Genomic DNA, 69946 nt, shown 5'->3' on the forward strand with positions numbered 1-69946 from the left:
GGACAATGCAAGAAGTTGTTTTTATTTGTGGTGTTATCAGTCCATAGAGGATAGACTGTTCCCCACTCCTTGACTCTTGAGATCATAGGAGGATGGAATGCAAAGCTGCAGGGACACAGCTGCTTCACCATGGTGATCACCACGGCCTGTAGAGGAGTCCCGGCTTCTGGAGCACCTCCTGCCACTCTTCTCCAGTGCCCATGGTGTCTCCACATTGCTTCCCTCACGTGTTCTCACCTCTTTGTCTTCTCTGACTGGGAACAAACTGTGCCTGCCTCACTGCTGTTTTTCATTTTCTTCTTAAATACGTTAAAAGAGGAGTTAGCCACAACTCCCATTGTCCCAGCAACATGTCCAACTTCTGAGCCATCAGGGATTGGCTGTGCTGGACATGGTAGAAGCTTCCAGCAGCGTCTCACAGCAGCCACTTCTGCGGGGCCCTCACTATCAAAAACCAAGCCCTGCAAAACCACAGCAGTCCCCAAGGCCGGGTCTGCTCCAGGCCCATTCCCGCCTGCCCTACTGGGCTTGGGGTGCCGGGACCGCCCTTGGTGACACGGGCGCTCTGTGTCGGGGCCCTTTGTGACACGGGACATGGTGGTGGCCAGGGAGCCTTGTAACATCAGAGAGCCCCGCCATGGCTGAGGCTTTCTAGGGGCACCGCAGGGCCCGCGGTGCTCAGTCCCGGGAGAGCCACGTTGGCAGGAGGGAGCAACTCCCGGGATCCATCAGAGGCAGAGGCCCAGTGCGACGGATGAGGACAAAGCCGCCAAAGGCAGCCCCGAGTCCCGGTGCCCCGGCCCCGTGCCCAGCTGGCCCCACGCCCAGGCCCTCAGCGGGCATGGATGCTGCCTCCAGCACTGGGAACAAAGGCTTGAGCCCAGTGATGGAGGAGGAGCCCCGGCCTTGTTCCCTGGGGGGGCCTGGCTGCCCTGGCCCCGTGGGCACAGCGGTGGCAGCAGAGGCAGCTGCAGCCCCGGCCATTGCCTGTCCTGCCCCCGGCAGTCACCTGAGGGCCGAGCCGCCTGCTGCTGCCCTGGCCGGAGCTGCTGGGCAGGAGGAGCCGCCCGAGCCTCTGGCTGTACAGCAGGAGGTAAAGGCACTGCAGTCTTCTGTGGCCAGCAAGGAGCTGCCATTAGCAGCGACGCAGAGCCTCGTCCCTGGCCCCCAGCGGCCCCCAGGCTGCAGCCCAGCAGTGCGGCACTTGGCTCGGCGCCTCAGCAGCACGGCCGTGTGCCAGGCCCTGCTGCACCTGGAGCAATGGACGGACGTGGAAACGGGTGAAGCAGCCACATCGGAAAGGCAGCAGAGCCCCCTCAGCGTCTCGCCCGCCCAGCTGGGAGCCCGCAGTGAGCGGCAGGAGGGGCCAGCGGAGCGGTGGGTGGGGTCTGAGCAAGGCAGCTCCGAGGACTCGGACTGGGACGTTTCCTGGGACGACACCAGCGACGAAGACATGTCCCAGGGGGAGTATGCCTCAAACATGGAGCTGTCCCCTGGGGTCGAGTACGGAGCCCCAGATCGGGTCCCGAGGGAAGAGGACATGACCTCCAGCACTTGGAGCAGCGCCTTAAACGCAGAGACAGAGGATGAGGACGAGAACGAGGACGATGACGATGACGATGATGAGGACGAGGACGATGGCGATGAAGATGACAGTGACAATGACATGGATAAAGTTAAAGACGAAGATGAGGAGGAGGAGGAGGATCCTGAGGATCTTGAGATCATAGGAGGATGGAATGCAAAGCTGCAGGGACAACTGCTTCACCATGGTGATCACCACGGCCTGTAGAGGAGTCCCGGCTTCTGGAGCACCTCCTGCCACTCTTCTCCAGTGCCCATGGTGTCTCCACATTGCTTCCCTCACGTGTTCTCACCTCTTTGTCTTCTCTGACTGGGAACAAACTGTGCCTGCCTCACTGCTGTTTTTCATTTTCTTCTTAAATACGTTAAAAGAGGAGTTAGCCACAACTCCCATTGTCCCAGCAACATGTCCAACTTCTGAGCCATCAGGGATTGGCTGTGCTGGACATGGTAGAAGCTTCCAGCAGCGTCTCATAGCAGCCACTTCTGCGGGGCCCTCACTATCAAAAACCAAGCCCTGCAAAACCACAGCAGTCCCCAAGGCCGGGTCTGCTCCAGGCCCATTCCCGCCTGCCCTACTGGGCTTGGGGTGCCGGGACCGCCCTTGGTGACACGGGCGCTCTGTGTCGGGGCCCTTTGTGACACGGGACATGGTGGTGGCCAGGGAGCCTTGTAACATCAGAGAGCCCCGCCATGGCTGAGGCTTTCTAGGGGCACCGCAGGGCCCGCGGTGCTCAGTCCCGGGAGAGCCACGTTGGCAGGAGGGAGCAACTCCCGGGATCCATCAGAGGCAGAGGCCCAGTGCGACGGATGAGGACAAAGCCGCCAAAGGCAGCCCCGAGTCCCGGTGCCCCGGCCCCGTGCCCAGCTGGCCCCACGCCCAGGCCCTCAGCGGGCATGGATGCTGCCTCCAGCACTGGGAACAAAGGCTTGAGCCCAGTGATGGAGGAGGAGCCCCGGCCTTGTTCCCTGGGGGGGCCTGGCTGCCCTGGCCCCGTGGGCACAGCGGTGGCAGCAGAGGCAGCTGCAGCCCCGGCCATTGCCTGTCCTGCCCCCGGCAGTCACCTGAGGGCCGAGCCGCCTGCTGCTGCCCTGGCCGGAGCTGCTGGGCAGGAGGAGCCGCCCGAGCCTCTGGCTGTACAGCAGGAGGTAAAGGCACTGCAGTCTTCTGTGGCCAGCAAGGAGCTGCCATTAGCAGCGACGCAGAGCCTCGTCCCTGGCCCCCAGCGGCCCCCAGGCTGCAGCCCAGCAGTGCGGCACTTGGCTCGGCGCCTCAGCAGCACGGCCGTGTGCCAGGCCCTGCTGCACCTGGAGCAATGGACGGACGTGGAAACGGGTGAAGCAGCCACATCGGAAAGGCAGCAGAGCCCCCTCAGCGTCTCGCCCGCCCAGCTGGGAGCCCGCAGTGAGCGGCAGGAGGGGCCAGCGGAGCGGTGGGTGGGGTCTGAGCAAGGCAGCTCCGAGGACTCGGACTGGGACGTTTCCTGGGACGACACCAGCGACGAAGACATGTCCCAGGGGGAGTATGCCTCAAACATGGAGCTGTCCCCTGGGGTCGAGCACGGATCCCCAGATCGGGTCCCGAGGGAAGAGGACATGACCTCCAGCACTTGGAGCAGCGCCTTAAACGCAGAGACAGAGGACGAGGACGAGGACGATGACGATGACGAGGACGATGACGATGACGAGGACGAGGACGAGGACGATGAAGATGACAGTGACAATGACATGGATAAAGTTGAAGACGAAGACGAGGATGAGGAGGAGGAGCCCCAGCATTGTTTCCCAGAGTGGCTTGCCTCCCTCATCCCCGTGGGCACAGCGGTGGCAGCAGAGGCAGCGCCTCTCTTGCCCAGAGCCTCTCTGGCCCCACAGAGTCCCACAGAGGCCAAGCCGGCAGCTGCTGCCCCGAGCGGAGCTGCTGGGAAGGAGGAGCCCCCCGAGGCTCTGGCTGCCCCGCAGGAGGTAAAGGCACTGGAGACTGCTGTGCCCAGCAAGGAGCTGTCATTCCTGGGGACACAGAGCCTACCCAGTGTCCCACACAACACCGGGCACAGCAGCCCTGCCTTGCTCTGCAAGGACCAGAGCAGCTCTGGGCAGCTCGTGAGGCAGGCCCTGCTGCTGTTACAGGCCCAGCTTCAGCAGCTGGAGAAGCAAGGTGGCCTGGAGGAGGCTGCAGGAGCAGCAGTGGCAGCAAGAGCCCAAAGGGAGCAGAGCCTCGTGCCTGGGAAATCCCACATGGGGGAAGAACTTAGGCAGCAGGAAGGTGTGCAGGAGGAAGAGCTGTCACAGGGAGGAAGGAACAACCCCCAAGGAGGGTCCCAGGGGCAAGAGTGTGCAGAGCTGTCCCAGGAAGTGTCAGCCTGGGAAGGGTGCACGGATGAAGAGATGTGCCATGGAGAAGTGAACAGCTCCCAGGAACACTCAGAGCAGGAAGAATACCTGGAGAAAGGGCTGCTCCAGGAGCTCTCGGCCTGGCAGGAAAACATCGGGCAGGAGCTGTCCCAGAGCGACGTCAAGAGCTGGGAGGAAGTCTCCTACTGGGAAGGACACAATTGCCAAGCCCATTCCCAAGAGGAAGCGTCCTTTGGCCAGGACGTGTCCCGGGGGAACAAGCAGGGACCCTCTGCGCACTCCAGCTGCGAGGACGGCAGCGACCCAGAGGTCGCGCAGGAGCCCTGGGAAGTCGGGTCCAACTCCCGTGCCTGGATGAGGGCATTGGCCGCAGAGCAGGACGAATGGGACAAGCTGAGTGTCTTGGAGCTGCCCCTGGAAGAAGACCACCAAGAGAAATGGAGAGTTTTTGCGGAAGAGGGCCTCCCGGTACCAGTCCCTCGTGAGGCCTGGGTTGTGGACCAGGCACCAGAGCCCTGCAGCCCAGAGCCGCTCTGTGCCTTTCCTGCCTCCCTGCATGGCCAAGCCCCCGTGGGACACGTGGCTTCTCCCACCCGGGCCCTCCACGGGCAGCCGTGTGCCCCCAGGAAACGTGCCTCCCGCTTCAGGCGGGTGCTGCAGGCTCTGCGGGGGCTGTTCCAGTTCCGCTGCCTGGCACCACCGCCCGAGGAGTAGCACGGACACGGCAACGACAGCAGCCATTGTCCCCGAGCTGGCCTCCCTGCGGGGCAGCGGAACCAATGAGACTCGGAACGATGGGATCGGGGAACCAGCGGGAAAGGGAACAGGAGCACGGAAAAGACGGAGGTGGCAAAGAGATGATGAAGGTGACTATGAAGGCAATGACGAAGGTCAAGGCAGGGCAAAGAAGACAACTTGGATAATGAGGTAGACGGTGATGGAGAAGGTGATGACGAAGAACTAAACAACCGAGACAAGATGAAGAAGAATTTCTTAAGGATACATAGGAGAATAAGAGTAGTGATAGGAATAAGAATTTAGCATTTTGCGTAGAAGAAGAAAAGGAAGGGGAATACAAATTTTAAAATCCATAGACAAAGAGGAATAAGAATTTATAAAGCTATACAAGAAAAATAGTAATAATAATTTTAGAATTCCTAGGAGAAGAGTAGTAATAATAGGAATTTTAAAACCTGTAGGAGAAGAGGAATACAAATAAGTCGAATGTGAAAATAGCTAGAAGAAGGGGCAGAATAGTGAGGATAAGGAGAATAAGAAGATTGATTTAGAATTCCATCAATGGAGAGAATAATATTTATTAGTAAATAAGGAAATAAGAAAAAATTATCAAATCATTTCTATTTCCCAATAAAATTTTTGAGACACAAGAGCAGAGCCTCCAGATTTCCTTTCTCCTCTCTCTGAGCCATTGATGGATTTTCCACTTCAGTCCCAGTCCCAGTGCCCTGGGAGCAGCAACTGCTCCCCTCCAGCACCTGTGGGAGAGTTCCTGGCTGGAACTCGGAAAGGTCGGAGCCGGCTGGGATCGGGCTGTTCTCCCAAGGAACGAGGGAGCACATGAGAGGAAAGGGCCTCCAGCTGTGCCAGGCGGGCTTCGGGTTGTCTACTGGGAACAACTGGTGCCCCGAAAGGGTTTTGCAGCTCAGAGAAGTGCTGGAGTCCCCATTCCTGGAGGGATTTCAATTCCATGTGGGTTTGCGGAGACGGGATTCAGGGGTGGCCTGGCAGTAGCGGGAACATTTGGGACATGTGAGAGCCGAGTTGACGCATGCGGGACTCCAGGCTGACTCTAAAATGCTGCTATCGTATCCGGATGATACAGCAATTCACGGGTCATGGGTGACAAGAACCTAGCCTACATCTTCTCAGCCACAGCGGTAGGCTCTTCTGAAGACATCTCCAGTTCTGGTTACAATGCATTACATTTTTTCTTTCAGTACATAACAACCAATCAATACATTCACTATTACTTAGAGCCAAACATAATAACTCACATTGTTACCATATTCATTTTTTTTTTCCAGTCACAAAAAGTTAGTATATTACAGTTTAAGCTAGAAGTTGCTGTTCAGTTTTCTTGCAGTGAAAAATTCTGAGATCTTTTTTCTACTTGCGACACTGGCATTCTTGTTTGCCTGTGAAATCTTTTTGCTTGGTAAAGACATCTTCTATTTGAGGTGGATTTATCCTTTGCTCTGAGCTATAAAAACCTCTTTCCAACTCATATACCCTTTGCCTTCTTACTTATCCAGTAAGACTGGCTCAGCAATTCTTTTCTTCTCTGTCAAAACTCGCTGTCATTTCCTTCTTCAGATTCCACGTTCAAAGATATTGCTGCTAAACGGACAGATCTGTGAGACCTTCCTCTCAAACTTTTATCCATCCAAACATAAGGGACGGATCTCCAAGGGCTTTTCCAGCCTAAACAATTCCGTAATTCCATCAGCCCCCCCGTGCGGAGCTGCGTCCAGCAGCAGCATCAACGTCAGGATGTGGAGCTGCTGGAGCCATCCCTGAAGGGGTCATGGAGATGGTTTGAGACACATTTTGGTCCTTTTTCCAGTGTGCACAATGCCTTCAGAAGATAGCGCATATATTATTGAAATGGATAGCAAGCACCTGCTGCTGTTTCCGCTTATGTAACATGTGTAGGTAATGGAAGAATGACCAGCGCTAAACCAAGAGATTACAAGGCATGGTATTAAATTCATGGGCATTGAGGACAATGCAAGAAGTTGTTTTTATTTGTGGTGTTATCAGTCCATAGAGGATAGACTGTTCCCCACTCCTTGACTCTTGAGATCATAGGAGGATGGAATGCAAAGCTGCAGGGACACAGCTGCTTCACCATGGTGATCACCACGGCCTGTAGAGGAGTCCCGGCTTCTGGAGCACCTCCTGCCACTCTTCTCCAGTGCCCATGGTGTCTCCACATTGCTTCCCTCACGTGTTCTCACCTCTTTGTCTTCTCTGACTGGGAACAAACTGTGCCTGCCTCACTGCTGTTTTTCATTTTCTTCTTAAATACGTTAAAAGAGGAGTTAGCCACAACTCCCATTGTCCCAGCAACATGTCCAACTTCTGAGCCATCAGGGATTGGCTGTGCTGGACATGGTAGAAGTTTCCAGCAGCGTCTCATAGCAGCCACTTCTGCGGGGCCCTCACTATCAAAAACCAAGCCCTGCAAAACCACAGCAGTCCCCAAGGCCGGGTCTGCTCCAGGCCCATTCCCGCCTGCCCTACTGGGCTTGGGGTGCCGGGACCGCCCTTGGTGACACGGGCGCTCTGTGTCGGGGCCCTTTGTGACACGGGACATGGTGGTGGCCAGGGAGCCTTGTAACATCAGAGAGCCCCGCCATGGCTGAGGCTTTCTAGGGGCACCGCAGGGCCCGCGGTGCTCAGTCCCGGGAGAGCCACGTTGGCAGGAGGGAGCAACTCCCGGGATCCATCAGAGGCAGAGGCCCAGTGCGACGGATGAGGACAAAGCCGCCAAAGGCAGCCCCGAGTCCCGGTGCCCCGGCCCCGTGCCCAGCTGGCCCCACGCCCAGGCCCTCAGCGGGCATGGATGCTGCCTCCAGCACTGGGAACAAAGGCTTGAGCCCAGTGATGGAGGAGGAGCCCCGGCCTTGTTCCCTGGGGGGGCCTGGCTGCCCTGGCCCCGTGGGCACAGCGGTGGCAGCAGAGGCAGCTGCAGCCCCGGCCATTGCCTGTCCTGCCCCCGGCAGTCACCTGAGGGCCGAGCCGCCTGCTGCTGCCCTGGCCGGAGCTACTGGGCAGGAGGAGCCGCCCGAGCCTCTGGCTGTACAGCAGGAGGTAAAGGCACTGCAGTCTTCTGTGGCCAGCAAGGAGCTGCCATTAGCAGCGACGCAGAGCCTCGTCCCTGGCCCCCAGCGGCCCCCAGGCTGCAGCCCAGCAGTGCGGCACTTGGCTCGGCGCCTCAGCAGCACGGCCGTGTGCCAGGCCCTGCTGCACCTGGAGCAATGGACGGACGTGGAAACGGGTGAAGCAGCCACATCGGAAAGGCAGCAGAGCCCCCTCAGCGTCTCGCCCGCCCAGCTGGGAGCCCGCAGTGAGCGGCAGGAGGGGCCAGCGGAGCGGTGGGTGGGGTCTGAGCAAGGCAGCTCCGAGGACTCGGACTGGGACGTTTCCTGGGACGACACCAGCGACGAAGACATGTCCCAGGGGGAGTATGCCTCAAACATGGAGCTGTCCCCTGGGGTCGAGTACGGATCCCCAGATCGGGTCCCGAGGGAAGAGGACATGACCTCCAGCACTTGGAGCAGCGCCTTAAACGCAGAGACAGAGGACGAGGACGAGGACGAGGACGATGACGATGACGAGGACGAGGACGATGAAGATGACAGTGACAATGACATGGATAAAGTTGAAGACGAAGACGAGGATGAGGAGGAGGAGCCCCAGCATTGTTTCCCAGAGTGGCTTGCCTCCCTCATCCCCGTGGGCACAGCGGTGGCAGCAGAGGCAGCGCCTCTCTTGCCCAGAGCCTCTCTGGCCCCACAGAGTCCCACAGAGGCCAAGCCGGCAGCTGCTGCCCCGAGCGGAGCTGCTGGGAAGGAGGAGCCTCCCGAGGCTCTGGCTGCCCCGCAGGAGGTAAAGGCACTGGAGACTGCTGTGCCCAGCAAGGAGCTGTCATTCCTGGGGACACAGAGCCTACCCAGTGTCCCACACAACACCGGGCACAGCAGCCCTGCCTTGCTCTGCAAGGACCAGAGCAGCTCTGGGCAGCTCCTGAGGCAGGCCCTGCTGCTGTTACAGGCCCAGCTTCAGCAGCTGGAGAAGCAAGGTGGCCTGGAGGAGGCTGCAGGAGCAGCAGTGGCAGCAAGAGCCCAAAGGGAGCAGAGCCTCGTGCCTAGGAAATCCCACATGGGGGAAGAACTTAGGCAGCAGGAAGGTGTGCAGGAGGAAGAGCTGTCACAGGGAGGAAGGAACAACCCCCAAGGAGGGTCCCAGGGGCAAGATTGTGCAGAGCTGTCCCAGGAAGTGTCAGCCTGGGAAGGGTGCACGGATGAAGAGATGTGCCATGGAGAAGTGAACAGCTCCCAGGAACACTCAGAGCAGGAAGAATACCTGGAGAAAGGGCTGCTCCAGGAGCTCTCGGCCTGGCAGGAAAACATCGGGCAGGAGCTGTCCCAGAGCGACGTCAAGAGCTGGGAGGAAGTCTCCTACTGGGAAGGACACAATTGCCAAGCCCATTCCCAAGAGGAAGCGTCCTTTGGCCAGGACGTGTCCCGGGGGAACAAGCAGGGACCCTCTGCGCACTCCAGCTGCGAGGACGGCAGCGACCCAGAGGTCGCGCAGGAGCCCTGGGAAGTCGGGTCCAACTCCCGTGCCTGGATGAGGGCATTGGCCGCAGAGCAGGACGAATGGGACAAGCTGAGTGTCTTGGAGCTGCCCCTGGAAGAAGACCACCAAGAGAAATGGAGAGTTTTTGCGGAAGAGGGCCTCCCGGTACCAGTCCCTCGTGAGGCCTGGGTTGTGGACCAGGCACCAGAGCCCTGCAGCCCAGAGCCGCTCTGTGCCTTTCCTGCCTCCCTGCATGGCCAAGCCCCCGTGGGACACGCGGCTTCTCCCACCCGGGCCCTCCACGGGCAGCCGTGTGCCCCCAGGAAACGTGCCTCCCGCTTCAGGCGGGTGCTGCAGGCTCTGCGGGGGCTGTTCCGGTTCCGCTGCCTGGCACCACCGCCTGAGGAGTAGCACGGACACGGCAACGACAGCAGCCATTGTCCCCGAGCTGGCCTCCCTGCGGGGCAGCGGAACCAATGAGACTCGGAACGATGGGATCGGGGAACCAGCGGGAAAGGGAACAGGAGCACGGAAAAGACGGAGGTGGCAAAGAGATGATGAAGGTGACTATGAAGGCAATGACGAAGGTCAAGGCAGGGCAAAGAAGACAACTTGGATAATGAGGTAGACGGTGATGGAGAAGGTGATGACGAAGAACTAAACAACCGAGACAAGATGAAGAAGAATTTCTTAAGGATACATAGGAGAATAAGAGTAGTGATAGGAATAAGAATTTAGCATTTTGCGTAGAAGAAGAAAAGGAAGGGGAATACAAATTTTAAAATCCATAGACAAAGAGGAATAAGAATTTATAAAGCTATACAAGAAAAATAGTAATAATAATTTTAGAATTCCTAGGAGAAGAGTAGTAATAATAGGAATTTTAAAACCTGTAGGAGAAGAGGAATACAAATAAGTCGAATGTGAAAATAGCTAGAAGAAGGGGCAGAATAGTGAGGATAAGGAGAATAAGAAGATTGATTTAGAATTCCATCAATGGAGAGAATAATATTTATTAGTAAATAAGGAAATAAGAAAAAATTATCAAATCATTTCTATTTCCCAATAAAATTTTTGAGACACAAGAGCAGAGCCTCCAGATTTCCTTTCTCCTCTCTCTGAGCCATTGATGGATTTTCCACTTCAGTCCCAGTCCCAGTGCCCTGGGAGCAGCAACTGCTCCCCTCCAGCACCTGTGGGAGAGTTCCTGGCTGGAACTCGGAAAGGTCGGAGCCGGCTGGGATCGGGCTGTTCTCCCAAGGAACGAGGGAGCACATGAGAGGAAAGGGCCTCCAGCTGTGCCAGGCGGGCTTCGGGTTGTCTACTGGGAACAACTGGTGCCCCGAAAGGGTTTTGCAGCTCAGAGAAGTGCTGGAGTCCCCATTCCTGGAGGGATTTCAATTCCATGTGGGTTTGCGGAGACGGGATTCAGGGGTGGCCTGGCAGTAGCGGGAACATTTGGGACATGTGAGAGCCGAGTTGACGCATGCGGGACTCCAGGCTGACTCTAAAATGCTGCTATCGTATCCGGATGATACAGCAATTCACGGGTCATGGGTGACAAGAACCTAGCCTACATCTTCTCAGCCACAGCGGTAGGCTCTTCTGAAGACATCTCCAGTTCTGGTTACAATGCATTACATTTTTTCTTTCAGTACATAACAACCAATCAATACATTCACTATTACTTAGAGCCAAACATAATAACTCACATTGTTACCATATTCATTTTTTTTTTCCAGTCACAAAAAGTTAGTATATTACAGTTTAAGCTAGAAGTTGCTGTTCAGTTTTCTTGCAGTGAAAAATTCTGAGATCTTTTTTCTACTTGCGACACTGGCATTCTTGTTTGCCTGTGAAATCTTTTTGCTTGGTAAAGACATCTTCTATTTGAGGTGGATTTATCCTTTGCTCTGAGCTATAAAAACCTCTTTCCAACTCATATACCCTTTGCCTTCTTACTTATCCAGTAAGACTGGCTCAGCAATTCTTTTCTTCTCTGTCAAAACTCGCTGTCATTTCCTTCTTCAGATTCCACGTTCAAAGATATTGCTGCTAAACGGACAGATCTGTGAGACCTTCCTCTCAAACTTTTATCCATCCAAACATAAGGGACGGATCTCCAAGGGCTTTTCCAGCCTAAACAATTCCGTAATTCCATCAGCCCCCCCGTGCGGAGCTGCGTCCAGCAGCAGCATCAACGTCAGGATGTGGAGCTGCTGGAGCCATCCCTGAAGGGGTCATGGAGATGGTTTGAGACACATTTTGGTCCTTTTTCCAGTGTGCACAATGCCTTCAGAAGATAGCGCATATATTATTGAAATGGATAGCAAGCACCTGCTGCTGTTTCCGCTTATGTAACATGTGTAGGTAATCGAAGAATGACCAGCGCTAAACCAAGAGATTACAAGGCATGGTATTAAATTCATGGGCATTGAGGACAATGCAAGAAGTTGTTTTTATTTGTGGTGTTATCAGTCCATAGAGGATAGACTGTTCCCCACTCCTTGACTCTTGAGATCATAGGAGGATGGAATGCAAAGCTGCAGGGACACAGCTGCTTCACCATGGTGATCACCACGGCCTGTAGAGGAGTCCCGGCTTCTGGAGCACCTCCTGCCACTCTTCTCCAGTGCCCATGGTGTCTCCACATTGCTTCCCTCACGTGTTCTCACCTCTTTGTCTTCTCTGACTGGGAACAAACTGTGCCTGCCTCACTGCTGTTTTTCATTTTCTTCTTAAATACGTTAAAAGAGGAGTTAGCCACAACTCCCATTGTCCCAGCAACATGTCCAACTTCTGAGCCATCAGGGATTGGCTGTGCTGGACATGGTAGAAGCTTCCAGCAGCGTCTCATAGCAGCCACTTCTGCGGGGCCCTCACTATCAAAAACCAAGCCCTGCAAAACCACAGCAGTCCCCAAGGCCGGGTCTGCTCCAGGCCCATTCCCGCCTGCCCTACTGGGCTTGGGGTGCCGGGACCGCCCTTGGTGACACGGGCGCTCTGTGTCGGGGCCCTTTGTGACACGGGACATGGTGGTGGCCAGGGAGCCTTGTGACATCAGAGAGCCCCGCCATGGCTGAGGCTTTCTAGGGGCACCGCAGGGCCCGCGGTGCTCAGTCCCGGGAGAGCCACGTTGGCAGGAGGGAGCAACTCCCGGGATCCATCAGAGGCAGAGGCCCAGTGCGACGGATGAGGACAAAGCCGCCAAAGGCAGCCCCGAGTCCCGGTGCCCCGGCCCCGTGCCCAGCTGGCCCCACGCCCAGGCCCTCAGCGGGCATGGATGCTGCCTCCAGCACTGGGAACAAAGGCTTGAGCCCAGTGATGGAGGAGGAGCCCCGGCCTTGTTCCCTGGGGGGGCCTGGCTGCCCTGGCCCCGTGGGCACAGCGGTGGCAGCAGAGGCAGCTGCAGCCCCGGCCATTGCCTGTCCTGCCCCCGGCAGTCACCTGAGGGCCGAGCCGCCTGCTGCTGCCCTGGCCGGAGCTGCTGGGCAGGAGGAGCCGCCCGAGCCTCTGGCTGTACAGCAGGAGGTAAAGGCACTGCAGTCTTCTGTGGCCAGCAAGGAGCTGCCATTAGCAGCGACGCAGAGCCTCGTCCCTGGCCCCCAGCGGCCCCCAGGCTGCAGCCCAGCAGTGCGGCACTTGGCTCGGCGCCTCAGCAGCACGGCCGTGTGCCAGGCCCTGCTGCACCTGGAGCAATGGACGGACGTGGAAACGGGTGAAGCAGCCACATCGGAAAGGCAGCAGAGCCCCCTCAGCGTCTCGCCCGCCCAGCTGGGAGCCCGCAGTGAGCGGCAGGAGGGGCCAGCGGAGCGGTGGGTGGGGTCTGAGCAAGGCAGCTCCGAGGACTCGGACTGGGACGTTTCCTGGGACGACACCAGCGACGAAGACATGTCCCAGGAGGAGTATGCCTCAAACATGGAGCTGTCCCCTGGGGTCGAGCACGGAGCCCCAGATCGGGTCCCGAGGGAAGAGGACATGACCTCCAGCACTTGGAGCAGCGCCTTAAACGCAGAGACAGAGGACGAGGACGAGAACGAGGACAAGGACGATGACGATGACGATGACGATGACGATGACGATGACGAGGACAAGGACGAGGACGAGGACGAGGACGATGAAGTTGACAGTGACAATGACATGGATAAAGTTAAAGACGAAGACGAGGAGGAGGAGGAGGAGCCCCAGCATTGTTTCCCAGAGTGGCTTGCCTCCCTCATCCCCGTGGGCACAGCGGTGGCAGCAGAGGCAGCGCCTCTCCTGCCCAGAGCCTCTCTGGCCCCACAGAGTCCCACAGAGGCCAAGCCGGCAGCTGCTGCCCCGAGCGGAGCTGCTGGGAAGGAGGAGCCCCCCGAGGCTCTGGCTGCCCCGCAGGAGGTAAAGGCACTGGAGACTGCTGTGCCCAGCAAGGAGCTGTCATTCCTGGGGACACAGAGCCTACCCAGTGTCCCACACAACACCGGGCACAGCAGCCCTGCCTTGCTCTGCAAGGACCAGAGCAGCTCTGGGCAGCTCCTGAGGCAGGCCCTGCTGCTGTTACAGGCCCAGCTTCAGCAGCTGGAGAAGCAAGGTGGCCTGGAGGAGGCTGCAGGAGCAGCAGTGGCAGCAAGAGCCCAAAGGGAGCAGAGCCTCGTGCCTAGGAAATCCCACATGGGGGAAGAACTTAGGCAGCAGGAAGGTGTGCAGGAGGAAGAGCTGTCACAGGGAGGAAGGAACAACCCCCAAGGAGGGTCCCAGGGGCAAGAGTGTGCAGAACTGTCCCAGGAAGTGTCAGCCTGGGAAGGGTGCACGGATGAAGAGATGTGCCATGGAGAAATGAACAGCTCCCAGGAACACTCAGAGCAGGAAGAATACCTGGAGAAAGGGCTGCTCCAGGAGCTCTCGGCCTGGCAGGAAAACATCGGGCAGGAGCTGTCCCAGAGCGACGTCAAGAGCTGGGAGGAAGTCTCCTACTGGGAAGGACACAATTGCCAAGCCCATTCCCAAGAGGAAGCGTCCTTTGGCCAGGACGTGTCCCGGGGGAACAAGCAGGGACCCTCTGCGCACTCCAGCTGCGAGGACGGCAGCGACCCAGAGGTCGCGCAGGAGCCCTGGGAAGTCGGGTCCAACTCCCGTGCCTGGATGAGGGCATTGGCCGCAGAGCAGGACGAATGGGACAAGCTGAGTGTCTTGGAGCTGCCCCTGGAAGAAGACCACCAAGAGAAATGGAGAGTTTTTGCGGAAGAGGGCCTCCCGGTACCAGTCCCTCGTGAGGCCTGGGTTGTGGACCAGGCACCAGAGCCCTGCAGCCCAGAGCCGCTCTGTGCCTTTCCTGCCTCCCTGCATGGCCAAGCCCCCGTGGGACACGCGGCTTCTCCCACCCGGGCCCTCCACGGGCAGCCGTGTGCCCCCAGGAAACGTGCCTCCCGCTTCAGGCGGGTGCTGCAGGCTCTGCGGGGGCTGTTCCGGTTCCGCTGCCTGGCACCACCGCCTGAGGAGTAGCACGGACACGGCAACGACAGCAGCCATTGTCCCCGAGCTGGCCTCCCTGCGGGGCAGCGGAACCAATGAGACTCGGAACGATGGGATCGGGGAACCAGCGGGAAAGGGAACAGGAGCACGGAAAAGACGGAGGTGGCAAAGAGATGATGAAGGTGACTATGAAGGCAATGACGAAGGTCAAGGCAGGGCAAAGAAGACAACTTGGATAATGAGGTAGACGGTGATGGAGAAGGTGATGACGAAGAACTAAACAACCGAGACAAGATGAAGAAGAATTTCTTAAGGATACATAGGAGAATAAGAGTAGTGATAGGAATAAGAATTTAGCATTTTGCGTAGAAGAAGAAAAGGAAGGGGAATACAAATTTTAAAATCCATAGACAAAGAGGAATAAGAATTTATAAAGCTATACAAGAAAAATAGTAATAATAATTTTAGAATTCCTAGGAGAAGAGTAGTAATAATAGGAATTTTAAAACCTGTAGGAGAAGAGGAATACAAATAAGTCAAATGTGAAAATAGCTAGAAGAAGGGGCAGAATACTGAGGATAAGGAGAATAAGAAGATTGATTTAGAATTCCATCAATGGAGAGAATAATATTTATTAGTAAATAAGGAAATAAGAAAAAATTATCAAATCATTTCTATTTCCCAATAAAATTTTTGAGACACAAGAGCAGAGCCTCCAGATTTCCTTTCTCCTCTCTCTGAGCCATTGATGGATTTTCCACTTCAGTCCCAGTCCCAGTGCCCTGGGAGCAGCAACTGCTCCCCTCCAGCACCTGTGGGAGAGTTCCTGGCTGGAACTCGGAAAGGTCGGAGCCGGCTGGGATCGGGCTGTTCTCCCAAGGAACGAGGGAGCACATGAGAGGAAAGGGCCTCCAGCTGTGCCAGGCGGGCTTCGGGTTGTCTACTGGGAACAACTGGTGCCCCGAAAGGGTTTTGCAGCTCAGAGAAGTGCTGGAGTCCCCATTCCTGGAGGGATTTCAATTCCATGTGGGTTTGCGGAGACGGGATTCAGGGGTGGCCTGGCAGTAGCGGGAACATTTGGGACATGTGAGAGCCGAGTTGACGCATGCGGGACTCCAGGCTGACTCTAAAATGCTGCTATCGTATCCGGATGATACAGCAATTCACGGGTCATGGGTGACAAGAACCTAGCCTACATCTTCTCAGCCACAGCGGTAGGCTCTTCTGAAGACATCTCCAGTTCTGGTTACAATGCATTACATTTTTTCTTTCAGTACATAACAACCAATCAATACATTCACTATTACTTAGAGCCAAACATAATAACTCACATTGTTACCATATTCATTTTTTTTTTCCAGTCACAAAAAGTTAGTATATTACAGTTTAAGCTAGAAGTTGCTGTTCAGTTTTCTTGCAGTGAAAAATTCTGAGATCTTTTTTCTACTTGCGACACTGGCATTCTTGTTTGCCTGTGAAATCTTTTTGCTTGGTAAAGACATCTTCTATTTGAGGTGGATTTATCCTTTGCTCTGAGCTATAAAAACCTCTTTCCAACTCATATACCCTTTGCCTTCTTACTTATCCAGTAAGACTGGCTCAGCAATTCTTTTCTTCTCTGTCAAAACTCGCTGTCATTTCCTTCTTCAGATTCCACGTTCAAAGATATTGCTGCTAAACGGACAGATCTGTGAGACCTTCCTCTCAAACTTTTATCCATCCAAACATAAGGGACGGATCTCCAAGGGCTTTTCCAGCCTAAACAATTCCGTAATTCCATCAGCCCCCCCGTGCGGAGCTGCGTCCAGCAGCAGCATCAACGTCAGGATGTGGAGCTGCTGGAGCCATCCCTGAAGGGGTCATGGAGATGGTTTGAGACACATTTTGGTCCTTTTTCCAGTGTGCACAATGCCTTCAGAAGATAGCGCATATATTATTGAAATGGATAGCAAGCACCTGCTGCTGTTTCCGCTTATGTAACATGTGTAGGTAATCGAAGAATGACCAGCGCTAAACCAAGAGATTACAAGGCATGGTATTAAATTCATGGGCATTGAGGACAATGCAAGAAGTTGTTTTTATTTGTGGTGTTATCAGTCCATAGAGGATAGACTGTTCCCCACTCCTTGACTCTTGAGATCATAGGAGGATGGAATGCAAAGCTGCAGGGACACAGCTGCTTCACCATGGTGATCACCACGGCCTGTAGAGGAGTCCCGGCTTCTGGAGCACCTCCTGCCACTCTTCTCCAGTGCCCATGGTGTCTCCACATTGCTTCCCTCACGTGTTCTCACCTCTTTGTCTTCTCTGACTGGGAACAAACTGTGCCTGCCTCACTGCTGTTTTTCATTTTCTTCTTAAATACGTTAAAAGAGGAGTTAGCCACAACTCCCATTGTCCCAGCAACATGTCCAACTTCTGAGCCATCAGGGATTGGCTGTGCTGGACATGGTAGAAGCTTCCAGCAGCGTCTCATAGCAGCCACTTCTGCGGGGCCCTCACTATCAAAAACCAAGCCCTGCAAAACCACAGCAGTCCCCAAGGCCGGGTCTGCTCCAGGCCCATTCCCGCCTGCCCTACTGGGCTTGGGGTGCCGGGACCGCCCTTGGTGACACGGGCGCTCTGTGTCGGGGCCCTTTGTGACACGGGACATGGTGGTGGCCAGGGAGCCTTGTGACATCAGAGAGCCCCGCCATGGCTGAGGCTTTCTAGGGGCACCGCAGGGCCCGCGGTGCTCAGTCCCGGGAGAGCCACGTTGGCAGGAGGGAGCAACTCCCGGGATCCATCAGAGGCAGAGGCCCAGTGCGACGGATGAGGACAAAGCCGCCAAAGGCAGCCCCGAGTCCCGGTGCCCCGGCCCCGTGCCCAGCTGGCCCCACGCCCAGGCCCTCAGCGGGCATGGATGCTGCCTCCAGCACTGGGAACAAAGGCTTGAGCCCAGTGATGGAGGAGGAGCCCCGGCCTTGTTCCCTGGGGGGGCCTGGCTGCCCTGGCCCCGTGGGCACAGCGGTGGCAGCAGAGGCAGCTGCAGCCCCGGCCATTGCCTGTCCTGCCCCCGGCAGTCACCTGAGGGCCGAGCCGCCTGCTGCTGCCCTGGCCGGAGCTGCTGGGCAGGAGGAGCCGCCCGAGCCTCTGGCTGTACAGCAGGAGGTAAAGGCACTGCAGTCTTCTGTGGCCAGCAAGGAGCTGCCATTAGCAGCGACGCAGAGCCTCGTCCCTGGCCCCCAGCGGCCCCCAGGCTGCAGCCCAGCAGTGCGGCACTTGGCTCGGCGCCTCAGCAGCACGGCCGTGTGCCAGGCCCTGCTGCACCTGGAGCAATGGACGGACGTGGAAACGGGTGAAGCAGCCACATCGGAAAGGCAGCAGAGCCCCCTCAGCGTCTCGCCCGCCCAGCTGGGAGCCCGCAGTGAGCGGCAGGAGGGGCCAGCGGAGCGGTGGGTGGGGTCTGAGCAAGGCAGCTCCGAGGACTCGGACTGGGACGTTTCCTGGGACGACACCAGCGACGAAGACATGTCCCAGGAGGAGTATGCCTCAAACATGGAGCTGTCCCCTGGGGTCGAGCACGGAGCCCCAGATCGGGTCCCGAGGGAAGAGGACATGACCTCCAGCACTTGGAGCAGCGCCTTAAACGCAGAGACAGAGGACGAGGACGAGAACGAGGACAAGGACGATGACGATGACGATGACGATGACGATGACGATGACGAGGACAAGGACGAGGACGAGGACGAGGACGATGAAGTTGACAGTGACAATGACATGGATAAAGTTAAAGACGAAGACGAGGAGGAGGAGGAGGAGCCCCAGCATTGTTTCCCAGAGTGGCTTGCCTCCCTCATCCCCGTGGGCACAGCGGTGGCAGCAGAGGCAGCGCCTCTCCTGCCCAGAGCCTCTCTGGCCCCACAGAGTCCCACAGAGGCCAAGCCGGCAGCTGCTGCCCCGAGCGGAGCTGCTGGGAAGGAGGAGCCCCCCGAGGCTCTGGCTGCCCCGCAGGAGGTAAAGGCACTGGAGACTGCTGTGCCCAGCAAGGAGCTGTCATTCCTGGGGACACAGAGCCTACCCAGTGTCCCACACAACACCGGGCACAGCAGCCCTGCCTTGCTCTGCAAGGACCAGAGCAGCTCTGGGCAGCTCCTGAGGCAGGCCCTGCTGCTGTTACAGGCCCAGCTTCAGCAGCTGGAGAAGCAAGGTGGCCTGGAGGAGGCTGCAGGAGCAGCAGTGGCAGCAAGAGCCCAAAGGGAGCAGAGCCTCGTGCCTAGGAAATCCCACATGGGGGAAGAACTTAGGCAGCAGGAAGGTGTGCAGGAGGAAGAGCTGTCACAGGGAGGAAGGAACAACCCCCAAGGAGGGTCCCAGGGGCAAGAGTGTGCAGAACTGTCCCAGGAAGTGTCAGCCTGGGAAGGGTGCACGGATGAAGAGATGTGCCATGGAGAAATGAACAGCTCCCAGGAACACTCAGAGCAGGAAGAATACCTGGAGAAAGGGCTGCTCCAGGAGCTCTCGGCCTGGCAGGAAAACATCGGGCAGGAGCTGTCCCAGAGCGACGTCAAGAGCTGGGAGGAAGTCTCCTACTGGGAAGGACACAATTGCCAAGCCCATTCCCAAGAGGAAGCGTCCTTTGGCCAGGACGTGTCCCGGGGGAACAAGCAGGGACCCTCTGCGCACTCCAGCTGCGAGGACGGCAGCGACCCAGAGGTCGCGCAGGAGCCCTGGGAAGTCGGGTCCAACTCCCGTGCCTGGATGAGGGCACTGGCCGCAGAGCAGGACGAATGGGACAAGCTGAGTGTCTTGGAGCTGCCCCTGGAAGAAGATCACCAAGAGAAATGGAGAGTTTTTGCGGAAGAGGGCCTCCCGGTACCAGTCCCTCGTGAGGCCTGGGTTGTGGACCAGGCACCAGAGCCCTGCAGCCCAGAGCCGCTCTGTGCCTTTCCTGCCTCCCTGCATGGCCAAGCCCCCGTGGGACACGCGGCTTCTCCCACCCGGGCCCTCCACGGGCAGCCGTGTGCCCCCAGGAAACGTGCCTCCCGCTTCAGGCGGGTGCTGCAGGCTCTGCGGGGGCTGTTCCGGTTCCACTGCCTGGCACCACCGCCTGAGGAGTAGCACGGACACGGCAACGACAGCAGCCATTGTCCCCGAGCTGGCCTCCCTGCGGGGCAGCGGAACCAATGAGACTCGGAACGATGGGATCGGGGAACCAGCGGGAAAGGGAACAGGAGCACGGAAAAGACGGAGGTGGCAAAGAGATGATGAAGGTGACTATGAAGGCAATGACGAAGGTCAAGGCAGGGCAAAGAAGACAACTTGGATAATGAGGTAGACGGTGATGGAGAAGGTGATGACAAAGAACTAAACAACCGAGACAAGATGAAGAAGAATTTCTTAAGGATACATAGGAGAATAAGAGTAGTGATAGGAATAAGAATTTAGCATTTTGCGTAGAAGAAGAAAAGGAAGGGGAATACAAATTTTAAAATCCATAGACAAAGAGGAATAAGAATTTATAAAGCTATACAAGAAAAATAGTAATAATAATTTTAGAATTCCTAGGAGAAGAGTAGTAATAATAGGAATTTTAAAACCTGTAGGAGAAGAGGAATACAAATAAGTCAAATGTGAAAATAGCTAGAAGAAGGGGCAGAATACTGAGGATAAGGAGAATAAGAAGATTGATTTAGAATTCCATCAATGGAGAGAATAATATTTATTAGTAAATAAGGAAATAAGAAAAAATTATCAAATCATTTCTATTTCCCAATAAAATTTTTGAGACACAAGAGCAGAGCCTCCAGATTTCCTTTCTCCTCTCTCTGAGCCATTGATGGATTTTCCACTTCAGTCCCAGTCCCAGTGCCCTGGGAGCAGCAACTGCTCCCCTCCAGCACCTGTGGGAGAGTTCCTGGCTGGAACTCGGAAAGGTCGGAGCCGGCTGGGATCGGGCTGTTCTCCCAAGGAACGAGGGAGCACATGAGAGGAAAGGGCCTCCAGCTGTGCCAGGCGGGCTTCGGGTTGTCTACTGGGAACAACTGGTGCCCCGAAAGGGTTTTGCAGCTCAGAGAAGTGCTGGAGTCCCCATTCCTGGAGGGATTTCAATTCCATGTGGGTTTGCGGAGACGGGATTCAGGGGTGGCCTGGCAGTAGCGGGAACATTTGGGACATGTGAGAGCCGAGTTGACGCATGCGGGACTCCAGGCTGACTCTAAAATGCTGCTATCGTATCCGGATGATACAGCAATTCACGGGTCATGGGTGACAAGAACCTAGCCTACATCTTCTCAGCCACAGCGGTAGGCTCTTCTGAAGACATCTCCAGTTCTGGTTACAATGCATTACATTTTTTCTTTCAGTACATAACAACCAATCAATACATTCACTATTACTTAGAGCCAAACATAATAACTCACATTGTTACCATATTCATTTTTTTTTTCCAGTCACAAAAAGTTAGTATATTACAGTTTAAGCTAGAAGTTGCTGTTCAGTTTTCTTGCAGTGAAAAATTCTGAGATCTTTTTTCTACTTGCGACACTGGCATTCTTGTTTGCCTGTGAAATCTTTTTGCTTGGTAAAGACATCTTCTATTTGAGGTGGATTTATCCTTTGCTCTGAGCTATAAAAACCTCTTTCCAACTCATATACCCTTTGCCTTCTTACTTATCCAGTAAGACTGGCTCAGCAATTCTTTTCTTCTCTGTCAAAACTCGCTGTCATTTCCTTCTTCAGATTCCACGTTCAAAGATATTGCTGCTAAACGGACAGATCTGTGAGACCTTCCTCTCAAACTTTTATCCATCCAAACATAAGGGACGGATCTCCAAGGGCTTTTCCAGCCTAAACAATTCCGTAATCCCATCAGCCCCCCCGTGCGGAGCTGCGTCCAGCAGCAGCATCAACGTCAGGATGTGGAGCTGCTGGAGCCATCCCTGAAGGGGTCATGGAGATGGTTTGAGACACATTTTGGTCCTTTTTCCAGTGTGCACAATGCCTTCAGAAGATAGCGCATATATTATTGAAATGGATAGCAAGCACCTGCTGCTGTTTCCGCTTATGTAACATGTGTAGGTAATGGAAGAATGACCAGCGCTAAACCAAGAGATTACAAGGCATGGTATTAAATTCATGGGCATTGAGGACAATGCAAGAAGTTGTTTTTATTTGTGGTGTTATCAGTCCATAGAGGATAGACTGTTCCCCACTCCTTGACTCTTGAGATCATAGGAGGATGGAATGCAAAGCTGCAGGGACACAGCTGCTTCACCATGGTGATCACCACGGCCTGTAGAGGAGTCCCGGCTTCTGGAGCACCTCCTGCCACTCTTCTCCAGTGCCCATGGTGTCTCCACATTGCTTCCCTCACGTGTTCTCACCTCTTTGTCTTCTCTGACTGGGAACAAACTGTGCCTGCCTCACTGCTGTTTTTCATTTTCTTCTTAAATACGTTAAAAGAGGAGTTAGCCACAATTCCCATTGTCCCAGCAACATGTGCAACTTCTGAGCCATCAGGGATTGGCTGTGCTGGACATGGTAGAAGCTTCCAGCAGCGTCTCATAGCAGCCACTTCTGCGGGGCCCTCACTATCAAAAACCAAGCCCTGCAAAACCACAGCAGTCCCCAAGGCCGGGTCTGCTCCAGGCCCATTCCCGCCTGCCCTACTGGGCTTGGGGTGCCGGGACCGCCCTTGGTGACACGGGCGCTCTGTGTCGGGGCCCTTTGTGACACGGGACATGGTGGTGGCCAGGGAGCCTTGTAACATCAGAGAGCCCCGCCATGGCTGAGGCTTTCTAGGGGCACCGCAGGGCCCGCGGTGCTCAGTCCCGGGAGAGCCACGTTGGCAGGAGGGAGCAACTCCCGGGATCCATCAGAGGCAGAGGCCCAGTGCGACGGACGAGGACAAAGCCGCCAAAGGCAGCCCCGAGTCCCGGTGCCCCGGCCCCGTGCCCAGCTGGCCCCACGCCCAGGCCCTCAGCGGGCATGGATGCTGCCTCCAGCACTGGGAACAAAGGCTTGAGCCCAGTGATGGAGGAGGAGCCCCGGCCTTGTTCCCTGGGGGGGCCTGGCTGCCCTGGCCCCGTGGGCACAGCGGTGGCAGCAGAGGCAGCTGCAGCCCCGGCCATTGCCTGTCCTGCCCCCGGCAGTCACCTGAGGGCCGAGCCGCCTGCTGCTGCCCTGGCCGGAGCTGCTGGGCAGGAGGAGCCGCCCGAGCCTCTGGCTGTACAGCAGGAGGTAAAGGCACTGCAGTCTTCTGTGGCCAGCAAGGAGCTGCCATTAGCAGCGACGCAGAGCCTCGTCCCTGGCCCCCAGCGGCCCCCAGGCTGCAGCCCAGCAGTGCGGCACTTGGCTCGGCGCCTCAGCAGCACGGCCGTGTGCCAGGCCCTGCTGCACCTGGAGCAATGGACGGACGTGGAAACGGGTGAAGCAGCCACATCGGAAAGGCAGCAGAGCCCCCTCAGCGTCTCGCCCGCCCAGCTGGGAGCCCGCAGTGAGCGGCAGGAGGGGCCAGCGGAGCGGTGGGTGGGGTCTGAGCAAGGCAGCTCCGAGGACTCGGACTGGGACGTTTCCTGGGACGACACCAGCGACGAAGACATGTCCCAGGGGGAGTATGCCTCAAACATGGAGCTGTCCCCTGGGGTCGAGTACGGAGCCCCAGATCGGGTCCCGAGGGAAGAGGACATGACCTCCAGCACTTGGAGCAGCGCCTTAAACGCAGAGACAGAGGACGAGGACGATGACGATGACGATGACGAGGACGAGGACGATGAAGATGACAGTGACAATGACATGGATAAAGTTGAAGACGAAGACGAGGATGAGGAGGAGGAGCCCCAGCATTGTTTCCCAGAGTGGCTTGCCTCCCTCATCCCCGTGGGCACAGCGGTGGCAGCAGAGGCAGCGCCTCTCCTGCCCAGAGCCTCTCTGGCCCCACAGAGTCCCACAGAGGCCAAGCCGGCAGCTGCTGCCCCGAGCGGAGCTGCTGGGAAGGAGGAGCCTCCCGAGGCTCTGGCTGCCCCGCAGGAGGTAAAGGCACTGGAGACTGCTGTGCCCAGCAAGGAGCTGTCATTCCTGGGGACACAGAGCCTACCCAGTGTCCCACACAACACCGGGCACAGCAGCCCTGCCTTGCTCTGCAAGGACCAGAGCAGCTCTGGGCAGCTCGTGAGGCAGGCCCTGCTGCTGTTACAGGCCCAGCTTCAGCAGCTGGAGAAGCAAGGTGGCCTGGAGGAGGCTGCAGGAGCAGCAGTGGCAGCAAGAGCCCAAAGGGAGCAGAGCCTCGTGCCTGGGAAATCCCACATGGGGGAAGAACTTAGGCAGCAGGAAGGTGTGCAGGAGGAAGAGCTGTCACAGGGAGGAAGGAACAACCCCCAAGGAGGGTCCCAGGGGCAAGAGTGTGCAGAGCTGTCCCAGGAAGTGTCAGCCTGGGAAGGGTGCACGGATGAAGAGATGTGCCATGGAGAAGTGAACAGCTCCCAGGAACACTCAGAGCAGGAAGAATACCTGGAGAAAGGGCTGCTCCAGGAGCTCTCGGCCTGGCAGGAAAACATCGGGCAGGAGCTGTCCCAGAGCGACGTCAAGAGCTGGGAGGAAGTCTCCTACTGGGAAGGACACAATTGCCAAGCCCATTCCCAAGAGGAAGCGTCCTTTGGCCAGGACGTGTCCCGGGGGAACAAGCAGGGACCCTCTGCGCACTCCAGCTGCGAGGACGGCAGCGACCCAGAGGTCGCGCAGGAGCCCTGGGAAGTCGGGTCCAACTCCCGTGCCTGGATGAGGGCATTGGCCGCAGAGCAGGACGAATGGGACAAGCTGAGTGTCTTGGAGCTGCCCCTGGAAGAAGACCACCAAGAGAAATGGAGAGTTTTTGCGGAAGAGGGCCTCCCGGTACCAGTCCCTCGTGAGGCCTGGGTTGTGGACCAGGCACCAGAGCCCTGCAGCCCAGAGCCGCTCTGTGCCTTTCCTGCCTCCCTGCATGGCCAAGCCCCCGTGGGACACGCGGCTTCTCCCACCCGGGCCCTCCACGGGCAGCCGTGTGCCCCCAGGAAACGTGCCTCCCGCTTCAGGCGGGTGCTGCAGGCTCTGCGGGGGCTGTTCCGGTTCCGCTGCCTGGCACCACCGCCTGAGGAGTAGCACGGACACGGCAACGACAGCAGCCATTGTCCCCGAGCTGGCCTCCCTGCGGGGCAGCGGAACCAATGAGACTCGGAACGATGGGATCAGGGAACCAGCGGGAAAGGGAACAGGAGCACGGAAAAGACGGAGGTGGCAAAGAGATGATGAAGGTGACTATGAAGGCAATGACGAAGGTCAAGGCAGGGCAAAGAAGACAACTTGGATAATGAGGTAGACGGTGATGGAGAAGGTGATGACGAAGAACTAAACAACCGAGACAAGATGAAGAAGAATTTCTTAAGGATACATAGGAGAATAAGAGTAGTGATAGGAATAAGAATTTAGCATTTTGCGTAGAAGAAGAAAAGGAAGGGGAATACAAATTTTAAAATCCATAGACAAAGAGGAATAAGAATTTATAAAGCTATACAAGAAAAATAGTAATAATAATTTTAGAATTCCTAGGAGAAGAGTAGTAATAATAGGAATTTTAAAACCTGTAGGAGAAGAGGAATACAAATAAGTCGAATGTGAAAATAGCTAGAAGAAGGGGCAGAATAGTGAGGATAATGAGAATAAGAAGATTGATTTAGAATTCCATCAATGGAGAGAATAATATTTATTAGTAAATAAGGAAATAAGAAAAAATTATCAAATCATTTCTATTTCCCAATAAAATTTTTGAGACACAAGAGCAGAGCCTCCAGATTTCCTTTCTCCTCTCTCTGAGCCATTGATGGATTTTCCACTTCAGTCCCAGTCCCAGTGCCCTGGGAGCAGCAACTGCTCCCCTCCAGCACCTGTGGGAGAGTTCCTGGCTGGAACTCGGAAAGGTCGGAGCTGGCTGGGATCGGGCTGTTCTCCCAAGGAACGAGGGAGCACATGAGAGGAAAGGGCCTCCAGCTGTGCCAGGCGGGCTTCGGGTTGTCTACTGGGAACAACTGGTGCCCCGAAAGGGTTTTGCAGCTCAGAGAAGTGCTGGAGTCCCCATTCCTGGAGGGATTTCAATTCCATGTGGGTTTGCGGAGACGGGATTCAGGGGTGGCCTGGCAGTAGCGGGAACATTTGGGACATGTGAGAGCCGAGTTGACGCATGCGGGACTCCAGGCTGACTCTAAAATGCTGCTATCGTATCCGGATGATACAGCAATTCACGGGTCATGGGTGACAAGAACCTAGCCTACATCTTCTCAGCCACAGCGGTAGGCTCTTCTGAAGACATCTCCAGTTCTGGTTACAATGCATTACATTTTTTCTTTCAGTACATAACAACCAATCAATACATTCACTATTACTTAGAGCCAAACATAATAACTCACATTGTTACCATATTCATTTTTTTTTTCCAGTCACAAAAAGTTAGTATATTACAGTTTAAGCTAGAAGTTGCTGTTCAGTTTTCTTGCAGTGAAAAATTCTGAGATCTTTTTTCTACTTGCGACACTGGCATTCTTGTTTGCCTGTGAAATCTTTTTGCTTGGTAAAGACATCTTCTATTTGAGGTGGATTTATCCTTTGCTCTGAGCTATAAAAACCTCTTTCCAACTCATATACCCTTTGCCTTCTTACTTATCCAGTAAGACTGGCTCAGCAATTCTTTTCTTCTCTGTCAAAACTCGCTGTCATTTCCTTCTTCAGATTCCACGTTCAAAGATATTGCTGCTAAACGGACAGATCTGTGAGACCTTCCTCTCAAACTTTTATCCATCCAAACATAAGGGACGGATCTCCAAGGGCTTTTCCAGCCTAAACAATTCCGTAATTCCATCAGCCCCCCCGTGCGGAGCTGCGTCCAGCAGCAGCATCAACGTCAGGATGTGGAGCTGCTGGAGCCATCCCTGAAGGGGTCATGGAGATGGTTTGAGACACATTTTGGTCCTTTTTCCAGTGTGCACAATGCCTTCAGAAGATAGCGCATATATTATTGAAATGGATAGCAAGCACCTGCTGCTGTTTCCGCTTATGTAACATGTGTAGGTAATGGAAGAATGACCAGCGCTAAACCAAGAGATTACAAGGCATGGTATTAAATTCATGGGCATTGAGGACAATGCAAGAAGTTGTTTTTATTTGTGGTGTTATCAGTCCATAGAGGATAGACTGTTCCCCACTCCTTGACTCTTGAGATCATAGGAGGATGGAATGCAAAGCTGCAGGGACACAGCTGCTTCACCATGGTGATCACCACGGCCTGTAGAGGAGTCCCGGCTTCTGGAGCACCTCCTGCCACTCTTCTCCAGTGCCCATGGTGTCTCCACATTGCTTCCCTCACGTGTTCTCACCTCTTTGTCTTCTCTGACTGGGAACAAACTGTGCCTGCCTCACTGCTGTTTTTCATTTTCTTCTTAAATACGTTAAAAGAGGAGTTAGCCACAACTCCCATTGTCCCAGCAACATGTCCAACTTCTGAGCCATCAGGGATTGGCTGTGCTGGACATGGTAGAAGCTTCCAGCAGCGTCTCATAGCAGCCACTTCTGCGGGGCCCTCACTATCAAAAACCAAGCCCTGCAAAACCACAGCAGTCCCCAAGGCCGGGTCTGCTCCAGGCCCATTCCCGCCTGCCCTACTGGGCTTGGGGTGCCGGGACCGCCCTTGGTGACACGGGCGCTCTGTGTCGGGGCCCTTTGTGACACGGGACATGGTGGTGGCCAGGGAGCCTTGTGACATCAGAGAGCCCCGCCATGGCTGAGGCTTTCTAGGGGCACCGCAGGGCCCGCGGTGCTCAGTCCCGGGAGAGCCACGTTGGCAGGAGGGAGCAACTCCCGGGATCCATCAGAGGCAGAGGCCCAGTGCGACGGATGAGGACAAAGCCGCCAAAGGCAGCCCCGAGTCCCGGTGCCCCGGCCCCGTGCCCAGCTGGCCCCACGCCCAGGCCCTCAGCGGGCATGGATGCTGCCTCCAGCACTGGGAACAAAGGCTTGAGCCCAGTGATGGAGGAGGAGCCCCGGCCTTGTTCCCTGGGGGGGCCTGGCTGCCCTGGCCCCGTGGGCACAGCGGTGGCAGCAGAGGCAGCTGCAGCCCCGGCCATTGCCTGTCCTGCCCCCGGCAGTCACCTGAGGGCCGAGCCGCCTGCTGCTGCCCTGGCCGGAGCTGCTGGGCAGGAGGAGCCGCCCGAGCCTCTGGCTGTACAGCAGGAGGTAAAGGCACTGCAGTCTTCTGTGGCCAGCAAGGAGCTGCCATTAGCAGCGACGCAGAGCCTCGTCCCTGGCCCCCAGCGGCCCCCAGGCTGCAGCCCAGCAGTGCGGCACTTGGCTCGGCGCCTCAGCAGCACGGCCGTGTGCCAGGCCCTGCTGCACCTGGAGCAATGGACGGACGTGGAAACGGGTGAAGCAGCCACATCGGAAAGGCAGCAGAGCCCCCTCAGCGTCTCGCCCGCCCAGCTGGGAGCCCGCAGTGAGCGGCAGGAGGGGCCAGCGGAGCGGTGGGTGGGGTCTGAGCAAGGCAGCTCCGAGGACTCGGACTGGGACGTTTCCTGGGACGACACCAGCGACGAAGACATGTCCCAGGGGGAGTATGCCTCAAACATGGAGCTGTCCCCTGGGGTCGAGCACGGATCCCCAGATCGGGTCCCGAGGGAAGAGGACATGACCTCCAGCACTTGGAGCAGCGCCTTAAACGCAGAGACAGAGGACGAGGACGATGACGATGACGATGACGATGACGAGGACGATGACGATGACGAGGACGAGGACGATGAAGATGACAGTGACAATGACATGGATAAAGTTGAAGACGAAGACGAGGATGAGGAGGAGGAGCCCCAGCATTGTTTCCCAGAGTGGCTTGCCTCCCTCATCCCCGTGGGCACAGCGGTGGCAGCAGAGGCAGCGCCTCTCCTGCCCAGAGCCTCTCTGGCCCCACAGAGTCCCACAGAGGCCAAGCCGGCAGCTGCTGCCCCGAGCGGAGCTGCTGGGAAGGAGGAGCCCCCCGAGGCTCTGGCTGCCCCGCAGGAGGTAAAGGCACTGGAGACTGCTGTGCCCAGCAAGGAGCTGTCATTCCTGGGGACACAGAGCCTACCCAGTGTCCCACACAACACCGGGCACAGCAGCCCTGCCTTGCTCTGCAAGGACCAGAGCAGCTCTGGGCAGCTCGTGAGGCAGGCCCTGCTGCTGTTACAGGCCCAGCTTCAGCAGCTGGAGAAGCAAGGTGGCCTGGAGGAGGCTGCAGGAGCAGCAGTGGCAGCAAGAGCCCAAAGGGAGCAGAGCCTCGTGCCTGGGAAATCCCACATGGGGGAAGAACTTAGGCAGCAGGAAGGTGTGCAGGAGGAAGAGCTGTCACAGGGAGGAAGGAACAACCCCCAAGGAGGGTCCCAGGGGCAAGAGTGTGCAGAGCTGTCCCAGGAAGTGTCAGCCTGGGAAGGGTGCACGGATGAAGAGATGTGCCATGGAGAAGTGAACAGCTCCCAGGAACACTCAGAGCAGGAAGAATACCTGGAGAAAGGGCTGCTCCAGGAGCTCTCGGCCTGGCAGGAAAACATCGGGCAGGAGCTGTCCCAGAGCGACGTCAAGAGCTGGGAGGAAGTCTCCTACTGGGAAGGACACAATTGCCAAGCCCATTCCCAAGAGGAAGCGTCCTTTGGCCAGGACGTGTCCCGGGGGAACAAGCAGGGACCCTCTGCGCACTCCAGCTGTGAGGACGGCAGCGACCCAGAGGTCGCGCAGGAGCCCTGGGAAGTCGGGTCCAACTCCCGTGCCTGGATGAGGGCATTGGCCGCAGAGCAGGACGAATGGGACAAGCTGAGTGTCTTGGAGCTGCCCCTGGAAGAAGACCACCAAGAGAAATGGAGAGTTTTTGCGGAAGAGGGCCTCCCGGTACCAGTCCCTCGTGAGGCCTGGGTTGTGGACCAGGCACCAGAGCCCTGCAGCCCAGAGCCGCTCTGTGCCTTTCCTGCCTCCCTGCATGGCCAAGCCCCCGTGGGACACGCGGCTTCTCCCACCCGGGCCCTCCACGGGCAGCCGTGTGCCCCCAGGAAACGTGCCTCCCGCTTCAGGCGGGTGCTGCAGGCTCTGCGGGGGCTGTTCCGGTTCCGCTGCCTGGCACCACCGCCCGAGGAGTAGCACGGACACGGCAACGACAGCAGCCATTGTCCCCGAGCTGGCCTCCCTGCGGGGCAGCGGAACCAATGAGACTCGGAACGATGGGATCGGGGAACCAGCGGGAAAGGGAACAGGAGCACGGAAAAGACGGAGGTGGCAAAGAGATGATGAAGGTGACTATGAAGGCAATGACGAAGGTCAAGGCAGGGCAAAGAAGACAACTTGGATAATGAGGTAGACGGTGATGGAGAAGGTGATGACGAAGAACTAAACAACCGAGACAAGATGAAGAAGAATTTCTTAAGGATACATAGGAGAATAAGAGTAGTGATAGGAATAAGAATTTAGCATTTTGCGTAGAAGAAGAAAAGGAAGGGGAATACAAATTTTAAAATCCATAGACAAAGAGGAATAAGAATTTATAAAGCTATACAAGAAAAATAGTAATAATAATTTTAGAATTCCTAGGAGAAGAGTAGTAATAATAGGAATTTTAAAACCTGTAGGAGAAGAGGAATACAAATAAGTCGAATGTGAAAATAGCTAGAAGAAGGGGCAGAATAGTGAGGATAAGGAGAATAAGAAGATTGATTTAGAATTCCATCAATGGAGAGAATAATATTTATTAGTAAATAAGGAAATAAGAAAAAATTATCAAATCATTTCTATTTCCCAATAAAATTTTTGAGACACAAGAGCAGAGCCTCCAGATTTCCTTTCTCCTCTCTCTGAGCCATTGATGGATTTTCCACTTCAGTCCCAGTCCCAGTGCCCTGGGAGCAGCAACTGCTCCCCTCCAGCACCTGTGGGAGAGTTCCTGGCTGGAACTCGGAAAGGTCGGAGCCGGCTGGGATCGGGCTGTTCTCCCAAGGAACGAGGGAGCACATGAGAGGAAAGGGCCTCCAGCTGTGCCAGGCGGGCTTCGGGTTGTCTACTGGGAACAACTGGTGCCCCGAAAGGGTTTTGCAGCTCAGAGAAGTGCTGGAGTCCCCATTCCTGGAGGGATTTCAATTCCATGTGGGTTTGCGGAGACGGGATTCAGGGGTGGCCTGGCAGTAGCGGGAACATTTGGGACATGTGAGAGCCGAGTTGACGCATGCGGGACTCCAGGCTGACTCTAAAATGCTGCTATCGTATCCGGATGATACAGCAATTCACGGGTCATGGGTGACAAGAACCTAGCCTACATCTTCTCAGCCACAGCGGTAGGCTCTTCTGAAGACATCTCCAGTTCTGGTTACAATGCATTACATTTTTTCTTTCAGTACATAACAACCAATCAATACATTCACTATTACTTAGAGCCAAACATAATAACTCACATTGTTACCATATTCATTTTTTTTTTCCAGTCACAAAAAGTTAGTATATTACAGTTTAAGCTAGAAGTTGCTGTTCAGTTTTCTTGCAGTGAAAAATTCTGAGATCTTTTTTCTACTTGCGACACTGGCATTCTTGTTTGCCTGTGAAATCTTTTTGCTTGGTAAAGACATCTTCTATTTGAGGTGGATTTATCCTTTGCTCTGAGCTATAAAAACCTCTTTCCAACTCATATACCCTTTGCCTTCTTACTTATCCAGTAAGACTGGCTCAGCAATTCTTTTCTTCTCTGTCAAAACTCGCTGTCATTTCCTTCTTCAGATTCCACGTTCAAAGATATTGCTGCTAAACGGACAGATCTGTGAGACCTTCCTCTCAAACTTTTATCCATCCAAACATAAGGGACGGATCTCCAAGGGCTTTTCCAGCCTAAACAATTCCGTAATTCCATCAGCCCCCCCGTGCGGAGCTGCGTCCAGCAGCAGCATCAACGTCAGGATGTGGAGCTGCTGGAGCCATCCCTGAAGGGGTCATGGAGATGGTTTGAGACACATTTTGGTCCTTTTTCCAGTGTGCACAATGCCTTCAGAAGATAGCGCATATATTATTGAAATGGATAGCAAGCACCTGCTGCTGTTTCCGCTTATGTAACATGTGTAGGTAATGGAAGAATGACCAGCGCTAAACCAAGAGATTACAAGGCATGGTATTAAATTCATGGGCATTGAGGACAATGCAAGAAGTTGTTTTTATTTGTGGTGTTATCAGTCCATAGAGGATAGACTGTTCCCCACTCCTTGACTCTTGAGATCATAGGAGGATGGAATGCAAAGCTGCAGGGACACAGCTGCTTCACCATGGTGATCACCACGGCCTGTAGAGGAGTCCCGGCTTCTGGAGCACCTCCTGCCACTCTTCTCCAGTGCCCATGGTGTCTCCACATTGCTTCCCTCACGTGTTCTCACCTCTTTGTCTTCTCTGACTGGGAACAAACTGTGCCTGCCTCACTGCTGTTTTTCATTTTCTTCTTAAATACGTTAAAAGAGGAGTTAGCCACAACTCCCATTGTCCCAGCAACATGTCCAACTTCTGAGCCATCAGGGATTGGCTGTGCTGGACATGGTAGAAGCTTCCAGCAGCGTCTCATAGCAGCCACTTCTGCGGGGCCCTCACTATCAAAAACCAAGCCCTGCAAAACCACAGCAGTCCCCAAGGCCGGGTCTGCTCCAGGCCCATTCCCGCCTGCCCTACTGGGCTTGGGGTGCCGGGACCGCCCTTGGTGACACGGGCGCTCTGTGTCGGGGCCCTTTGTGACACGGGACATGGTGGTGGCCAGGGAGCCTTGTGACATCAGAGAGCCCCGCCATGGCTGAGGCTTTCTAGGGGCACCGCAGGGCCCGCGGTGCTCAGTCCCGGGAGAGCCACGTTGGCAGGAGGGAGCAACTCCCGGGATCCATCAGAGGCAGAGGCCCAGTGCAACGGATGAGGACAAAGCCGCCAAAGGCAGCCCCGAGTCCCGGTGCCCCGGCCCCGTGCCCAGCTGGCCCCACGCCCAGGCCCTCAGCGGGCATGGATGCTGCCTCCAGCACTGGGAACAAAGGCTTGAGCCCAGTGATGGAGGAGGAGCCCCGGCCTTGTTCCCTGGGGGGGCCTGGCTGCCCTGGCCCCGTGGGCACAGCGGTGGCAGCAGAGGCAGCTGCAGCCCCGGCCATTGCCTGTCCTGCCCCCGGCAGTCACCTGAGGGCCGAGCCGCCTGCTGCTGCCCTGGCCGGAGCTGCTGGGCAGGAGGAGCCGCCCGAGCCTCTGGCTGTACAGCAGGAGGTAAAGGCACTGCAGTCTTCTGTGGCCAGCAAGGAGCTGCCATTAGCAGCGACGCAGAGCCTCGTCCCTGGCCCCCAGCGGCCCCCAGGCTGCAGCCCAGCAGTGCGGCACTTGGCTCGGCGCCTCAGCAGCACGGCCGTGTGCCAGGCCCTGCTGCACCTGGAGCAATGGACGGACGTGGAAACGGGTGAAGCAGCCACATCGGAAAGGCAGCAGAGCCCCCTCAGCGTCTCGCCCGCCCAGCTGGGAGCCCGCAGTGAGCGGCAGGAGGGGCCAGCGGAGCGGTGGGTGGGGTCTGAGCAAGGCAGCTCCGAGGACTCGGACTGGGACGTTTCCTGGGACGACACCAGCGACGAAGACATGTCCCAGGGGGAGTATGCCTCAAACATGGAGCTGTCCCCTGGGGTCGAGCACGGATCCCCAGATCGGGTCCCGAGGGAAGAGGACATGACCTCCAGCACTTGGAGCAGCGCCTTAAACGCAGAGACAGAGGACGAGGACGATGACGATGACGATGACGAGGACGATGACGATGACGATGACGAGGACAAGGACGAGGACGAGGACGAGGACGATGAAGATGACAGTGACAATGACATGGATAAAGTTGAAGACGAAGACGAGGATGAGGAGGAGGAGCCCCAGCATTGTTTCCCAGAGTGGCTTGCCTCCCTCATCCCCGTGGGCACAGCGGTGGCAGCAGAGGCAGCGCCTCTCCTGCCCAGAGCCTCTCTGGCCCCACAGAGTCCCACAGAGGCCAAGCCGGCAGCTGCTGCCCCGAGCGGAGCTGCTGGGAAGGAGGAGCCTCCCGAGGCTCTGGCTGCCCCGCAGGAGGTAAAGGCACTGGAGACTGCTGTGCCCAGCAAGGAGCTGTCATTCCTGGGGACACAGAGCCTACCCAGTGTCCCACACAACACCGGGCACAGCAGCCCTGCCTTGCTCTGCAAGGACCAGAGCAGCTCTGGGCAGCTCCTGAGGCAGGCCCTGCTGCTGTTACAGGCCCAGCTTCAGCAGCTGGAGAAGCAAGGTGGCCTGGAGGAGGCTGCAGGAGCAGCAGTGGCAGCAAGAGCCCAAAGGGAGCAGAGCCTCGTGCCTAGGAAATCCCACATGGGGGAAGAACTTAGGCAGCAGGAAGGTGTGCAGGAGGAAGAGCTGTCACAGGGAGGAAGGAACAACCCCCAAGGAGGGTCCCAGGGGCAAGAGTGTGCAGAGCTGTCCCAGGAAGTGTCAGCCTGGGAAGGGTGCACGGATGAAGAGATGTGCCATGGAGAAGTGAACAGCTCCCAGGAACGCTCAGAGCAGGAAGAATACCTGGAGAAAGGGCTGCTCCAGGAGCTCTCGGCCTGGCAGGAAAACATCGGGCAGGAGCTGTCCCAGAGCGACGTCAAGAGCTGGGAGGAAGTCTCCTACTGGGAAGGACACAATTGCCAAGCCCGTTCCCAAGAGGAAGCGTCCTTTGGCCAGGACGTGTCCCGGGGGAACAAGCAGGGACCCTCTGCGCACTCCAGCTGCGAGGACGGCAGCGACCCAGAGGTCGCGCAGGAGCCCTGGGAAGTCGGGTCCAACTCCCGTGCCTGGATGAGGGCATTGGCCGCAGAGCAGGACGAATGGGACAAGCTGAGTGTCTTGGAGCTGCCCCTGGAAGAAGATCACCAAGAGAAATGGAGAGTTTTTGCGGAAGAGGGCCTCCCGGTACCAGTCCCTCGTGAGGCCTGGGTTGTGGACCAGGCACCAGAGCCCTGCAGCCCAGAGCCGCTCTGTGCCTTTCCTGCCTCCCTGCATGGCCAAGCCCCCGTGGGACACACGGCTTCTCCCACCCGGGCCCCCCACGGGCAGCCGTGTGCCCCCAGGAAACGTGCCTCCCGCTTCAGGCGGGTGCTGCAGGCTCTGCGGGGGCTGTTCCGGTTCCGCTGCCTGGCACCACCGCCCGAGGAGTAGCACGGACACGGCAACGACAGCAGCCATTGTCCCCGAGCTGGCGTCCCCGCGGGGCAGCGGAACCAATGAGACTCGGAACGATGGGATCGGGGAACCAGCGGGAAAGGGAACAGGAGCACGGAAAAGACGGAGGTGGCAAAGAGATGATGAAGGTGACTATGAAGGCAATGACGAAGGTCAAGGCAGGGCAAAGAAGACAACTTGGATAATGAGGTAGACGGTGATGGAGAAGGTGATGACAAAGAACTAAACAACCGAGACAAGATGAAGAAGAATTTCTTAAGGATACATAGGAGAATAAGAGTAGTGATAGGAATAAGAATTTAGCATTTTGCGTAGAAGAAGAAAAGGAAGGGGAATACAAATTTTAAAATCCATAGACAAAGAGGAATAAGAATTTATAAAGCTATACAAGAAAAATAGTAATAATAATTTTAGAATTCCTAGGAGAAGAGTAGTAATAATAGGAATTTTAAAACCTGTAGGAGAAGAGGAATACAAATAAGTCGAATGTGAAAATAGCTAGAAGAAGGGGCAGAATAGTGAGGATAAGGAGAATAAGAAGATTGATTTAGAATTCCATCAATGGAGAGAATAATATTTATTAGTAAATAAGGAAATAAGAAAAAATTATCAAATCATTTCTATTTCCCAATAAAATTTTTGAGACACAAGAGCAGAGCCTCCAGATTTCCTTTCTCCTCTCTCTGAGCCATTGATGGATTTTCCACTTCAGTCCCAGTCCCAGTGCCCTGGGAGCAGCAACTGCTCCCCTCCAGCACCTGTGGGAGAGTTCCTGGCTGGAACTCGGAAAGGTCGGAGCCGGCTGGGATCGGGCTGTTCTCCCAAGGAACGAGGGAGCACATGAGAGGAAAGGGCCTCCAGCTGTGCCAGGCGGGCTTCGGGTTGTCTACTGGGAACAACTGGTGCCCCGAAAGGGTTTTGCAGCTCAGAGAAGTGCTGGAGTCCCCATTCCTGGAGGGATTTCAATTCCATGTGGGTTTGCGGAGACGGGATTCAGGGGTGGCCTGGCAGTAGCGGGAACATTTGGGACATGTGAGAGCCGAGTTGACGCATGCGGGACTCCAGGCTGACTCTAAAATGCTGCTATCGTATCCGGATGATACAGCAATTCACGGGTCATGGGTGACAAGAACCTAGCCTACATCTTCTCAGCCACAGCGGTAGGCTCTTCTGAAGACATCTCCAGTTCTGGTTACAATGCATTACATTTTTTCTTTCAGTACATAACAACCAATCAATACATTCACTATTACTTAGAGCCAAACATAATAACTCACATTGTTACCATATTCATTTTTTTTTTCCAGTCACAAAAAGTTAGTATATTACAGTTTAAGCTAGAAGTTGCTGTTCAGTTTTCTTGCAGTGAAAAATTCTGAGATCTTTTTTCTACTTGCGACACTGGCATTCTTGTTTGCCTGTGAAATCTTTTTGCTTGGTAAAGACATCTTCTATTTGAGGTGGATTTATCCTTTGCTCTGAGCTATAAAAACCTCTTTCCAACTCATATACCCTTTGCCTTCTTACTTATCCAGTAAGACTGGCTCAGCAATTCTTTTCTTCTCTGTCAAAACTCGCTGTCATTTCCTTCTTCAGATTCCACGTTCAAAGATATTGCTGCTAAACGGACATATCTGTGAGACCTTCCTCTCAAACTTTTATCCATCCAAACATAAGGGACGGATCTCCAAGGGCTTTTCCAGCCTAAACAATTCCGTAATTCCATCAGCCCCCCCGTGCGGAGCTGCGTCCAGCAGCAGCATCAACGTCAGGATGTGGAGCTGCTGGAGCCATCCCTGAAGGGGTCATGGAGATGGTTTGAGACACATTTTGGTCCTTTTTCCAGTGTGCACAATGCCTTCAGAAGATAGCGCATATATTATTGAAATGGATAGCAAGCACCTGCTGCTGTTTCCGCTTATGTAACATGTGTAGGTAATGGAAGAATGACCAGCGCTAAACCAAGAGATTACAAGGCATGGTATTAAATTCATGGGCATTGAGGACAATGCAAGAAGTTGTTTTTATTTGTGGTGTTATCAGTCCATAGAGGATAAACTGTTCCCCACTCCTTGACTCTTGAGATCATAGGAGGATGGAATGCAAAGCTGCAGGGACACAGCTGCTTCACCATGGTGATCACCACGGCCTGTAGAGGAGTCCCGGCTTCTGGAGCACCTCCTGCCACTCTTCTCCAGTGCCCATGGTGTCTCCACATTGCTTCCCTCACGTGTTCTCACCTCTTTGTCTTCTCTGACTGGGAACAAACTGTGCCTGCCTCACTGCTGTTTTTCATTTTCTTCTTAAATACGTTAAAAGAGGAGTTAGCCACAACTCCCATTGTCCCAGCAACATGTCCAACTTCTGAGCCATCAGGGATTGGCTGTGCTGGACATGGTAGAAGCTTCCAGCAGCGTCTCATAGCAGCCACTTCTGCGGGGCCCTCACTATCAAAAACCAAGCCCTGCAAAACCACAGCAGTCCCCAAGGCCGGGTCTGCTCCAGGCCCATTCCCGCCTGCCCTACTGGGCTTGGGGTGCCGGGACCGCCCTTGGTGACACGGGCGCTCTGTGTCGGGGCCCTTTGTGACACGGGACATGGTGGTGGCCAGGGAGCCTTGTGACATCAGAGAGCCCCGCCATGGCTGAGGCTTTCTAGGGGCACCGCAGGGCCCGCGGTGCTCAGTCCCGGGAGAGCCACGTTGGCAGGAGGGAGCAACTCCCGGGATCCATCAGAGGCAGAGGCCCAGTGCGACGGATGAGGACAAAGCCGCCAAAGGCAGCCCCGAGTCCCGGTGCCCCGGCCCCGTGCCCAGCTGGCCCCACGCCCAGGCCCTCAGCGGGCATGGATGCTGCCTCCAGCACTGGGAACAAAGGCTTGAGCCCAGTGATGGAGGAGGAGCCCCGGCCTTGTTCCCTGGGGGGGCCTGGCTGCCCTGGCCCCGTGGGCACAGCGGTGGCAGCAGAGGCAGCTGCAGCCCCGGCCATTGCCTGTCCTGCCCCCGGCAGTCACCTGAGGGCCGAGCCGCCTGCTGCTGCCCTGGCCGGAGCTGCTGGGCAGGAGGAGCCGCCCGAGCCTCTGGCTGTACAGCAGGAGGTAAAGGCACTGCAGTCTTCTGTGGCCAGCAAGGAGCTGCCATTAGCAGCGACGCAGAGCCTCGTCCCTGGCCCCCAGCGGCCCCCAGGCTGCAGCCCAGCAGTGCGGCACTTGGCTCGGCGCCTCAGCAGCACGGCCGTGTGCCAGGCCCTGCTGCACCTGGAGCAATGGACGGACGTGGAAACGGGTGAAGCAGCCACATCGGAAAGGCAGCAGAGCCCCCTCAGCGTCTCGCCCGCCCAGCTGGGAGCCCGCAGTGAGCGGCAGGAGGGGCCAGCGGAGCGGTGGGTGGGGTCTGAGCAAGGCAGCTCCGAGGACTCGGACTGGGACGTTTCCTGGGACGACACCAGCGACGAAGACATGTCCCAGGGGGAGTATGCCTCAAACATGGAGCTGTCCCCTGGGGTCAAGTACGGATCCCCAGATCGGGTCCCGAGGGAAGAGGACATGACCTCCAGCACTTGGAGCAGCGCCTTAAACGCAGAGACAGAGGACGAGGACGATGACGATGACGATGACGATGACGATGACGAGGACGATGACGAGGACAAGGACGAGGACGAGGACGAGGACGATGAAGTTGACAGTGACAATGACATGGATAAAGTTAAAGACGAAGACGAGGAGGAGGAGGAGGAGCCCCAGCATTGTTTCCCAGAGTGGCTTGCCTCCCTCATCCCCGTGGGCACAGCGGTGGCAGCAGAGGCAGCGCCTCTCCTGCCCAGAGCCTCTCTGGCCCCACAGAGTCCCACAGAGGCCAAGCCGGCAGCTGCTGCCCCGAGCGGAGCTGCTGGGAAGAAGGAGCCCCCCGAGGCTCTGGCTGCCCCGCAGGAGGTAAAGGCACTGGAGACTGCTGTGCCCAGCAAGGAGCTGTCATTCCTGGGGACACAGAGCCTACCCAGTGTCCCACACAACACCGGGCACAGCAGCCCTGCCTTGCTCTGCAAGGACCAGAGCAGCTCTGGGCAGCTCCTGAGGCAGGCCCTGCTGCTGTTACAGGCCCAGCTTCAGCAGCTGGAGAAGCAAGGTGGCCTGGAGGAGGCTGCAGGAGCAGCAGTGGCAGCAAGAGCCCAAAGGGAGCAGAGCCTCGTGCCTGGGAAATCCCACATGGGGGAAGAACTTAGGCAGCAGGAAGGTGTGCAGGAGGAAGAGCTGTCACAGGGAGGAAGGAACAACCCCCAAGGAGGGTCCCAGGGGCAAGAGTGTGCAGAGCTGTCCCAGGAAGTGTCAGCCTGGGAAGGGTGCACGGATGAAGAGATGTGCCATGGAGAAGTGAACAGCTCCCAGGAACACTCAGAGCAGGAAGAATACCTGGAGAAAGGGCTGCTCCAGGAGCTCTCGGCCTGGCAGGAAAACATCGGGCAGGAGCTGTCCCAGAGCGACGTCAAGAGCTGGGAGGAAGTCTCCTACTGGGAAGGACACAATTGCCAAGCCCATTCCCAAGAGGAAGCGTCCTTTGGCCAGGACGTGTCCCGGGGGAACAAGCAGGGACCCTCTGCGCACTCCAGCTGCGAGGACGGCAGCGACCCAGAGGTCGCGCAGGAGCCCTGGGAAGTCGGGTCCAACTCCCGTGCCTGGATGAGGGCATTGGCCGCAGAGCAGGACGAATGGGACAAGCTGAGTGTCTTGGAGCTGCCCCTGGAAGAAGACCACCAAGAGAAATGGAGAGTTTTTGCGGAAGAGGGCCTCCCGGTACCAGTCCCTCATGAGGCCTGGGTTGTGGACCAGGCACCAGAGCCCTGCAGCCCAGAGCCGCTCTGTGCCTTTCCTGCCTCCCTGCATGGCCAAGCCCCCGTGGGACACGCGGCTTCTCCCACCCGGGCCCTCCACGGGCAGCCGTGTGCCCCCAGGAAACGTGCCTCCCGCTTCAGGCGGGTGCTGCAGGCTCTGCGGGGGCTGTTCCGGTTCCGCTGCCTGGCACCACCGCCCGAGGAGTAGCACGGACACGGCAACGACAGCAGCCATTGTCCCCGAGCTGGCCTCCCTGCGGGGCAGCGGAACCAATGAGACTCGGAACGATGGGATCGGGGAACCAGCGGGAAAGGGAACAGGAGCACGGAAAAGACGGAGGTGGCAAAGAGATGATGAAGGTGACTATGAAGGCAATGACGAAGGTCAAGGCAGGGCAAAGAAGACAACTTGGATAATGAGGTAGACGGTGATGGAGAAGGTGGTGACGAAGAACTAAACAACCGAGACAAGATGAAGAAGAATTTCTTAAGGATACATAGGAGAATAAGAGTAGTGATAGGAATAAGAATTTAGCATTTTGCGTAGAAGAAGAAAAGGAAGGGGAATACAAATTTTAAAATCCATAGACAAAGAGGAATAAGAATTTATAAAGCTATACAAGAAAAATAGTAATAATAATTTTAGAATTCCTAGGAGAAGAGTAGTAATAATAGGAATTTTAAAACCTGTAGGAGAAGAGGAATACAAATAAGTCGAATGTGAAAATAGCTAGAAGAAGGGGCAGAATAGTGAGGATAAGGAGAATAAGAAGATTGATTTAGAATTCCATCAATGGAGAGAATAATATTTATTAGTAAATAAGGAAATAAGAAAAAATTATCAAATCATTTCTATTTCCCAATAAAATTTTTGAGACACAAGAGCAGAGCCTCCAGATTTCCTTTCTCCTCTCTCTGAGCCATTGATGGATTTTCCACTTCAGTCCCAGTCCCAGTGCCCTGGGAGCAGCAACTGCTCCCCTCCAGCACCTGTGGGAGAGTTCCTGGCTGGAACTCGGAAAGGTCGGAGCCGGCTGGGATCGGGCTGTTCTCCCAAGGAACGAGGGAGCACATGAGAGGAAAGGGCCTCCAGCTGTGCCAGGCGGGCTTCGGGTTGTCTACTGGGAACAACTGGTGCCCCGAAAGGGTTTTACAGCTCAGAGAAGTGCTGGAGTCCCCATTCCTGGAGGGATTTCAATTCCATGTGGTTTTGGGTGGACCTGGATCGGGGTCGCCTGGCAGTGACAGGTATACTGGGACAGATCTCTAAGGAGTTTTCCAGTCTAAATAATTTTATGATTCCATCCACCTCCACCTGCTCTGCCTGGGCAAGGGTTTCTGTGTGCAAGTTCTCTGTGCAATATCCTCAACAGGTCAGTAAAGGTGCGGGCATTGATCTTGTCGGTGTGATTTTCAGAACCTGATGGATTGGCTTTTAGCTGCGTCAGGGGAAATTTAGGTTGGATATTGGGAAAATGTTCACCTGGAGAGTGGCTGGGCAGTAGGACAAACTCCCCAGGAAGGAGGTCACAGCATCAAGCCTGACAGAGTTCCAGAAGCAATTGCACCACACTCTCAGGTTTGTGCCATGGTTCTCGAGGCTGTCCTGTGCAGGTCCTGGAGCTGGACTTCATGATCTTTGTGGTTCGCTTCCAACTCAGAATATTCTGTGATTTTATGATTCTGTAAAAATAAATCCCTATTTTTTTCTTTCATGATGCTCTGCTTTCTTTGTCTGCAAGGAACAAGGTGGAAAGTAAATGCAGATATTCAAAAAGCCAGAGAATTGCATCACTGTTCCATAGTGTCTGATCTGTTTGGTCTCTGTAGACTTCTCTTTCTGTCTCTTTCTGAAGACACATAGTGGAAGAAAGGTGGAGAAAAATTAGCAAAATATATTCAACAAGATTAAAGGTTCCAAAAAATGGTATAAATTTCTGGTGCATAGGATAAGACTTCCCTCTGCCTACAAAACCTCTCTCATCACCATTATTTAGAGCATGTACTAAATAATGAAGGCACTCCAAAAGTACAGTGTAAACACAGACATAAAAAGGCTTAATCTCTAAATTATCTTGTTTTGCCAATACTAGATAGCACAGAAACAGGCTGTATAAATATTCAAATGGTACAAAGGGCTAAGGATGAAATATAATCCTCCACTTGGGTTTTTTGTTTGGTTTCTTTTTGTTTTATGTAATCCTGCAAATCGTGTGTTAATGTAGATTTTTTAGTATAGACAAAAACATAAATCTGAAATACATGATAAACTAAGTAATTTAGCATGGTCATTGTTCTAAGTAAAGTCAGATGCTTAGCAGTTCTGCTGGGACTGTAGAGGGAAAAGGCAACACAGAAAAATCTCACTGCATATTTTGGTTTTAGGGATGATCAAAGAGAGCTTTCCATTACCCTGATTGAAAGGTTCTTTGAAATCAGCTAGAATGATTGGCTAGCAGAAAAAAAAAAGACAGCCAAATGCAGGCCTTTTTCATGTTCATGGGGATATTCCTGTTTGAGAACCTTAATTTTTTTTACAACACCGTAACCCATCCAGTTGATCATGGGAAGCCAGTTGGTGTACTCTTTTTGGATTTCAGTAAAGCTTTTGACACTGTTTCTCATAGTATCCTTATGGAGAAAAAAATCCAGCATACAACTGGATAAACACATCATGGCATGAAGTGAGAAACTGGTCATGAGTCAGGCACAAAGGATGGATAGTGAATGGGATGACATCAGACTGGTGTCCTGTCACCAGTGGGATTTGCCAGGCCTCCATCTTAGGCCCTGTGCTCCTCAACACCTTCATTATCAACTTGGATGCAGAACTCACAGGTATATGGAGTAAATTTGCTATCAATATTAAACTGGGAGAAGCTCTTGACTTCCTCGAAGGCAGGGACACCTGGCAGAGAGACCTCAACATATTAGACAGATGTGCAGTCAACAGCCACAAAAAATTCCCCAAGGAAAGTGCTGGATTCTGCACCTGGGATGGGGCAACCCTAGATGTGTGGTCAGACTGGGGAATGAGAGGCTGGAAAGCAGAGACAGAGCAAAGGACCTAGAATCCTGGTCAGTGGCAAGTTGAACATGAGCCCACAGTGCCCTGGCAGCCAGGAGGGCCAAGCGTGTCCTGGGGTGCATCAGGCCCAGCATCACAGCCGGGAAAGGGAGGGGATTGTCCTGCTCTGCTCTGAGCTGGAGAGGCCTCACCCTGAGAATTGTGTACAGTTTTGGGTACCGCAATATAAGAAAGATATAAAACTATCAGTCAGCTTCAAAAGGAGAACAGTGAAGATGGTAGAGGGTCTGGAAAGGAAGCCATTTAAGGATCAGCTAAGGTAATTTGGTTTGTTCAGCCAGGAGAAGAGGGCACTCATCATGGTATACAACTTCCTCATCAGGGGAAGCAGAGAGGCAGGCACTGAGCACTTCTCTCTGGTGGCCAGTGAAAGGTCCCAGGGGAATGGCCGAAAGTTGTGTTAGGGGATATTTAGGTTAGAAATTAGGAAAAGGTTCTTCACATAGAGAGTGGTTGGGCACTGAAACAAGTTCCCAGGGAACTGGTCACAGGACCAAGTCTGACAGAGTTCCAGGAGCATTTGGACAATAGTCTCAGATACTTAGTGTGATTCTTGGAGTTTTTGTGCAGAAGGCCGCAAACTAATTGATCCTTGGGTATTCCTTTAAATTCAACCTTCCCTTTCCAGCTGGCAATGTCTGCTTTATGCACCCCAGGACACACTTGGCCCTCCTGGCCACCAGGGCACTCCTGACTCATGTTCAATTTGCCATTAAGCTCTACCCCTCAGCCCCTTTCCATGGCACTGCTTTCCAGCCTCTCATTTTTCAGTCTATACATACATCTGTGGTTGTCCTGTCCCACCTGCAGAATTAGGCATGGTCCCTTGTTAAACTTCATATAGCTGGTGATTGTCCAGCCCTCAATTTGTCAAGGTCTCTCTGCAGGGCCTCTCTGCACTCAAGGGAGTAAACAGCTCCTCCCAGTTTCATCGTCTTCAAACTTGCCAAGCATTCCTTTGAGCCCTGCAGAAACCCACTAGTGACCAGATGCCAATCTGATGTCACTTCCATTCGCTATAACACTTTCTGTCTAACCTGTGGGCCAGTACTAAACCCATCACATAACATGGTTATCCAGCTGTATCCTGGACATTTTGTCCAGAAGGATCCTGTGTGAGACAGGTGCAAAGGCATGCTGAAGTCCAAAGAAGACTGCAGCAAGTGGCTTTTCAAGATCACCTGTGTGGGTTACCCTGTTTTCTTGCTTTACGGCAATTTATGAGATGCTCTTAAATGAGTTACCTTACCTCCCCTTATGGTATTAACCAATCCCTTTCTACCAATCAGAAAAAAATACAAGACAATGTAAGTAAAAAACTATCAATTTGCTATCAAGTGAAACTGCAAGAGGCAAAAGAATAACAACAAATACAAACAGTAGATACAAAAGTGCTACATCTCATTAACTCCTCCTAAGTGAAAAGAAGCCCGGAATGCTGGGGCAGCCCTGCCCCATGGCTGGCATGGGCAACCTCATGTAGGCAGACAAATGAAAAATGGCATCAGCCGCTTCCCTACTACTTACATTTCCAGCAGCAGCTGCTGTATTTGCAAATGCAGCTGAAAATTGTGGTGGTCGGTGCTTGGTCAGGGGCTGGAACTTTTGGAAGGACATTGTGTTTTCTCTCAGCAGCAGGGAGCAAGCAGTCAGCTGGGATTAGAGAGGCTTTGTGATAAATGCACCAGCTTGCTCCTTGATGATTCTCAAATGCATATCAGATAGACAGTTCCTCATTTGCTATAGCTTTGAGGTTTGTCTGGGTCTATAATCACCATATTAGCTCTGCTTAATACAGTGTGCTAAAAACAAATGTGTTCAGGAATAAGCATGTAGGTTATCACAAACTTCTAATTCTTGACTGAAGAAGCAATTACTGAATGTAAACAATCTGTAAAAGAGTGAATTACTGGATTTTGTTGTTTGGGCGAGTCATGGAAGAAAAAGAGTTGAATGGAGGAGTTACATTAAATTATATTAAGGAAAAATATATTTTAGCAATCGTAAGGAGTACACATTAGGAAGTGAGCAAAGACCATAGAGTAGGAAATGTGTTTTAAAAAATACAATCTGAAAAGTACCCTAGAGAGCTGTAAGGTAATACAGGTGTGCCATCTAGACAGATTTATTGAGCTGTTTTACTGTTGTTTAGAGACACTGGAAAACACTGCTCTGAATCTGTTTGGGCTGGTGTTTCCAATTAAACAATATGATTCTTGCCAAGGGAGCAATTAAGTATATTGTATGTTGTTATTATGGTGAAATGCTCTGAGCCTGGCCTAGAAGATTTTTGAATGGTACATCTCTGCTCCAAAAAAAAAGAGTGTGAAGTTACAACACAAAATTCTTCATGAAAACTACCTCAGAACCAATGGAGTAAACATATTTTAAATATTTTGGGTTTTGAAAATGTTTTCTTTCTAAAAATATGGGAACACCAGTCTGAGCTCCAAGTATTTGTTTCCTAGGGGATAGACATTAGATTATGAGACATGGACTTTACCAGACATTTCCACAAAAGCTGATGAAAGCATCAGAGATGAAGGGACTGGGAGAGACCTCAAAAAAGGCCAAGGAGTGTCTTCTCCTGCTCTGTGAGCTGCTTTTAAAATAAGTTTCTTGCACTTTGCCCTGTCTAAGCTGCACTATGATCCCTAGCCCTCATTCTCAATGTCCTGAGAGCCCCATTTCTCTATGTTGTTAAAACAGTTTTTCTAAAAAAGCAATAGTCTTGGCAACTTAATGATGTGATTTTAAAATGTGCTCACTTTATGTAAAATAAGTGCAGTTGTAATTACAGAACTTGTCTTATTTTAAAGTTGATTTCAGTTGTGTTTGACTATGTACAACCTCAAGTAGCTTATCTGGGATGTAGAGGCTGGCAAAGTACTTACAGAGTACTTATCCTCCAAGATAGATCAAAAATTTAGACTGAAGCAATTGATGTGAGTGAAATCCAGACCTTTCCTTTTGTAGGGAAAGAAAATATGGAGACCTTTTATAATAGCTAATGATATAATATCCTTCATTATTATGTGTCCTGTTTAGTGTAATTTCTGCTATTAAAATGTCTGTATGCTGAAAAGGATTCTTTTTTATTCATTTATTATCAAATTCAAAATATGTAACTGTTAGGCATCTGTATATACATACCACAACTGATTTTTTGTCTTTTTATAGTCAGTGAAGCAAATACATGGGACAAATGTTTGTGAAGAAACGTCAGGAAACATCAGTAGTACCTTTCAGTTTCTGCTAGATGAAACAAATAATGAGGATGCCATCATGAAAGTTTACTGTAGGCTTCCTAACCAGAGCAATGATCAAATTACTCCTTGAGTAACTAAGGGACACTTCTAAGTCAACTACCCTGTTCTTTATGTCCTTCAACTTGCCAGAAATTAACTGGGAACATCTGGAAACTAAGGACTGATGATTCCTTAAAAAAATCTGGATAACAACTTTGTGGAACAGGTCCTAAGGGAGCAGATGCAGAAAGATGCCCTCTTTGATCTACTGCTTGTCAGAGAGGATGTCATGAGCAAAGTGAAGATTGGCCACAGCCATCGGTGTCTAGGCAATGTTTAAAATCTCTATTGACAGAAGGAAAAGTGACAGCAAAATCTCAACTCTGGACACAAGGAAAGCATATTTCAGGGTGCTCAGGAATTAGTAAGCAACTCTGAAAGAAACTCTGTTTCTCCTGGGAAAATGTTTTTGCAGGCTCTGAGGTCCATCAGTGCTGGTTACTTTTTAAACATCACCAGCAAAGGGCACAGGAGCAGCAACTCTGAATGTTGAAAGTCAAGAAGGAGGGGCAGAAGCCATATTGGCTGAACAGGAATCTTCTCTTGTAAATAAGGAAGGTAAAAAAAGATGTAAGCCCAGTGTAAACAAGAGAAGAAAGAAGACATACTGCCTACCAATCTAGGGAGAAAATTTGTGCAGCCAAAGCCTAACTGGAGCCGAAGCCAGACAGAACTCTGGAGGATAATAAAAGGAGTTTTTTCCAATACTTCCAATTTTTTTTCCAATAATTGCAATAACAGTCTTAAAATAATGTCGGCCCATTACAGGATGAGGATGGTCACCTCACACACAGAGATGTGGACAAGGCAGTGGTGGTTAAGAATTCTTTTCCTCTGTCTTCAGCACAGATTACAGACTCAGGGAGTCTCAGTGCCCTTAGCTGGAGGACCATGACTGTGAGAATGATCAGCTCCCAACTGACCCTGAAGTTTTCTGGGATCAGCTGCTACAGCTGGACCCTTACAAATCTGTAGAGCCTCATGGAATTGACACAAGAATCCTCAAAGAGGTGGCTGATGTCACTGCAAAACCTCTCGATTTTTGAGCAGTCTTGGAAATCCAGAGAAGTCCCGGCTGACTAGAAGCTGGCAAATGTTAACCCAATTTTCAAGAAGTGCAAATGGAAGAACCCCAGTAACTCCAGGTGTGTCAGTTTCATTTCAGTGCCTGGTAGAGTTATGGAAAAGATTATTCTGGGAGGTAGTGAAATACGTCTGAAAGACAGGATAGTCATGCATTGCATGTATTAGGAATATTGTGACAGTGAGATACCATATCAGATAGAACTGTTCCATATGAGTGATCCATACCCATATGAGTGATCTGAAACCAGGCTTCTGTATTCCTGTGCTCCTTATGCTTGCCATTCACATAGAACATCTATGCTGTGAACACAGGATGAATGGAAAATAACAAAATTATTTAACATGTAATCATGACTTCCTATAGATTTTAAAGGAGGAAATGCTAGCCAATGAGAAATCTGCAAAACTTGGATTTGTCTTCATGGATAATCATTCTATGACCCTCCTCTGATTTTCTCAGAAAATATATTATTACTGTGAACTTCACAGCTAGGCAGTGTGAAAAGCCAAAAGAATACCACTAAAAGAGGAAATGGACAAATGCATGCAAAGTAGGATGAGTTAACTTTTTTCTATTTCTCCGCTAAAGCATGAGACTGTGTCAAGATAACTGTTATAATTTATTCATTAAATTGTAGTCAGTTTGAGATCTTGTTAGATTTATAAATGCCAGGTTAAAATTTCAATCCATGTGAGAAATATTTTCACTAGAAGAATCCCAGCTACCTACATGGACAGCCCAAAGAAACAGCCAAACTTCAAGGGCATGTGTCTTTGTCATATCCTGGCTCCACAAGCAGCACAAAATCACACATCAGAAAAAAAGAAGTTCAGGCACATGGGAGGAAAACTAGCAGTGTTCCATGACATTAGATCACAAAAAAAGATGATTGAGGCACCCATCCTCAGCGTATGTTGCAATGATGAGTCATTTTACACAGAGTTTGTGGGTTTGGTTAAAAGCTGTAATTTTAAAAACTACTAGCATTTAATTTTCATAGAATCATAGAACAGTTTGGCTTATATTTTGAGTTCTGCAATTGCTAAAGAAGAGACCAATAAAGATGATTACTCATTGACACACTGACATCTCAGTTATCATATCTAGCAGCCTAAATAATTATTCCATTATATTAAATAACTTGTACTTGTTGCCAGGTAGCCGTTGTTGAGACACAGGAGTGAGAGAAAAATCAGAATTTTGATCTGCAGTTTAAGGTCTTATTTGATAGAGTTCATGCTCTCTTAAATAGAAGAAAAAAAAAAACAAAACAAAACAAAAAACAAACCAAAAATTGCTGACAAAAAGAAAAATTAAACATTCAAAAATATCAAACACACAAACAAAACTTCTAAAAAACCCCAAAGAACTCTGACACAAATTGAATCATCTCACAATGACATGTAAACTACAACTGATCTAAGTATAACACATATTAATTTCTTTCCCAGGCATGGCAAAGTCTGGTCTAGCTATAGCACAATTCCTACTTAAGTACCTAGCGAAAAACCTTGCATTGCTTTCCACTGTTTGAAAGGATGACCTAGTTCATACAAAATTTCACACGGCTTCCTCTCTCCAAAATTTATTAATCATAATTCAGACAAAATGCACTGTATAGAAACGGGAGAAAAATGAAACGTGTCAAAAAATAATGGAAACACCTTCCTAGTGTCTAGTTTTTTTGTGTATCTAAGTTCAGTTTGCCAACTATTATTCTAAAATATGTGTTCAGATATTAGCATTAGACACTAGATGTGCCCAGCAAAGCAACAAATATCAGTTGCAGGTGTGCCTGATTCAGACAGATTTTGGTCAGTTCTTTGGTCACTTTGGCTGGCAGAGAAGATTTTGGAATTAGACATAGGAAGATTAACTGCCTCTTTCAAGACTGATACTTATTCCATCTTCATTGGCCTCTTTCTTTCCAGAACAAAATCAACGCTGAATTTTTTTATCTGTGTTATTGTAAAATGTTTATCAGCTCTTAGAAAATTGAGAATAAAAATGCTGACCCCTTATAAATCCTTTCTCCATTCCTTCAACAGCAGAGTGCAGGCCACAGTTTGTTTTCACTTGGAAGGACATCCAGTAGACCTGAAACAGACTGACCCAGGGGTGGAAACAAAGCCACAGAATTTGCCTTGGACTCTTCCAGAATGCACTGGGAAAGGGCGAGAATACTTGCAATACATTGATAACATCGTGTAGGGCAGCACAGCAGAGAACATTTTAGAGAAAGGGGAGAAAACAATCCAGATCATCCTGAAAACTGGTTTTGTCATAAAGCAAAATAAGGTCAACTGACCTCCCTAGGAAACTCAGTGTTTAGGAGAAAAATAGTAAGAGGGACATCGTCACATTACAATGGATGTGCTTAACAAAATAGCAGCCTTGTTCACACCAACCATCAAGAAGGAAACATAGGCTTTTCTAGATGCTGTGAGTTTTTGGAGGATGCCTATTCCAGACTACAGTCAGGCTGTAAACTCTCTCTATCTGGTGATGTAGATTTCAAGTGAGGTCCTATCGAACAAGTTTTGAAAAAATTAAACAGGAGATTGTTCATGCAGTAGCCCTGGGGCCAGTCAGGACAGGACAGGATATAAAAAATTTGCTGTACACTGCAGGTGAGGAGAATGGGCCTTCTTGGAGTCTCTGGCTGGAGGTAGCCTCAGGATTCAAGAACGGCCCCTGGGGTTGTGGAGTCAGGAATTCAAAGGATACAAGGCTTCCTACATCCTAATTAAAAAAAGAGATCCTGGCAGTTTATTGAAGGGGTTTGAGCTGCTTCAGAAGTGATTGGCATCAAAGCACAGCTCCTCCTGGCATCCCAAATGCCAACACTGGGCTGGATGTGCCAAGGGAAAGTTCCTGCCACACATTCCACTGATACTACATAGAATAAGCAGATTCCTCTGATCACACAACAAGCTTCAATAGGATAATCCAAATCACCACGGGATCTTCGAATTTATTGCAAACTGGCACAAACGTGAAAATTTTGGAATATCATTGGAAGAGGAAGAGGAGAAGGTGATGTGCTGAGGAGGCCTTGCCATGTAATCAGCTACCAGAACATGAAAGATGCAGAAGCTATTTAGGGACAAGTGGGAATAAAGTCAGGTTCCAGAGCTGAAAACCATCCAGACAGCTTTAGATATCACTGAACAAGAGGAATGGACAACACTATACATTGACTCATAGCAAATATCTGTAGTGGTGTCTGGATGGATGGAAAATTATAAATTAGCAGCACAGAGGTAAACCTGTCTGGGCTGCTGAAGTTTGACATCACTGCCTGGATAGAAAAGCTGGCTGTAAAATCACATCATGCAGATGCACACGCACCTGTGAACTGGGCTACTGAAGAACATCACAACAATGGACAGGTGGATTCGACTGCCAAGATTAAAGCGTCTCAGGATCTCAACTGGAAACATAAAGGTGAATCTTCTGGCTTGGTGGGCCCAGTCACCAGGGAAGAGACACAACATACAGGTGGGCTTGTGATCACAGGATTGACTTAACCACAGACACTATCTCCCTGGTTAGTCATATCTGTGAAATGTGCTGCAATCAAACAGGCCAACCACATAAATCCTCTGTAGTATGGAGGGAAATGATTGAAATACAAATATGGGAAGGTCTGGCTGACTGACAATATCATGTCACCTACCAAGGCAAGTTCTGTGTGCTGACAGGATGGCTGGAGATGTGCCCTGTGCCTCACCCCGCAGCCTGAACACATCTTGGGCCTTGAAAAGCAAGTCCTGTGGTGACATGGCACCCCAGAAAGAGGTCAGTCAGACAGTGGGCTCATTTCAAAAATAGCCTCATGGACCCCTGGGTCAGAGAGCTCAGTATTGAGTAGGTATCATATTCCTTACCATGCACGAGCGCTGGGAAAATTAAACAGGACAATGGAACTTTAAAAACTACAAACATTGGGATCTACATTTAGTGAAAGCCACCTGGTTTGGAAGTTATTTCCGTCTTACCCTGGTGCTTGAGAAACATAAACTGTTTCCTTTAAGAGGCACAAGCCATAACTGGTGTTAACCTGTGGCAAGGGGTGACTGCTGCTGCTGCTTCTGCTGCTGTTGCTGTCACCCACTGCTGTCCCAGGGCAAAGGCAGCTCCTACCTCAAGACAGCCAGAGCCAGCACTTGTCCACAGTGACCCTGCCCAGACCAAACAGTTTCTCAGGCACCACTGGCCCCAGTTCTGGGGAAAGATGGGCTGGGGCTGGTGCCATTTTTGTCTTTGCCTCAGGCTGCTTGGGGCTTAGGTCAGTGAACACCTTTTTTGGACATGAATCATCCTCATTTTGTGTACTTTCCATATAGTTACCGTTACTGTTATTTTTTCTTATTTCATTGCTGCATTGTTTTTTTCAAGTAAATGGTTCATATCTTAGCTCAGAATCTCTGCTCTTAGACTCCCACTCATGAGGAGAGGGTGGAGGGGGAAAGAGAGAAGCTTAAGTGGAGCATAATTCTCCAGATAGACTTTTTTTTCCCAGCACAAATTAAAACAAATAGATTTTCTTTTCAATTAAATAAATATTTTTCTATCTTTTTAACATATGGAATAAAATCTTAATGACCATCAGCAAATTCATATAATATTTAAAAAATAAATATTGGTCTTTTCAGACAAAGGTTTCTAAAACCCTAATCAATCTGGCTTTTTCCCTCTGGTTCTCCTTCATTGAGGAGTTGTTATTTCTTAGACCTGTGAAAGAAAAAGAGGATAAATTTATGAACAAAATGTATTTTATCAGTCTTATGTGGTTCAGAGCTCCAGAGGTATTTTCCATTCTGGCAAGTTCCTACTAGTTTTATTATTTCATTGTTCGGCTCATGCTTGTTGGAGGCAAAGATGAAATTGGTAAAGAACAGGCATAGAAGGCATAGAAGAAGAGGCTTCAAGAAGTTATCTGATCTGTTCTCAACTATATTTAAACAGTCCCTGACAGACTTTCTTCTGGCCTGTAGTACAGATTATCATTAATGCGATCGATTCTAAAATTTTATATACTTGAACAAGAGTGTTGTCGTACACAGATGTCCATGGCAACATAAACAAAAGCATCTTTAAGTATGAAAATGACATCCCTCTGGATACCATGAAAATATGCAATGTTTGTAATGCTGGTGCTAATTTGTTCACCCTGTAAGCAATTTAATGTAATCTCACTATCACTCATTGCAGCTGAGAACAAGAAATCCTCTATGGCAAGAAGGAAGTATCAATTCACATGGCATTTGTGATCTCTGTGACATATCAAATCTAAACTGGTGACTAGGACCACAATACAAGGTAAGGGGGGAAGTGAAGAGGGGGAACCAACCACCTCATGTGTTTCCTGGCCAGAGATTCTTCCATAGATTCTTTTTCCCAAACAGAAAGAGCAGTCAGGTTATTGATGAGTTACTGTGCTGTCAGAAAACGTATTTCATATTAGATGACTAATACTTACCTATTTTTTTAGCACTGATGGTAATATGGGATGTTATCAGACTCAAACCCAGGCATAGACTTCTAACTATTCTCTGCATTTTTGCTGCAATAGCAGGTGAAGGTCAGTCTTGGGGTGTGTTCTTTGACCTCCAGAAAAACCAACAGGTAATTCAGTGTAATTACAAGCAGAGAGAAAAGGCTCAAGTAGTTGTTGCCTTTCAGATGTCTGGGAAAACATTATTGAATTTCTTTTTTAGAAGACATCATTCATTTATACTGTAATGTCTTCCTCTTATTAAGGCATGGTGCATAGAACAAATGCTATCATAAGAGGAGGATATCCATTAGCTGTGTTTACTATCACTTGCTAAGAGTTTTCAGAGCATCTCTCAAACCTGATGTTTAGATCTAAAATTCTCAGCATGTTCAGCAGAATGTTCACAACACAACTATCTGCTTTTAGAATAAGTGCCTTTCCCTATTCCAGTTAATTGAAAGCAATTCTCAATCACCCTCCTGTGTTTAAAGTATCTGGATAAAGGTATAGTGGCAGAAAAGTATCAGGGTTTTAAAGACTTATAAACAACATAGTTGTTTGAACACTTGACAAATAAATTCAAGCTCCCCAGGATACTCTTGTTTAGGATTTTCCCAATTAGGCATTTTATTTGATCTCTGGGTCTAGGTGAGCCACAATTCTCAAGAATTGAAGAAGAGATTAATGGACTGGATACAATGGCTAATTCCTCTCCAGAGTTTTGTTCATTGCTTGTCTTTGCTAATTTAATACCATTATATTCAAAGTGAAATAAATCAAAATGAGAATTAGGCTTAGTGCCACCAGCCTTTGAAGCGAGTTTAGGGCTTCCACATTATAAGAGATTTTTACAATTCTAAACAAAACCTCTAGTTTTTCTTATGGAATGTTGCAAAGATAGTCTTGCAAGAAACTTTTGTAAGTAAACGAAAATTGTGACTTTAACCTGGTAGACAGAAATGTACAATCACTTTAACACAGAGACACTTGAAAATGGAAAGGGAGAACTGAGGCCCTAAAATATTGAGTATTGGAGCACCAGGAAAATATTTGAGGTAAAACCAGTGCAATGTAGGACACAGATAAAGGCAAAAACAGTTTTATGGTTTGTTTGCTGGGGCTTTTTTTCCTTTAATGACTGCACTTGAATCTGAAATTAAGCACAGCAGGTAGGAAGATACTGCAGGGATCTTAAAAGGTATAACACATCTGTATGCTAACAGAGTTTGGTTTTTACCCATAGAGATGTGGACCCCACAGTGTTTACAGTCACAAATGGGAATTGTGTCTTTCCTGCAAGTACACTGTGTCCCGTTGACCCACTATTTAGAGCAGAAAACTTCTATCTCTTAATTGCACTTGGCTTTGTTTTAAGAAACAAGTTGTTTTTCTTGAAGGATGCATTTTACACAGGCTCTCATCATAGTGTATTTTTCATTTCTGTGGCTATATCTACCTGGACAGGTAAGATTTATATTTTGGGGGACAGGTCTTCAGATGTATAAATAAGACTAACTCTACCAGAATCAGGTATATATAATAGACTGCTTGTCATTGAAAAAGGCTACCTCTTTCTGCTATTCTGATGTGGTACCCTACTGAACTACAAGATATGTAGTGTGCATTTCAACAGCTGTGGTCCATGTTGTCCAAATGTTTGCAAATAAAATGGTCAAAATGCCCATCCTACAGCAGCTTTCTTAAAATTCTGCAAAATTTCTGACGACAGCAGAAAGCTTTCTATGATCCTTTCCCAAAATTATAGTAGTAGGGGGATTTTGTTCTCCAACTTTTAAAGCAACCACCACATTTTACCATTCCTGATGTATTCAAAAATGTCCCCATATTTTGAGTAACTTAAAAGTACATTCAAATCTTACTGTTAGTATTAAATGACCTTAATCTAAGAACTTTGCTTTGTCATTAAACACATGCTATCTGATGGGGGGGTATTTGCACTTTCAGTTCACATTAATAATGCATAAACTGGTCCAAGCAGAAAAATAAAATAAAAAATAAATTAAAAAAAAAAAAAAAGGAGGGAGAGAGAGAAAGAGAGAAGATTTTAAAGTACAAGATAAAATAAAAAGTAGGAAAGGATAAAACAAAAAAGACCAAATACATCGTATTCCTTTTGGGATCATGAAGAGCTACAGGCTAGATCAAGTTCTGTTGTCTGGTGCTCCCATACACTAATAGAATAGAAGGTGTCTTGGTTTGACTTAGGTTTGCCAATTTTAATATACTCAATTTCTCTTTGAGATAGGATTTAGGAGCAAAAACAAGACAGGCCTGAAACTTAAAAGGGTATAAAGAAGAAATTTATTAATAATACAGAGGAAATAAAAAACTCTCCTCCGCACCACCTTCCATATTTCTGAACAACAACATACAGAGACACTTCAGTCAGTCATTTACTTAAATAATCCTTTCAGTTCACTCTAGAGAGAAAAGTTCCTTCTTGTTTTGGCCATAGGATTTGTCTTCACTTTCACAATTTGCATCTGTCCAGGAAAATCTGCAAATCATGGAACTCCTCCGATCTTCACAGTCTTTCCAGAGCATTGAAATGTCAATTCATGTGATACTACTTTTAAGGGCAAGCTGTTCAAAAGCAAAAGTTCTCTTTCATCTCTTTTTTTCATCAAATGTCTCTGTTTATCTTTCCATTCTCCAGAACCAAGACCCCCATTCCCTCAGGGCAAAGGATCCTTTTCTCAAACACTTCAACCTCCTATGTATTTCTCCACAATTTATAGGAATTTTCAGTGTAGTCCAGTTCACCCCATAGTAACAAAAAGGTTCTTTTCAGGCAATCTTTTCACGGCATCTCCTCAATCTCTTCCCATCTGGAAACTTGGCTCTTACTTCACTGACTCTAGTATCCTTTCTGCTTTACTCCTCTCGTTCAAGGGAGGTCAGGAGATCTGCAGTCTTATCCGAGCAGTAGAAGGGTTAAAATTGCACACAGAAGGTGAAGGAGCTGGGCCAGGCCATCTTGGAGCTGTGCCAGGATTTTCAGGCCGCACGGGCTGTGTGGAGGAGGCTGGATGAAACTGCAGAGCCCAGCAAGCGAATGCAGGGTGGGGGGGGGTTCTGCTGGAACAGAGCCCAGCTGCATTTCCCCAAACTGCGTGGGCAGCTGGGGGGCTTTGCCTCCCCACAGCTGCTTCTGAAACGGCAGCAGGGCCCTGGCTGAGCTGTGGGCACACTGGATGGGGGGAACTAGGATCTTAGCACAGGTTTCTCTTTCCTTGGCCATCAGAGCCCCTAGCTGAAAACAGTGGGGGCCTCGGTAGCTCCCCCACCCGTGCCAAGCCAGGCCTCATGGGGAGGGGGGCTGGGCTGGGCCGGGCCAAGCCGGGCTGGCTGGCCTTACCTCAAGCAAGTCAGAAGACTTTACTGATGTGAGTCATGAAAGCAAAGTAACTTCTTAATTGGTTACTCAGGCTGTCAATCATTAAATCAACCCTCTGGTTGGTCTCCCGCAACTCACAGAGAAAGTTCTTATAGAGAAAAAGATCCCTGTGTGTGTGTCTGTGCTCTGTGCTACTCCTTGTAGATGACTTTCATGCAAAACCTGCACAGAAGGACATGATCACTTTTTCCTGGAAATCTTCCAGGCCTCAAGGTAGAGTTAGCTAGGCTGTAGGTTACTGTACAACCTCAGTAAAGCTGGACCACGTAGAAGGAGTCCAAATGTGATTCTTTCAGATGCATTTCTGGGGAAGTGTGTAGCAACAGTTCAGTCCGAACCTTTACAGACAGCATACATCACCAGTCCAGAAGGAGATTTTCTTTCTTTTCCGGGTGTGATAAGACAAATCACTGTGGCCAGGACTTCACTGGTCAATGCAGTGTATCTGGGCTTTTTTCCTTGACACCAGTGAAGGAGTGGGAAACCTTAATGAGTTTCTCTGCTGCAAGATTATGTTTTCCAAGAACTAGAGAATATAGTTCATATGGGGCTCTAAATCCCATTGGAAGTTATAAATCTGTCATTTAGGTGTCTTTTGCATTTGGAAAGTAATTTATTATCTCTATGTTTGTTGCATGGTTTGAAGAAAAGGAGTTGCTGAAGACAGTAGGCCCTTAGTAGCTCTTGAGCATTCTAACCATTTCATAAACACTCTTCTGTCTACTTTTAGGTGGCTGATAGATGTAACTGAGGCTTTGCTCATAGCATTATGAAGATTTTTCTGAAAGGGATGGTCAGGCCTGCTACACAAGATACTGCTGATGCAATTGAAGAAAAATTATCTTTTTCTTTAGAAATCCTCTTCCTTCTCAGGAAGCTCATGTCAATCCTTGAAAGCTGAAAATTATCCCCAGCTTAACCAGCTTTCCACAGCTGTGTCCCACCTAGCTTGCCATTGCCACCTCCATTTCTTAGCTTCTCTATTACTTGTAAGGAAGGGCAAGACTTAAATCTAGACGTTACCCACCAGCCCCTTCCAGTTCCTGTGTGCTCTGATAGGAAAAACCTCCTTGTGAACATGATGGAAATTTGGTCCTAGCGCACCTAGCAGTTGTTTCCTTGCTCACAGGGTCCTGTGTCTTGCTGTAATCAAAGGAAGTTGGGAATAAATTCCCATGTTTCACTGACTTATTTTGTGAATAAAATGGCACCGTTGGTATTAAAAAAAAAAACAAAAAAACAAACCCAAAACAAAAAAACCAACCAAACAAGCAAAAAGCCCAAACAACAAAACAAAACAAAAAAACCTCCAACCAAAGAAAGCTGAAAAAACTCCAAAGATTTTATTTTGCTGAAACAGTGCATTCTGCTGGGCACACTGGCCATTGTCTCTGTCAGTTGTTATGACAAATCCAGTAGTTACTGTTTTGAGCAATATTGTAAACCTAATCTCTATGAGGGTTTTATTTTTCTAAAGTTTCAATTGCCACAATTTTCAGCATCTCAGGTAACTGGTAATGCTACTGGTCAAATGCTTTTAGGAAAATCTTAGGAAAAACAACCAGAGTTTATCTCAAGAAAATTTTATGAAAAAGAAATGAGAATTTCGTAGTTCTGTAGGTAAACTGGTCAACTTTGGAGACATTTTTTTAACACTACAGAAAAAGAGCTTTATTCTTGCATCTTATATGGCTACCAGTGTGTTCCTGAAAATAGACAATTCAGACATATTCATGAGCCATATAATAATAACTACAACCAAACTTAAAAGTTAAAAACTGTTTATGGAAGTGTTTTGTTATTGTTTTCTTTTTCAGAGCTAAAGGGAAAGAAAATAAAATCATACTTATAGACAAAAAGAGATAATGGTCATATGAACATTATACAAGTTATCCCTATCTGTTTGTGGCAGAATGTGAACCTTCTGAACTCCTGAGATGCTATATTTAAACTGTAGTGCTTCCTGCTGGCTTTTGTCAGCACTGCTTACATCTTCGAATATAATTTTGACTCCACACCACAGAGTTGTAACTCATATACTTCTCTGCACAGTTAGACAATCCAACAAAGGCATCTGGCAGAATTGTTGAAAGAAGATCTGGCATTTAGACCAGATCTCTGGAAATAGTGAAAAAATGGGGAATGCCACTCTGCTTCTCATACTCAGCTTCTACAAAGAGATAAGACTTAATCCTACACTAGGGATTAAATCTCTGTGTTGACATCATCAGTACACCTCCAGATTTCACTCCTTTACTGCTTTACATTCTCTTTTGTAACTCTAGAGAGACTAAAAACTTAAACACCACAAAGCATATGAGCATCCTATTTATCTTAAGCAGCACTTCTAAATAATCCACTTTTTTTTTTTCAGTACTGTTTGATGCCCAAAAATATTTACTTGAAGTTAAAACATTATTAGATACCTACTGTCCCTCTGTAGTACCTCAGGGGGTATTCAAAACCAGACAGCTTAGATCTCTGCACTTCAAAGAATTTCCCCTGAAACCTTGTTTACAGCATAAGCTGAAAAACAAGGTCCCTTTCACCTTTTGTACTACCATTAAGCACATTAAAGCACAACACTCCACTGAATAATTCTTCCACAACATACAGACAAACTCCACTATAGTCTGAAATTCGTCAATTGCTTTCCTTTTAGCATGCTAATTTACCACTGCAGAAACCTAATACTGGAGAGACAAGAATGTTTTACAGTAATTTCTGCCCCATCCCCTGCCCAGCTTCACAAAACTCTAATGTAAGAGACAGTGAGATCTCTATTGCATGAAAAAATTACTTAAAAAAAAGAAAAAAATTAATAATTTCCTTCCTTGGCCTCATTCTTTGACCATCTCAAAGAGATTTATAACAGTTAATGAAATCTTTTATTAGTCACATCTTTTTTTAAAGTTATTCTTTGTCTTATTGTGGTAAAGGTTATGTCAGAATTAAACAGCACACCCTAATTATGCTCCAATATCTTTAACCAGAAAATGAGAGGTTCATATATAAATATATACGCTGTACCCTCCTACCATGGGTGCAAACTTTCCAAAACCCAGATATAGTTGTAACTATTAGTAGTGGGTTGACTTGGGGTGGCTTTCAGATCCCCACCCAGGTGCCTTCTCTCTAATTCTACTCAACACTCAAGAGACACTTGGATGGACAAGCTCGTTGGTTGAGATGAAGGAAATTTAATAATGAAAGCAAAAGCCACGCATGGAATTAAAGCAAACCAAGGAAATTTAGTCTCAATTTCACATCATCAGGCAGATTTCCAGCCACTTCCCAGGCAGTAGGGTCTCTTCCTGCATAGGGGTTTCTTGCTTATAAACTTCCAGTGCTTCCTCTTCTCCCTTCGTTCCCTCCAGCTTTTATTGCTGAGCATGATATTGTAAGCATGGGATTACCTTTGGTCATTTGAGGTTCCTTCCAGACTCTTGCCCAACCCCACGCCTTCTAGGGGGGAAATGAGGGTGTTTGGTGCTCCAGCCTTGATGCTGTGAGCACTGTGCAGCAGCAGCTGAAACACAGTGTGTGACCAATGCTGTTCAGGCTCCTACACAAAACACAGCACCACATGGGCCCTATGAGGAAAATCAACCATCTTGCAGCCAGACAGGTACACTACTGAACAGTGTCATAAAGTATGCCACATTTTAGCAGCAGTTTGAAACCTGATGCTTTTTGTCTCCTTGTAACAATCTGAAATTATTCTGCTGGATAAATTAGGTGTTCTCCATTTATACAGGTGTGTACAGCTAAGGTAATTTATAAGAGCAATGCAGCTTGCATAGCTAGTTTATAAAAGCCTACTACAACCTTCTACAATGTTCTAAGAACATGGGAAGCAAACTGAAAAAGATTGTTTTTTCTTAATTTGATTCACAAGGCTAAAAAGTGGAAACTCACATCCAAAAGATCTCAAATGTGTTCTGAAATTTCCCTTACTGCTTCTACTTTTTCACAGTTGTTTTCTGAGTTGTAAATACAAAAGTAATGTTAAGGAATCACTTTGTTTTAGTAGTGTGTAAAATCTTCATATATTTCACTGTACTTAACCTAAAATGACACAAAACCTTTTAAAATCCCATTACATTAAATATTTCTGATTTTTATTTTTTAAATTTTGCAATTGATCCGTCCCTAAAAAACAAATTTGTCTTCTACCAAGATGAATATCTGTAGAATTTTTCTGGTTTCCTTATTTTGCAAGAATAATAATGTCACACCATCAAATACATTACATCAAATCCAATGGCCCTGTAAAGCATGAACGACTTGAAGTTAAGATAAATCTGCACCATTTCTCAAAATAGAAAATATTTAAAAATTAGTTTATACTCTTACTTAGGAGTACAAAGAGAACTGTAAAGTGGAAATTAAGGTATTCTATTAAGCAAAATAAAATGTATCAGCAAAACACATCAGTCATTTATGGCAGATACTTGAATCCTTTTCTCAATGTTTACAAATTCTTATGCAGGTCACTGCCAAATAAACAATCCCATAAATAATATTTTTTTATTCTTTTAACAGAAATTAAAAAGGAAGATTCTATCTCCATGTCAATGTTTTTTGGCTTATACATTTGTATATATCTAATTTATTGTAATCAAGCACTTGTGGTCAGTTATTTGTTTAGTTGATCAGTTTTCCTAGAGGATTCTTATTTTAGAATAACTTTTTAAATTCACCACGGAGATAATCTTTTTTTCAAGTATATTGTATAACATGATCTCCAATTTGTATTTCAATCCAAATATCATATTTAAAAGTAACTTTTCTAGATATCTGCTTTGAATACTCAAAATTTTTCTTTTAACCATTCCATGAAAGATTCACTTTAAGACTTCCTTGAACAAATTTAATTATCTGCCTCTATTCTCTTGTTTTGCTGTAGTTTGTTTGAGATTTTGTTTTGGGGTTTTGGTTTTTTTTTACTGTTGTTTGGTTATTTGTGTGTGGGGTTTGGTTTTTTAATTATTGTTTCCAGCCAAGAGGGTTGTTTTTATACCTTCAGTTATAGACTAGGGGAACTATCAATAGGAATAATGGTTTCTTTGTCTAATTTAAGTCACAAGGGAGGACAGAAAGAAAGACAGAAAATAAAAAAGATCTTTTCATTTTCAGATTAATTCATGAGAAGACAGCAGGCTGTTTTTGTCAGTTAAGAAGATCATCCTTACTAAAGAACAATATTAGTATTTAGTTTTGGTGAGGTGGAGGACATACCATGTGTTTCACTCTTGGTGAAATTAATTGAATGTCACATGCCACAGTTCAGGGTCTGTTGTCCCACAGCTTCTGAATTAATGACAGTGAAAGATGTTTTGCACTTGGGAGAGCTGACACAAATTTGTAACTGAAGTTCTCACAAATGAGAAGCAAACAGGGGTTAATGTCTTGACCTCATGCATTCAACTGTGCTCTCAAACCAGAGAGAGTTTTTCATCCACTTTGCAGCTATGAACTGCTGCTAATCTTTGATGAAACAGTGACATTTTACCAATCTCAATAACAACTGATAAGTGCCTCCTGTTGACAGTAGTACTGTGTTTTAATGAACAAATAAACAGCTTATGTACCATTCTTGGCAAGAAACCCCATTCACTGAGGCAGAGAACCAGCTCTCCCAGTGTTACTTGGGCTAATTGACTCATTGGATGAAGTTAAATCACACTATCCCCAGTGGGATGTATGTTTCCCAGTAATCAATAGCTCAACAAGATCCACATGGCAGGTAATTAAGTGGAAAGTAATTAATACCAATCAAATGTTTCATTAAGTTTGCCATTCCTTCACTCAGAAGCCCCAGTGTACTGTAAATAAGGCTCTGAAGAAAGGAATAAATACACTCTGTTTCCTAACAAGCAAAATATTTTTGCTAAATTCTTCACTGCTCTGTGCACCATTTCAAAGTAGCATCTCATACACACAAATGTCCTGGTATTAAATCCTAAAAGAGATTCTCAACTCACACTCTCTTTAAGATTTGCCTGCTGCCTGAAAGAAAAGATGGTCCTTCAGTCCAAACCAAAGGATTTACATTAATTGTGGAGGGGGTTTGGAGTACTCCTTTTCACAGTAATATTTTACCTGCCATACAAGTGAGGCAAAAGGTGTAAGAAAATGTAAAATATTTCATGTTCACAAAGACAGCTGGAATGAAAAAGTCAAAAAATTACTCCCAGCTATATGAGCAAATGACCACCTACCATATTCCATGCCCCTGGTATTTCTTAAGTGTTCCTTGAACATATTGGATGAGGACTTTAAAAGGTTTGATTGTAATTTTCTATATAGAGTAAAACAGGGATAGATTTCTGCTTTAGAAAATTTCCTGAGTGAATTCTCACCTTGTCCAATGGTCTGCAAAAGTGGAAGCCATCACAGGAACCTTTCCCTCATAACAAGAAGTCTCACTTCTTTCTCTTTTACCAGACTTTTTAGCTGCAAATGTAGGGCTGTTGTTAAAATACTTGTAATAGGATTGCTCTGTCTCAGTGCTTCTAGGTTTGTACACAAATGAGTGGAAACAATAAATTAGGGGAAAACATTGAATAAAAACCCAGCTGAGAAGAATGGTAAGCCTAAACTTTTGCCTCAGTGAATGGGGTTTCTTGCCAAGCAGTTTATTTGTTCAATAAAACACAGTACTACAGTCAACAGGAGGCTTTTATCAGTTGTTATTGAGATTGGTAAAATGTCACTGCAGACTTCTCTCTGGACAAATCAACTTTTTATTATGGGAGACAAGTTCCAGTTTGGATTGACTTTAGCATCTGGAGAGAGTCTCTTCTCTGCATAATAATAATTTATGGGTAGCCTGTCCAGCAGTGCCCTCAATTATGGAGAAAAATAGGGTGAACTTATGAAATGAAAGCACAAAAAAAGCAGCTTTTTTTTTACTTCTTTTTACTTTAGCAGTAAACAGATTTAGGAATACATTCACAGATAGCATTTATAAGTGCAAACATGTTCCATAAAGGAAGACACAGATATTCCCAGATTGCCTAGTGTTTTCTTCCAATTTGAATTTTCTGATTTTCAAAATCCACAGTTTGGTGCCATTTTAATCTGTTACATTATCTCTTTTCTCTCTTGCAGGGGAAATACCAAAGCCCAGGTAGAATTTTATCTGGGTACTGCTGTAAAAGACCCAGCTAATGTTTTTACAAATACGTCATCAACAATAGGAGAGCTAAGGAGAATCTCCACCCTTCACTGGATGTAGAAAGAAACATAGCGACAAAGGATGAGGAGAAACTTAATGCCTTTGCCCCTGCAAGACCAGTTGTCCTCAGGACACTCTTAGCCTCTAAGCTGGAAAACAAAGATAGGCAGAAAATGAAGCCTCCATAATCCAGGTCAACCATTTTGTTAGTGACCTGCTAAGTGTGTATCACTTAGATACACACACGTCTGCAGGGTCAGATGGCATCCACTCAACGGTACTAATGGAAATGATGGAATAATCAACAAGCCACTTTCCATTATTTAGCAGCAGTTATGGCTAAGTGGAGAGGTCCCCTGGACTGAAAATTGTCTAATGTGATACTTTTCTATAAGAAGGGCTGGAAGAAGGATCTGGGAAAACAGAGGCCTCTCAGCCTGTCCCCAGTGCCAGGGAAAGTCATGGAGCAGATCACCTGGAGTGCCATTGCATAGCATTTTCAGGACAAGCAGTCAGGCCCAGACAGCATGGATTTAGGAAAGGCAGGTCTTGCTTGACTGAACTGATCTTCCACTATGACAGGATGACACATTTAGTGGATGAGAGAGATTGTGGATGTTGTTTCCTTAGGTTTTAGTAAAGCCTTTGACACAGTTTTCCACAGGATTCTCCTGGAGAAGCTGGCTTCCCATGTCTGGGAACATGTGCACAATTCACAGGCTGAAATACTGGCTGGCTGGCCAGGCCCAGAGAGGAGGTGAATGGACCTGCATCCAGCTGGCAGCCAGTCTCCAGTGGTGTTCTCCAGGGCTCAGTCCTGGGACCAGTCCTGCCTAACACCTGTGTCAATGGTCTGAATGAGGGGATGGAGTGTCCCCTCAGTGAGTCTGCAGTGACACCAAGCTGGGTGGGAGTGCTGATCTGCTGGAGGACAGGAGGGATCTACAGAGGGTCCTGGACAAGCTGGACTGGTGGCAGGAGGTCAGTGGTAGGAGGTTCAACAAGGCCAAGTGCTGGGTTCTGCCCTTGGGGCACAACGGTCCCCTGTAGTATTACAGACTGGGGCAAGCATGGCTGGATGCTGGTCAATAACACCAGACTATGAACCAGCATGTGCCCAGTTGGCCAAGGGCATCTTGGCTTAGATCAGAAAGAATGTGGCCAGCAGGACCAGAGCAGTGACTGAACCCCTGTGCTTAGCACTAGTAAGGTCACACCTCTAATCCTGTGTTCAGTTTTAGGACCCTCACTTCAGTAAAGACATCGAGGAACTGGAGAGAGTCCAGGGAAGGGCAACCAAGCTGGGAAAGGATCTGAAGAGTAAATCATATGCAGGGTGGTTGAGGTGCTGGGGTGTTTATCCCAGAGAAAAAGAGTCTCAGGGAAGACCTTAACCCTCTCCATGACCACGTGAAAGGAGGCTGAAGACAGGTGGGGATCAGTTCTCTTCTCCTGAGTAACAAGTGACAAGACAAGAGCAAATGGCCTCAAGTTCCACCAGGGGAATATCAGAAAATATTTATTATTTGAAAGGATGGTCAGGCATTGGAGCAGGCTGCCCAAGAAAGAGGTGTAATTACCATCCCTGGAAGTTTTCAAAAGGTGTTTGGATGCTGAGCTTGGGATATTGTTTAGTGGTACACAACACAGCGCTGGGTTAACGGTTGGATCTTGAGGTTTTAGAGGTCTTTTTCAGTCTTAATGATCTTAGAGGTCTTTTACAATCTTAATGATTCTATGATCCTGTGAACGCACTCTTTGCCTAAATGAGCAATTCTCTGTTTGGAAGATTGAACAGGAGAAAGCAGACACAAATATAAGGCTGAATCTAGCGTCCCTCTATAAACATGCTCAGAACACAGTCCAAGTGAGAGGAATAATGTACTCTAATAGAAGTACAAGAATTGGAAAACACAAAAAATAATCATAACTGAAATAAACAGTAAAAATGCAGCCTCTATTTTCTGCTAAAATATAACATCTAGGTAAAATATGCTATGTATATTTATATGTATGCCTATTTTAAATCTGTTTTGATGTGTATTGTATATGTATGTTAAGAATGTCCTAGTGCAGTCAAATATATAGAGTAAGATTAGCTGGATTTATGGGTGATATTACTATTCTGAACATTTCAGATTTCTTATAATCTCTAGATCTTCCTATACTAAGTACAAAGCACTTCGTTGAACAAAAAATCTGCTCTGATACCTACACACAGAGTTCCCATTGATTTCTGCACTGCTGACTTCAATGGGACTTGAATGTGTGTACTGGAGGGCAAAAGGCAGCTATTTATAGTCTATCATTCCCGGGAAGAATGAGCAGACTGGCTGTCCATTATACTCTCATCTATGGTATCTCTAACTCTTTCTGAATCATCTTCTGTCATTTAATCCAATTAATTGCAAATGAGCTAGAGTACATCTTCTAATGAATCAATTTAGCAAGAGAAAAACAGCAAATTACGTACTTATCAGACAGGTTTGAAACATAAAAATTATAAATTTTTTCCTTGTTGCCTAGCTATAATGTTGCCTAGTTATCTTCCACATATCCCTTGGAATTTCTTTTTTTAGTACAGAAGAATGAGCAGATTATAACAAAAACCAAGGCTTCCTCCACTTTGCAAAAGTAGCAAAAAGGAAAAAAAATCAAATCAAAAATTTTCATCTATGTGTATTTATTTTTCTTTTTTTTAGAAAGCTCTGCAACCACACAGATGGTCTGCTGCTTCATAATGCTCTTCTGTTTAAAATAAACAGGCTTTTTCTGTCTATTTCAAAAAATACAAAAACACAATAATATTTTGGCTTTAAAATAATTTAAAAAGAGAAAGGGGAGATTCATTCTGGGTTCCAAAGTGAAAAATAGGCTGTCTTTCTTTTCCTGTGTGTAAAATTTTTTCCCACTTAATTTTCCAGCCAAGAGGATCTGATGCTTTGCAATTTGAAATCAGAAAGGATTTGTAGGAAAACACCTGTTTATTTTCTGTCTCAGTTTTGTGAACAGAATATGAGTCTGAAGTAGGCTTGAGTCACATCAGGCATGCAGTCCTTGAGGAAACAGGAAAAAGAAAATTTATCCTGGGCATAGGCATAAGAACGTAGAAGTTCCGAAATATGTAGAGATCAACAGTCTTGAAACAAGGCCAAAGTCTGGTTTAACCTGGTTGAATTTATCCCTTTTCAATCTGACTCAGCTGCTTGTTCTCTTAACTGAAGAACACCTTCTTTCTTGTCTTCTCTTAACACAAAGAACAGCTCATTTTCCCCATAACTGTTCTGGTAATAGTTGTGTTTGTAATTGTAACACCTTACTGAAACAGAAAAGATCTTACTTAGGAATTAGGCCATAGTCTTTGAAAAATGCTATTTGTAAAATTCTGATTATCTATGGGGTGTGATACCACCAGAAACTTCATGTTAAACATTCCTTATATTTCAAAGCCATATATTTTACCTGGCTGGATAGCCTGATGAATAAAATTCTGCAGTTTGTTGCTAAAAGAACAGCAGGGCTGTGTTTCAAAACCTGCCTCCAGCAACTACAGCTGTGAGTGCTTTCCATAACCATGCAGTAAGGGAAGTGTTCCTAAGAAAATCGCCATCCAGAATTGCTAAGAAAATTGCAGTCATGCCTTTAATGTGACAAATGGTCACTGGATATCTGTAAAAGGAGGTGCAGGGGAAACAGAGGAAATGTAATATTCCCTAGGAAAAAACCAAACAAAACACAAATTAAGAAGTAGCACTACTAAAAATATGAAATGAATTAAAATTGCAGAAGAGGATTATCTCTAAAATACTGCAGTTGTAGAGAAAATGTTCATTTCAACCCTGATTCCTCCATTAATCTCTTGGCATAGGTAAAATACCAGGTATTTAAGGACAGACCCTTCTGCCAAATTCTCACCAAGATGAAAAAAATCACTTGTTTTCTGGCAGCTCAAGAACTAAATGGTTTTTTTCAATCTCTAAACTTGTTTTCTCAGAAATAAATTGTCAATATCAGATATTCCAGCTGTTTCTGATACTACACTAACTGTTTAAATGACCTTCACTGTGGCTAACCCTCATCAAAAGCATCTTTATTTAATCAGTTTTAGGATTCCAAATAAGTTGTATTTACATGGCAAATGTTTTCTAGCATCTCATTAAACAGAACACTCTGTAAAAGTAATTTTAAATTCAGAAACTTTTGTCTGAAGATTCAAAAAATATAATAAATACTCATTAAAATGTTATGTTCCAAGATTATATTGTGATTGAAAAAAGAAGAAAGATATAAAAACATTTCTGTCCAGTGACAGAACTAACATTTTAGGCTCACTAATGTTTCAGCTAGCAGAGCATATCTTTGGTAGTGGTCTGGAAAAATAAAACTTCCTGCAAATTAAATTAAAAGGATGAACTGAAAATTGTGTTCTTTCACATTTTCACAAAGGTCCCTTTCATCTTCTATTCTAAATGTAAAGGTAGTGCTCTGTATAAATTGCCTATATGCACACAGCAAGTGTACTTTGTTTTGATTGACTGTGTTTCCACAGCAGTACTTCCAAATGAGGGAAATCCAACTAGCAACAAATGAGGCAAACGAGCCACACACAAGATTATTCCTACCACACTGTTCAGGGTGATGGAGCACAGGACGTGCAAAGAGTGTCGAGAGCTAGATTTGTTTGGCCTCCAAAAACAAGAAAAGGCATGACAGAGAATTGATGGCTGTCCACAGATGCCTAATGAAGAAGATAGGAGGAGAACAAAGCTGAGCTATATTAGAAAATGTTGGATAAATTCTAGGAAAAACTTTTTCATCATTAGTAGGTTCAAGTAGTGGAAGAGATTGCTCAGAGAGGTGGTGAAATCACCTTCCTCACAGACCTTCAAAATTTAGCTGGGCAAAGACAGGAGCAAGGTATATTAACTATATTGAGCAGGGTTTGGACTGAACACTCCTCTTGATGTCCCTTGGAAACAAAAATATTCTTTGGTTCCAAATGTTTACATTCACTATTCTCAGGCCTGAATAAAAGCTCCATTCCTAGTTCTCCCTAGGGAATCCCACTACTGACTGCCAGCATAACACAGGAATTAATTTAATCTTACATATGTAGGATCTGGTTGCATCTTCTCATGTCTTTTCTCTTTAAGAATGACATGTCCCAAGTTTTTACTATGTCTTCCCCAAATTATTATAAACCTACAATATTTTATAATTAAGTTTGCAAAAAAAAAAAATCATTAAAAAAGGAAAAATCTGTGCTTATTCTTAGTGGAATTTTCAAACTGTAAAGCAGAGAAATATTGAGAACTCATGCTGTGATTGTACAATATCCAGTGAAATGGAAAAATCTGAGGAAAAAGCCCTCCCTTGTCTTCATAATGTGAGAGTATGAAAAGAATATCTCCTCAAGGACAATGCATCTAAGTCAAACTAAGAGCTAGAGTCTTTGCCCAGGCTCTTCACAGGTGTTTGAAGTAGCTCTTTTCAAGCCTTCTAAGTGAATTTTGGGGGAAAACAAAAAACCAAACAAACAAACAAAAAAAAAACCACCCAACCAAACAAAAAAACAAACAAACAAAAAAAGAAATTGTTCTGTTACTTTTGTTTTGTAGAATGAACAATGTTATCAGGTCACATCAACTCTAAAAGCAGGAATGAGCAATAAATGTTATATTAAATTTTGTCACAGAATGGAGAAGTGGATGGGAATTATGCTTTATGGCTTTGGCTCAAATTATTTACTGAACTCTCATATCCTTTATTACTATCCTCTGATTTCTTCAGCAGAGAAAAGTTAAAGCCCACCAAAATACACTCTCATGTACAAACATGAATGCATGTAGCATTGTGATACCCAAAGCTTGTCATAAGTTTTGTATGTTTACAAACCTAGACCAACAGTCTTTGGTTTTCTTCTCCTCCGAATATAAAATAATAATATACACCTCAATACCAATAAAATAATGTACTCATGTACACAGGCAAAAGTGTCTTCCTGATGAAAAAAAAATCACTGTTCTTCTATAAGTGTAAATGAAGTTCAAAAGACATTGCAAGAATATGTCAGAGTGAAAAAAAAATATTCTACTCTCTACTTTGGTTAGCATACAAGATGTTGTAAAGGTTTTCCCAAAATTATAAAGTTGGAATTCTTAATCCAATTTGTGTTGAAACATAAGCAAGTTCCTGATGTACATTTCATGGGCCAGAGGAAAACAGCATCTCTTTTAAGAGAGGGTCCTCCTGTAGCCAGGCTTAAACCATTGTAAGCCACTAGGAGATTTACATAGATGTTTCTTAGAAGTTTATATACTTGAGTAAGATGACCTGAACAAAAGCCTTTAAGAAATTCTTCCCTGTTTGTCCACTATCTGCTATACAGAAAGCAAAAATTATTTGCTAATGTTGCCTGATGAGAAACTCTTATACAAAGACTGACAGTCACTTTTTCCCCCTTTGCCTTTGCCTTCAGCTTCCCCTTTTTCATTGCCTTTTTCTTTTTCTTTTTCATTGAGGGGTAAGAACAGCATTGCAATTTGGGTTTTCTTAGTAACACTGAATTCAACAGTGAGAG

General features: G+C 48.9%; 4 protein-coding genes across 4 annotated transcripts; all 4 read left to right on the forward strand.

Annotated features, from left to right (window-relative positions):
- Nucleotides 1-11645: 11645 nt before the first annotated feature.
- On the forward strand, nt 11646-15417 carry LOC130265247 (dentin matrix acidic phosphoprotein 1-like). Its single transcript, XM_056514166.1, has 2 exons — nt 11646-13641; nt 13807-15417. The coding sequence occupies exons 1-2, from the start codon at nt 12457-12459 to the stop codon at nt 14743-14745; spliced, it is 2124 nt and encodes a 707-aa protein (XP_056370141.1). The 5' UTR covers nt 11646-12456; the 3' UTR covers nt 14746-15417.
- Nucleotides 15418-16715: 1298 nt separating this feature from the next.
- On the forward strand, nt 16716-20487 carry LOC130265234 (dentin matrix acidic phosphoprotein 1-like). The gene is made up of 2 exons (XM_056514151.1): nt 16716-18711; nt 18877-20487. Exons 1-2 carry the CDS (start codon nt 17527-17529, stop codon nt 19813-19815), a joined length of 2124 nt encoding a protein of 707 aa, XP_056370126.1. The 5' UTR covers nt 16716-17526; the 3' UTR covers nt 19816-20487.
- Nucleotides 20488-26862: 6375 nt separating this feature from the next.
- LOC130265245 (dentin matrix acidic phosphoprotein 1-like) lies at nt 26863-30543 on the forward strand. The gene is made up of 2 exons (XM_056514164.1): nt 26863-28767; nt 28933-30543. Exons 1-2 carry the CDS (start codon nt 27613-27615, stop codon nt 29869-29871), a joined length of 2094 nt encoding a protein of 697 aa, XP_056370139.1. The 5' UTR covers nt 26863-27612; the 3' UTR covers nt 29872-30543.
- A 2041-nt stretch (nt 30544-32584) lies between these two features.
- LOC130265384 (dentin matrix acidic phosphoprotein 1-like) lies at nt 32585-35601 on the forward strand. The gene is made up of 2 exons (XM_056514446.1): nt 32585-33825; nt 33991-35601. The coding sequence occupies exons 1-2, from the start codon at nt 32653-32655 to the stop codon at nt 34927-34929; spliced, it is 2112 nt and encodes a 703-aa protein (XP_056370421.1). The 5' UTR covers nt 32585-32652; the 3' UTR covers nt 34930-35601.
- The last annotated feature ends 34345 nt before the right edge of the window (nt 35602-69946 follow it).

Source organism: Oenanthe melanoleuca, chromosome Z (assembly GCF_029582105.1).
Source record: "Oenanthe melanoleuca isolate GR-GAL-2019-014 chromosome Z, OMel1.0, whole genome shotgun sequence".
NCBI classification, from domain to species: domain Eukaryota; kingdom Metazoa; phylum Chordata; class Aves; order Passeriformes; family Muscicapidae; genus Oenanthe; species Oenanthe melanoleuca.

What these genes read in the sequence shown, in the direction of transcription:
- LOC130265245 (XM_056514164.1), top strand. Translation starts at nt 27,613, where the DNA reads ATGAGGACAAAGCCGCCAAAGGCAGCCCCGAGTCCCGGTGCCCCGGCC. An exon ending in CTCTGGCTGCCCCGCAGGAG is followed by an intron (nt 28,768 to 28,932) that starts GTAAAGGCACTG and finishes CTGCTGTTACAG; the next exon opens with GCCCAGCTTCAGCAGCTGGA.
- LOC130265234 (XM_056514151.1), top strand. Translation starts at nt 17,527, where the DNA reads ATGAGGACAAAGCCGCCAAAGGCAGCCCCGAGTCCCGGTGCCCCGGCC. An exon ending in CTCTGGCTGCCCCGCAGGAG is followed by an intron (nt 18,712 to 18,876) that starts GTAAAGGCACTG and finishes CTGCTGTTACAG; the next exon opens with GCCCAGCTTCAGCAGCTGGA.
- LOC130265384 (XM_056514446.1), top strand. Translation starts at nt 32,653, where the DNA reads ATGAGGACAAAGCCGCCAAAGGCAGCCCCGAGTCCCGGTGCCCCGGCC. An exon ending in CTCTGGCTGCCCCGCAGGAG is followed by an intron (nt 33,826 to 33,990) that starts GTAAAGGCACTG and finishes CTGCTGTTACAG; the next exon opens with GCCCAGCTTCAGCAGCTGGA.
- LOC130265247 (XM_056514166.1), top strand. Translation starts at nt 12,457, where the DNA reads ATGAGGACAAAGCCGCCAAAGGCAGCCCCGAGTCCCGGTGCCCCGGCC. An exon ending in CTCTGGCTGCCCCGCAGGAG is followed by an intron (nt 13,642 to 13,806) that starts GTAAAGGCACTG and finishes CTGCTGTTACAG; the next exon opens with GCCCAGCTTCAGCAGCTGGA.